Source organism: Nicotiana tomentosiformis, chromosome 2 (assembly GCF_000390325.3).
Source record: "Nicotiana tomentosiformis chromosome 2, ASM39032v3, whole genome shotgun sequence".
NCBI classification, from domain to species: Eukaryota; Viridiplantae; Streptophyta; class Magnoliopsida; order Solanales; family Solanaceae; genus Nicotiana; species Nicotiana tomentosiformis.
In genome coordinates this window covers 22,809,900-22,881,988 of record NC_090813.1, presented here as the reverse complement: position 1 = coordinate 22,881,988, position 72,089 = coordinate 22,809,900, and the positions used below count along the sequence as shown (strand labels likewise).

The window sequence follows — 72,089 nt, the reverse complement described above, 5'->3', positions numbered from 1 at the left end:
AGGAATTGAATTTACATCAGAGGCGATGGTTGGAGCTACAAAAAGACTATGATGTTGATATTTTATACCATCCAGGAAAGGCGAATGTAGTAGCCGACACCCTCAGTCGTAGATCAATGGGTAGATTATCATATTTATAGCCAGAGAAGAGTGAGATAGCTCGTGAGATTCATTAGCTAGCTAATCTTGGAGTTCAACTACTAGATTCAGGTGGTACCAGAGTTACTGTTCAGGACACGGCAACATCCTCTCTAGTAACTGAAGTGAAGGAACGCTAGTATGAAGATCCTGTGCTAGCTCACTACAAAGATACAACCCCTCAAAAGGAGAAGACACCATTGGAGATTACAGGAGATGGAGTCCTCAGATATCGAGATCGATTATGTGTTCCTAATGTGGCAGGGTTGCGCCAGCAGGTTATGGGAGAAGCTCATTATTCTCGTTATTCTATTAATCCAGGAGCGACGAAGATGTATCATGATATCAGGGGAATATACTAGTGGGACGGAATGAAGAAGGATATAGCAGAGTTTGTTGCTTAGTGCCCTAATTGTTAGCAGGTTAAGATTGAGCATCAGAAACCTGGTGGATTATTGCAGGCTATAGAGATTCCGACTTGGAAATGGGAAGTGATTAACATGGATTTCATCATAGGCTTACCTCATGCCTAGCATAAGTTCGATTCTATATGGGTTATTATTGATAGACTTACAAAATTAGCCCATTTTCTGCCTGTCAGGACTACGTATTCAGCAGAGGATTATGCAAGGATTTACATTAAGGAGATAGTACGACTTCATGGTGTCCCTATATCTATTATATCAGATAGAGGTGCTTAATTTACAGCTAATTTCTGGAGGTCCTTCCAAAAAGGATTGGGGACTCAGGTAAGTCTTAGAACAATATTTCATCCCCAGATAGACGGTCAGGCTGAACGTACTATTCAGACACTGGAGGATAAGCTACGGGCTTGTGTGATGGAGTTCAGGGGTAGTTGGGATGATCATCTTCCACTTATTGAGTTCGCATATAATAATAGTTATCATTCCAGCATTCAGATGGCTCCATACGAAGCTCTTTATAGACGGAAGTGTAGGTCACCTATCGGACAGTTCGAGGTTGGGGAAACTAAGTTAGTAGGACCAGAGTTGGTACAACAGGCAGTTGAGAAGATAAAGCTTATACGGGAAAGGCTATTAGCAGCTCAGAGTCATCAGAAGTCCTATGCAGATAATCGATGACGAGACTTGGAGTTTCAGGTAGATGACTGGGTATTCCTAAAACTATCACCGATGAAAGGTGTTATGAGATTCGGTAAGAAAGGAAATCTTAGCCCTCGGTACATTGGACCTTATAAGATTATACGCAAAGTAAGCCAAGTAGCATATGAGTTAGACTTGCCTTCCAAATTGGAGTTTGTACGTCCAGTATTTCATGTGTCTATGCTTCGTAGGTGTATTGGAGATACCTCTAAAGTCATTCTAGTTGACGATGTTCAGGTTACAGAGCAGTTATCATACGAGGAAGCTCACAATACTATACTAGATAGACAAGTTCGTAGATTAAAAACTAAGGATATAGCTTCGGTACTTTGGATTAACAATAATATGGAGGATATGACTTTGGAAGCTGAAGAAGAAATGAAGACTAGGTATCCTCACTTGTTTCCACTTCTGGAGGAGGATCAGGCTGAGACATCACAGCCTTTAGGTACGTATATGGTACTTGATTCTTATGTTAGTTATTGTTATTGGTCGTGTGAGGCCATTGGTGTTATTGATGATTATGGCCCTGTGTGGCTTTGTATTGTTGGACTTTCCGTGTGACAGGTTGGTAGTAGTACCGTTACAGAGGAGATTCTGTCAAAATTTGTATAGATTTCTGTGAGTTTAACATTCGAGGACAAATGTTTCTAAGGGGGGAAGATTGTTACATCCTGTGCGTCCCAAGGTGACGTAATGAATATGGGACTTGTTAATCATGATTTAAATTATTTTAAAATCATAATATGGCTATATATGATGTTTGGATAGAAAATATGAAGTTTGGGAAAAATCGACTAAGGATTTGCCTTGTAACAGAGCTTTTTGAGAAATAAATTTCATGTGCTATATAAGGTCTTTTTGGGACATATTATATACCAAATTTAAGGTCTTTGAATGTAGTTTCCAATTCTCTTAACCGTTCATTCATACGACACTCGAATAAAATGTTATAAGTGTTGGAAGAAGGACCAATGCTAGGGTGCCAAGTAGCACCTTTTGACTTTTCAAACAAAATGGATATTTATATCCTTATCTCGTTTCTTTCTTCAATTTTCCAGAACACACAACCAAATAAGACCCCTAAATTTACTCTTAAACTCTCTGCAAAAGCTTCAAACAAGATTATCATCCCGAACACGAATCAAGAAACGATAACATTAAAACAATCCCTACGACGTAAGTATCGCTATATCGCCTCTCTTTTTCTTTGCAGTTTGAGTTTTTGAAGGTACTTTATGGTTAGGAAAACGTGTACTTTCTATATTTAAGTGTTTAAATGTCAATGAAAGCTGATAAATTCGTTTCCTAATAGTTATAACTCACAGGACGGTAATCGGAAGCCGTGAGTTCGAGTTATTCACTTGTAGCAGACTATTTTGTGGATTGTTTTGTGTTGCTATTGGGCTGCGTGTTTTACTACTATTTTGATGAGTTTTTGAGGAGTAAGGTTGTGTAGAAACACCACATAAATGCAGGGTGGTGGGCTGGTTGTTCATCGTAACATTTTCGTTCCGCTTGACACTACTACGATGGTCGTTTTGTGTATGAAGAGATTGGGGTGTGTTGGGCTGTTTTGTACTATTTTGTGGTGTATATAAGTTTGGAAAATAATGTATACATGTTGATATTGTTATGTTTGGTGTTATCTTGAATTTGAAGGAATTAAGGATTATAGGGGAGATGTTGCCCGTTTTAATACAAAATAAGCTTGTCGTTCGTTGTGCGATTGTTGTACCTTTTGTAACTTAATGATAGTATTATTATTATTGTTGTAGAATTAAGGTACGAAGAGGCGAGTTCAACTTGGTGATTGGAAATATTGTGATAAGATATGTTAAGGCTATCCCTTCTTTCCTTTTTGGCATGATCTATATGATGCAAGAAATGAGCAAGTACGCAACTTTCACAAATAATTCTATTCCTAGAAGTACTAGGGTTGCCTATGTTCTTAATTCCCCATATGTCCTACTATCATCTCGTCTGTTCATGGGTCTCATGACATTCCGAGAGATCTTATTAACTTACTTCATTATGCATTGCATCCATTTATACATGTATACTGACCCATGACCAAATGTCGTTATATACGCGTATAGTATATGTATATGGGGTATGGGAAAAAGTTATGGCGTTATATATGCACCACCACCTGATCAGCTGGTATACATTTATGATTTCGCCCACAGAGACTAAGATGATATGATGGGATGCCCTCACAGGTTTGATGATGTTATGTATGCATATACCTATGCATGATATGACATTTATACGCATTCATTTATACGCATAGGTATGACATTATAAATGTTTCATAATTCACAAATCTATTCAGACTTACAGGTTGAGTCCTTTATTCCATGTTTCTTTCATGTCTATTATATACTAATTTTTATGTCTTACATACTCGGTACATAATTCGTACTGACACCCCTATTGCCCGGGGGCCTGCGTTTCATGCCCGCAGGTGCAGGTAGACAGGCTGACGGTCCCCCATCTTAGGATACTTGCTCAACGAGAGTTGGTGTGCTCCATTTAATCCGGAGCTGCTACGGTTGTACACTCTATTAGAGGTCTGTAGACAGTCATGTATAGTTTTATAGTATGTGGCCTTGTCGGCTCGCCCTACCGTATTCCGTATATGTATATATATATATATATATATATATATATATATATATATATATATGTCTTTTGGGCATGTTTTTTCACGTATATTGTTCATATGAGTTAGTAGTTTATTTTCAAATGCTATGCATGACCTACACTTATTCCATATTTATATCTTAGACGAATGCTTAGGGGTGTTCGATAGGTAGAACTTGGGCACTCGTCACGGCCCATCGGTTTGGGTCGTGACATTATCCTCCCAATATACCGTAATAAAATCTGATAGTACCCATTCTAGGTCCAATGACCATATATTATTAAACACAACTATCCCACTGACATGCCATACCAATACAACTCAAGCCACAACTGCGTATTGGTGCAGTATTAATGCAAGATGGCAAGGTAATTGCATATGCATCACGACAGTTGAAGGTTCATGAGAAGAATTACCCTGTTCATGATCTAGAGTTGGCAGCCATTGTTTACGCGCTGAAGATTTGGAGGCACTATCTTTACGGCGTGCCATGTGAGGTGTTCACTGATCATCAGAGCTTGCAGTATTTGTTCAAGCAGAAGGAAATCAATTTGAGGCAGCGCAGATGGCTGGAGCTATTGAAAGACTATGATATCACCATATTGTATCATCCCGGGAAGGCCAATGTGGTGGCCGATGCTTTGAGTAGAAAGTCAGTCAGTATGGGTAGCCTTGCAAATATTCTAGTTGGTGAGAGACCGCTTGCATTGGATGTTCAGGCCTTAGCCAACCAGTTCGTGAGGTTGGATGTTTCTGAGCCCAGCCGTGTTTTAACTTGTACAGTTGCTCGGTCTTCTTTGTTTGAGTGCATCAGAGATCGGCAGGATGACGATCCTCATTTACTTGTCCTTAGAGACACAGTGCGGTACGGTGGTGCCAAACAGGTTACTGTTGGAGATGACGGAGTTTTGAGTATGCTGGGTCGTATTTGTATGCCTAATGTGGATGGACTTTGTGAATTAATTCTTGAAGAAGCACACAATTCCAGGTATTCTATTCATCCAGGTACCGCCAAAATGAATCAAGATTTGAGGCAAAATTATTGGTGGAGGAGAATAAAAAAGGATATAATTGCCTATGTAGCTCGACGCCTAAATTGCCAGCAGGTAAAGTGTTAGCATCAGAGACCTGATGGTTTACTTTAGAGGTTAGATATTCCTGAGTGGAAGTGGGAGCGTATCACTACGGATTTTGTTGTTGGACTCCCACAGACTCAGAGGAAGTTCGATGCAATTTGGGTTATTCTGGATAGGCTGAATAAGTCAGCGCACTTATTCCTGTGGCAGTTACCTATTCCTCGGAGCGATTAATAGAGATTTATATTCGTGAGATCGTCCGTCTTCACGGTGTGCGCGTGTCTATCATTTCTGATCGAGGAACACAGTTTACCTCGCACTTTTGGAGGGCAGTACAGCGTGAGTTGGGTACGCGGGTTGAGTTGAGCACAACATTCCATCCTCAAACGGACGGGCAGTCCGAGCGTACTATTCAGATCTTGGAGGATATGCTCTGTGCTTGTGTTATAGACTTCAGAGGATCGTGGGATCAGTTCTTGCCCCTTGCAGAGTTCGCCTACAACAACAGCTATCAGTCGAGCATTCAGATGGCTCCCTATGAGGCATTATCTGGTAGGCGGTGTCGGTCGCCAGTAGGGTGGTTCGAGTCGGGAGAGGCTCAGTTGTTGGGCACAGACTTAGTATATGATGCCTTGGATAAGGTCAAGATTATTCAGGATCGACTTCGTACAGCTCAGTCCAGGCAGAAGAGTTATGCCGACCGTAGAGTTCGTGATATTGCATTCATGGTCAGAGAGAGAGTGTTACTTCGTGCATCATCCCTGAAGGGTGTAACGAGGTTCGGAAAGAAGGGCAAGTTGAGCCCTAGGTATATTAGACCTTTTGAGATACTGGAGAGAGTGGGAGAGGTGGCTTACAGGCTTGCGTTGCCACCTACTTTAGCAGTTGTTCATCCGGTATTCCATGTGTCCATATTTCGAAAGTATCATGGTGATCTGTCCCATGTGTTAGATTTCAGCTCTGTCCAGTTGGACAAGGATTTTGACTTACGAGGAGGAGCCGGTGGCAATTCTAGCCCGGCAAGTTCGCCAGTTGAGATCAAAGAGTTACCCTTCAGTTCGAGTGCAGTGAAAAGGTCAGCCTATTGAGGCAGCTACTTGGGAGTCCGAATCCGATAAGCGGAGTAGATATACCCACCTTTTCACCAGCCCAGGTACTTTTCTATGTCCGTTCAAGGACGAACGGTTATTTTAGAGGTAGAGAATGTGATGAGCCAAAAGGTCATCTTATGTTTTAGAACTTGAATCTATGCTCTTAAGCCTTAAAAATCTCATTTTTATCCTTCTCGATTTGCGTGTGCAGTCCGGACAGGTTTCTGGAAAGCTTTTATGTTGAACATTGATGAAAATAAGAATTCCTGGCTTAAAAGTTAATTTTAGTTGACTTCGGTCAATATTTTTGGTAAACGGGCCCGGATCCGTGCTTTGACGGTCTTGATAGGTCCGTATCGAATTATGGGACCTTGGCGTATGCCCGGAATTGAATTCGGAGGTCCCTAGCTTGAGTTATGAATGTTTGATGAAAATTAAAAGTCTAAAAATTATTTGTTTTTAAGAATTGATTGATAATTGACATTGTTAGTATCGGGTCCGTATTTTAGTTCCGGAGCACGGTACAGGTTCATTATGACATTTAATACTTGTCTATGAAATGTGGTGAGAAACGGAGTTGATTTGATGTGATTCGGACATCCAGTAGAGAAAATAGAATTTTTTAAAGTGTTCTTGAGAATTTAATTTGATTTGGTACTAAATTCGTAGTTCTAGGTGTTATTTTGGCGATTTGATCATGCAAGCAAGTTCGTATGATATTTTTAGACTTGCGTGCATTTTTGGTTTGGAGCCCCGAGGGCTCGGGTGAGTTTTGGATAGGCTACGGAGTGATTTGGATTTAGAAAAATAGCTGGTGTGCTTCAGCTGCATTGCAGTCCTCAGACCTCACAAATGCGAGGTCAGGGTTGGCATTTGCTATCACTGTTGAGGTCGCATTTGCGAACTTCTCATCGCAAATGCGAAGAGAAGCTAGGCCAGCTTGTGTTCGCAATTTCGAACTTTTCTTCGCATTTGCAAAGGGAGTTTGGGAGGGGTATAGATCTCAAATGCGATCTTTTGTCCGCATTTGCGAGGTCAGTGATCACAATTGCGACACTTTCCTCACATTTGCGAAGGGAAGCAGGATTGTGAATACTTCGCAATTGCGATAGCCCCTTCGCAATTGCGAGCTTCGCATTTGCGATACTCAGGTCGAAAATGGGACGTCTGCAGCTTAACAAAATGACTTTTGGACGGGAATTGTTATTCATTTCCCAAATTTTCAAGACCTAAAACACAAGAGGCGATTTTTCAAAGACCATCTCTTCCCCAAATCATAGGTAAGTAATTCTAAACTCGTTTCTTTCAATCTTTCACTACATTTTACAAGATTTCAACCAAAAATCTATGGTTTTCATGGTAGAATTAGGGGTTTTGGGTAGAAACTAGGAATTTTAGAAATTTGGGGATTTAGACATCAATTTGATATCGGATTCCAAAACCAATTATATATTCGGGCTCGGGGGTGAATGGGTAAATAGAATTTTGTCCGAACCTCGGGTTTTGACCAAGCAGGCCCGGGGTCGATTTTCGACTTTTTGAAGGAAAATTTAGGAAATCTAAATTTATGCAATGTAATTGATTCCTTTAGTAAAATTTGATATTATTGAGTCATTTTTGAATAGATACGAGTGGTTTGGAGGTAAATTCCAAAGAAAAAGATGTGATTGAGAATTAAGTGGTTTTCGGAGTAAGGTAAGTGTTGTGTCTAACCCTGACTTGAGGGAATTAGGAACCTTAGATTACTTGCTAAGTGAAATTCATTTGAGCGGCGTATATGTGAGGTGATGAGTACTTATGCGCCGCCAATTTGCCTGTTTTTCATGTTTCTTAGTTTTTTCTTATATTGTCTCATTCCTATGCCTAATTGCGATGTGTTATACTAGTGTTGTTCAATTTATCGTTCTTATCATGTTTACGGATCTTCTGGTGATAATTAAGTTTTTATTCAAAGTTGAGATTGATATTATAGAACCAAATATTGAGGTAAGGTTTGTACTTGCTATTCTATCTCCCTGTTGATATTTATGCATTGCATTATGGTAAGAGAGAGTGTTAATGCACGAAGGGTGATGTCGTGCCATATTGTGAGTGTTAATGCACGAAGGGTGATGTCGTGCTATATTGTGAGTGTTAATACACGAAGGGTGATGCCGTGCCCTGATATGAGAGTTAATACACGAAGGGTGATGCCGTGCTGTTTCTATTAATTTTATGGTGAGATTGAGAGTAAAAGCACGAAGGGTGATGCCGTGCATTTTTCCTTACTATATTCACTAGTCCTATTGATTCATGGTATATTGACTGCTCCGGTGATCATTCTGTTGTAGTCTCCCGATCAAACTTCCAAACCCTCAATTTCTTACTTTCGTCATTTCAAGCCAAATTCAACTACGGATTTCAAAATAAGTATCTAGACACACTCCTTAGTCCGAAATTACCATACTGAGCTATTGGAACTATTAAAACTCCATTCCGGAGTCGTTTACACAAAAATCAAACTCCGGTCAACCCTTTTCATTTAAGTTTCCAACATGAAATTCATTCTTCCGAACTAATCTCGAAACACCTGAAAATCAAAACTGACGATTTACACACGTCATAATACATCATATGAAATTATTCAAGATTTCAAATAGTTGGAAGGAGCGTAAATGTTCAAAACGACAAGTAGGCCATTACAATCATAGCCAAAAATATCCAGGGGCGGCCCAACCCTAAAGCAAGTGAAATACTTGCTTTAGGCCCCAAAAATTTAAAGGCCCCAAAATTACTAGTATTCTTTATATATAGTAGTATATTATTTATATAATTATCTTTTATTATTGATAAATTTATTTCTTTATTGTCATATTAATTTTTAATAATTCGATTTCTTCCTCTAATTAATATAACTAAAATAATTTTCTGTCAATCTTATTTTACTTTTTTACTTAATTATATTTCTCTATTCATTAGTTGGTCACGTAACTATATCTAATAATCTAACTTATTATTTATTTTTCTTACATAAATTATACTCTCTCCGTCCCAATTTATATGAAAATGTTTGACTGGACATGGATTTTATGAAATAAAGAAAAACTTTTGAAACTTGTAATCTTAAATAAATCATAGAAGTTTTTGGGCTAGAAATCAGCTCAATAATGGTAAAAAGAAAAATCTAAAGTTGAATTGTTACCAAATATAGAAAGATACTTACTAAAAAAAAGGAGTCACTTATATTTTCTGGATTCTCCCATTTCAGTTGTGATGCAATCAACGTTAAATTCATTTAATTTTCTGTATTTTATAAAACTAAGTTCTCATTTTTTTAATTTTACATCCTCACTTGTCTAATTTTTTTAAAAATGATGTTCATTATATATATATAAGGCCTCTTATTAAGATTTTGCTTTAGGCCTCCGATGAGGTTGGGCCGTCCCTGAAAATATCCCATGTGGCATGACAATTTAGTGAGATAAACACCTACATGGCATACCACGTGTTTAATGTGAATTTTGAACATTTAAAAAGCTATAATGAAAAGTTTTTATTTACCCCCAACTGTTAAAAAAACCAAGGGCGAAAGAGCGTCATTAATGTTTTAAAATTGGTAAAGGATGCGAATGCAGTGATAACCAGCTCTAGGAGACCTTTAATGAGGTCCGGGAATATATTCTTTTTCCAGCATGTCTGAGTTTCGCATCTTAGAAAAAGGTAAACAATTGTCACCCTATGCCATCGCATCTTACAAAATATAACACACAAAATAATTTGCTTGTAGTCTGGGCACGGAGATTTGAAAAGCAATAAAAAAAATTTGGTTGTATTTTGTTTTTTTTTAGATCTGGTTTTATCTAATTTGGGTACGATTTTGAGCTAACACTTTATAAAACTCGATTTTTGAGTATTGGTGGAAGATAAAATGGAAAGAAAAGAAAAGGTCTTGGGAGGGTGGCGAGGTGGCATGCCACGTGGATATTCATCTCACCCAAATATGTTTTTGGCCATGGTGGGAGGGGTTAACAGATAAGGGGTATTTTTAGTACCGAAAAAGACCAAATATACTCATGTACTATGATAGAAGATTTAAATATATTTCTCATTTCTCGTTATACTTTGGGTTCAAATATAGCTATACTGTAATACTGTTGGTTTAAATATATATCTCTTCCGTTAAGTTTATCCTATGTGGACATCCGATCATGCGCGACACTGACATTTGATGAGGTGGATGCCACGTGACATACCACCTCAGCGCCCCAAACCCAATTTACCCCTCCCATCTATTTGTTTTTTTACCACTAAAATTTTCTTCCCCTCCACCATCATTGCCACCATAACCATCACCATGAACAATATTGAATTTCTAGCAAGTCAACTCAGACCAAATGGAAGTATCTGAACAATATGAGACTGAATGTTGCCCATCTGCAAATGCTTTGAGTACCTGGGTCTGCAAAAGAATACTTCAATTAGTTAGCCCCAATATCACGCACACTATCTAGTTTCTCGAGGAAGAGAACTTCACCTGAAATTCGAGAAGCTTCGGATTGTAATGAATTCAATGCGAGCGATGAGTGGAGAAACAAACATATATAAAAGACTAAACCTTGAAATACAATATTGTTCATGGTGACGGTAATGGCGAAAATGGTGGAAGAGAGGAAAGAAATTATAATGGTGGAAAAAAATAGAACATAGAGGCAAAATAGGTTAGGGGCGCTGAGGTGGAATTCCACGTTGCATCTACCTCATCAAATATTAGTGTCATGTAGGATTGTATGTTCACATTGGACAAACGTAACGGATCTGAACAAATAGTATAACAACATGGATATATTTGGACCCAACGTATAACGATGGGTATATTTAAACTTTTTCTCATAGTAGATAAGTATATTTGGCCCTTTTTCGTTTTTAATAACTTTAATGACGATAAGGATGTTTTTATAATAGTTTGGGCAAACCCGAAATCCAAACTGAAATCCGATTTTTTTGGATTTTTGGTTTGGATTTTCGGATTACGGATTGGATTTCGAATTTAATTTTTAATACTTTTGGATTTTAGAATGGATATTGGATTTGGTACTTCAGATTTTTGGATATTCAAAAATCTAAAAATTTTATACTATATATTTAGTCCATTATTCATATACCAATAACAATACGCTCAATACTCTATCCATTAGATATTATCTCATATATTTAGTACTAATCACTAAGTTACTGTCAGAATACTTTCTATTTAGACATAGTTTTACTATTGTTACTTTTTATCGGCCTTATTAATGCCTTTGTTATATTTTCTTGATAATGATTTCATTACTTGAATACTTTATTTGGATGAAGCAGTGAGAATGAAGAACTTTTTAGGTAAGTAACATGAATACTTTATTTAGATGTTCATTTTTTAAGAAGAAGAAACATCTAAATTTATATGCTCAAAATCGAAAATTCAAAATATCAATCCGATTAATCCAAAATCGAGCTTAAAAATTCGATCCAATCTGAGTTTTTTTGGATTGAATTTAGATTGTCATTTATTTAATTCGAAAATCGAATATTCAAATCTAAATTTTCATATTGAATTTGAATCCACCCCTATATTTTTAGCCACATAGTATAATGGGGAGGTAAATCTAACATTTTCCCCTTAAATTTTACTACTCTAATAACTAGAGACGAAAGTGAAATAATTCTTTTTCTTTTTCCGCAATATCGTAAAAGCTGCGGCGTTAGGTAGGACAATTGTACAAAGGTTGTTGATGTTTTAGCAAGCGACAAAAGCAAAAAAATCCGAGGATAATATAACAATCTAAATTTATTACCAATCTCAACTCAATTTGCTTGCCCCAAAACAACAGAGTAAAACAAAAGATGAAGTTAAAAAATAGCAGAACTCTAGTTGTTGCTTTGTTCTTCTTACAGTTGCTTAGAATCTCAAACGGAATCTCAACTTCTCAGCTTCTTCAGCAAATCAGCTCACAGAACAACAAGTACTTGACCAAAGAAGAACACTGGTTCAATCAGTCTCTTGATCATTTTTCTCCTTACGTAATATCTCTTTTTTATATATAGCTTTTGCACAGATAACCTTTTTTTGAATTCTATTTGTGTTATATGATTAGCTTATATTATTTATATACTAAGTTGATTTTGTTTTATGGAAATTTTACTGGGTTAGATTGAATTTTGTTTCATAATTGTGCGCACCCTTAAAAGAAATTGGGTTCACCTTTTTTCTTGTACTTTAAAAGTAATAAAATTGCTTGCTTTGGATGAATTGTTGTTTTTTGCTGTAACAACAAGTTATGCTTTCCTACTGAAAAGGGACAAACAAATAGGGAAATAAGGGAGAGACGCTGCCTTTGGGGGGGGGGGCACCAAGGTCAAAAATATGTTTCTTGTATTATCTTGGAAAAATCTCTTGTTATGACTTTTACTGAAAATTTGGAGAATATAGACGGGAAAATTGTGTTTTTACATTGTAGTATGTAGAAAAATGGTTTTATAGGATCCCGTTCAAATATTTCTGGATGATTGAACCTGAAAAAAACATTAATATTGCCCCTGTATGTTTCTACTATCATGAAGATATTCGATGCATTGCGACAACTATATCGACGTGAGAATGAAAGGAATCCACCCAATGCAGTTGAATGTTAAGAGAAATATGTGCTACTAGGACATGTATAGGACTATGAAAGTAAAATCTTGTAGGATTTAGAAGTCCAATAAATGGATCAACGGGTAGTTCTGTATAAGATCATGTGTCTAAATTGGGGTAATGAATGCTATAGAAAGAGAAGTTGGGTCGTTTCTTTTCTGTATTTATTAACATTGAGTTGTATTTGCTTGAGTGCATTGGCCATTGTATGCCTTTAACTTGATGCTGCTATTTTATAGGATCATCGGACATTCGGACAGAGGTACTATGAGTTTCTTGACTATTTCCGAATTCCTGATGGACCCATATTTTTGAAAATTTGTGGAGAATCTGCTTGCAACGGAATACCGAATGATTACCTCAGTGTAAGTTGTAATCCTTACTGCTGATACTCTATTCTATTCGTGAATGCGTTCTTATAATTCTTGTTTCGTCTTTTTACTTTATTTATCAGGACAGTCTGTCTTTGTCATGCCCCTTCCCCTCTTTTTCTCCACTCCCCAACTTCCATGGGTGGGTAACATGGCGGCAGGGGTTGGAAAAGGAAATGGAAAAGAAATCGATCTTTCGTTCCTGTGACCTAGGTTCAGTCACTTCAGGCAGCATTTGAAGGAGTGGTTGAGCTATATAAATATTATATCTGGTTCCACATGCATTGCAATCGTGGTTTATATGCTTTAGGATCGTTTTAACACTACTTAAGTTGGTCAAATGTTTTTGTGGGGTTTTTAATTCAAGTATCTCAGTTGATATCTATTTGAATCTGCTGTCATACTTTATTTAGTTAAAGAAATCAATAAGTGGCACTGTACAAGTTTTATCTTACTGTTAAGTTCAAAAATTATCTAATACTATCATGTTCATAGTTTTTATAATTAAAGTAAGGTCTTAAGGTATATTTGTCATTTCAGAAGCTCTTATCGTATTGCTAGTACAAGTACTCTTATTCCACGTCGTTCTGGTGTAAAATAATACATGATTTTTCCCACATAAGTTATGTGGAATGTGATTTTATTTATATGAGAAATAAAACTGGTAACAAACACCCAGGTAAAAATGCAGATTATACTGAGATAATTTTGAAACCAAACAACCTCGGTGTTGAGTTCCAGCTTTTAGTATTCTGGTTAGCTGACACAAAACAAGCACATAAACAAATTCTCTGTGACAATGACTTGTCGTGCCGTGTCGGGTCGTGGAATGCTAAAACCATAATCTGAGACTCACTCACTCGCACGGACAACTCACGTGCTATAGTATAAATATCCGGACCCACACGGACAACTCACATGCCAATAATATAAAAATCTGGACCCGCACAGACAATTCACGTGCCAATAATATTAGTATATGGATCCGCACGGATAACTCACACGCCAATAACCTTATCCGCCTAGCATGGTCACATGCCTCTAATCCAAGCATATCATACATGAGCAATCAAATAAGTACACATGTATATGATAAATGAATTATGATTCTCATACTCCTGAACTGGTATAAATAACACGTCATAGAGTAGGCAGGTGCAAAGTGTGTTTTCACCACTCAAATCGGTAAGTTAACGCAGAAATAGTAACTACCAATTTATTCAGGGAATTAGTCTCTTTGTAACCTCAAGTGTAGTCCAGATAGTTCTCGACAAAGGTACTAATACGAGAAACGTTACAACTTTACGCTTAACAGTCAACTCTAGGCATATCTTTGCCTAAGCATTCTTCTGAGTATGAATACTTGCCCTGATACCCGCACATGGGCTCAAACCTCACATATGTGTGCACTCATAGCGCGTAGCTATCATAAAGAATTAACGCAACTAGTGTCTCCACTGAGTTTTAAATAAAATAGTCACCTCAAACAGGTCACAACCCCGAAACAATATGCTTCTGAGAACTCCCAGTCTCCAATTTCATAGAACATATGAATCACCATAACTGGTCCCAACTCCAGCACTCAAATGACTAACACATCTTTCATGCACAATCTTCCCACTAGGAATATTTTCATAATTATTACATGCCACATATCAATAATTTGAATATCAGCAGTTTATCAACTAGGTGAATATCGCAATACCGATGACATTCGAAAATCAAAACACAATGCGCTTTTTGAAATGCACACCCTTCTCGGGGATTATCGAGCAGTTATAACATTCATCTAAATATATAAAACTGACCATTCTGTCCAGAATTCATGACCTTCCCTTCAAGAATGAACTGCCACCTTGTACATGTAAATCTAAATCCCGCACAACACACCACATCTATCATGTGAAAAGCACGAGAATCTCATTATAAAATCTGAGTCACCAGCAAATTACATACCCTTAGCTCACTACAAGACATTCTAACATAAAACTACACCGCCCTAAGGCCCATAAGCCATTGTATTCTTCTTAAGAACCTTCATAAATACCACAACCGAGACACCCACTCTTAAGGACCTTATGTGAATTTAAAATTATTCCTCTTTCCTTTCTTATACTGAAATGTAGAATCCATAGTCAAACAGAATTAATGCATGTCCCGATACTATCCAATGTAAGTAACCGATTCTAGTGATATACAAATTCGAAAAATTTTCAATTGCCACATATACATTTTGAATCCATTAGAACCCTCTCGAGAGTCATCTACTCTACTCAAATCTAATTTTCTCCGCCCAAACGGGCCGAAAGACACGTGCTCCTTTAGCATAATCAACACTCAAAGAAGTAACTCTACCTTAACACGACCAATCAAATTCATACTTCGTGCGCACTACATCCTTCAAAATAACAACTTAATCATTCCATAATTTTCATATTTTCATAAAGTGCAATGTAACCCGTATCCAGGAATTTCAGTACTCGAGTCATCCTCGATCTCAACCTCTGCAAGTCATAAATAATCTACAAGTATGCCTCATACAAAAACTAAAATTTAACATATAACCATGAAATTGAATGGACAATAGCAGGCTCCCCCACTTGGCTCAAAGCCATTGTTTAAAACACTCGATAACTCACAATACTCATACTCTATTACTGCCATGATACCGCAGCCAGTTCAACGAAAATTCTTCTCAAGCTCATACAACGCCAACCATAAAAATACCTTAATCATCCTCTAAGCTTGCATTCATTCTCTTGACACTCAAGTCAATTTTCTCAACCAGATTCAAATTCAAATCTCAACACATACACCCCGCTGGAAAAAAAGAAACTCTCCACTCAACATTATAAGGAACGCACCAATGTAGATTACTCCGCAGGGGATAACCCACGTGCTTAGCCTCAAATGACATATCTTTATACCCTTTTCATAACCACAACTACTATGCAATCACTTAATCTTTCCGAGTCTGAACTCACCAACAAGGCATGAGCATTTAATTTGTCCCAAAATTTAATAACGTGAAAGATCCTCCAAAATATTAATTCTCGATGTTATACGTCACATCAAAACGAAAATCAAGAACCCAATGGCCTTCCTTTACATTTCAAGGAAACACTTCTTGTCACATTCAAATCGTCTTAACACATCCCGTAGTTACATCAAACTCATCACAAAGCCATTCCACCGCTCATCGAGCCACAAATTTTACTCGTAGGGACATTATCGGATATATGAGTCTGAATGTACAAGTTACAACTGAAGCTACCGAGCTTAAGCTGCGGTCTAACCCTGGCCTCAAGTCCTCAGAACTGGCCCATCACCAAAACATAGATTACTCATCTCGAAACTCATTCATGAAATCATAAGCCGGCGATGCACAGTTGATACCGAGCGCTCGCATGCGCACACTAATGCATGGAAGGAATTTAAAGAGCTACGTTTCAAGCTGAATCAATTCCGCACAATAGAATACAACAAAGTAAAATTTCCTAAACCTGCTCCGTACAGACATCTTGGTTCGGCAGCCTCTCGAAGACAAGTACAGACGTCTCCGTACCGATCCGCAAGACTCTACTAAACCTGCTCATGACTCGTGAGACCTATGTAACCTAGGCTCTGATACCAACTTGTCACGACCTAAAATCTCACCTGTCGTGATGGCGCCTATCTCACTACTAGGCAAGCCGACAATCTCAATACACCACCATATCTTTTAGGTTTGAAAACAAATATTTAAATTCAATGGAAGAATTCTCACAATACTAATAAAAAACTCTTCTCAAACCCGGTGTCACTGAGTACATGAGCATCTAATATGAATACAATGTCTGTCTGATAAAAATCACTGTCTGAAAGTATAGAACAGTACAATAACTGAATAAAAGAGAGACAAGGTCAGCGGATGCCAGGCAGCTATCTTGATAGTCTCCAACTGGTAACACACTGAGGTCTAATAGTTGCCGTGTCCGAAAGCACCTGGATCTGCACACAAGGTGCAGAGTGTAGTATGAGTACAACCAACTCAATAAGTAACAAGACTAACCTCTGGGCTGAAAGTAGTGAGGAGCTCCGCAGGTACAATCTAGTATAAATAATGGTACAGAAATATAGGCATGCTTTCAAGTTCAACAGTTAAACTCAGTACAAGTGAAATAGATCAATACTGCATGATATGAGGAATATGACATATCAGTAGAGAGACTTCATGTAAATACTGGTCACAAATTATTCGGTCACTCGATACTGTGTAAGGCCAATCCAGCCTTGGGGTAATATATCCCTAAATGTAAATGATACAGACAAGATCCATGTCCAGGTAAATTCATTACAATATAAATAAGTAAAGCAAGTCTATGCCATAGGAAAATCCATCCCGAATATATATAATCATCTACGCTCACTGGGGGTGTGTACAGACTCCGGAGGGGCTCCTTCAGCCCAAGCGTGATATAAAGCCTATATGGCCTATTGCAGGCGAGTAGTCCCGATCCGTATAATAATAATAATAAAACCTATATGGCATGCTGCAGGCGGGCAACACCGATCCATAAAATAGTAAAGCCTATAAGGCCTGCTGCAGGCGAGCAGCCCCGATCCATATAATAATAATGTATAAAGCCAATATGGCCTGTTGCGGTACACAGCTCGATCCCATAAATATCCTCATAATAGATGAATATGACTGAGTGTGAACTGTATATTTTTGAAATAATTAATTCAACAACAACACGATCCCATGGGTCCCAAAATATTAGCACGTAACCTAAACATGATATTTAATAGGAGCCCTGGCTCAATTTCTCTAACATGTGGAACATGTTTAGATAATAACATGATTCTTTAATTTTTACAACTTCACATGATTTATTCAAGTCAAAATTTCTATGGTGCACGTCCACATGCTCGTCACATATCGTGTGTGTCACCTCCAAACAATTTATATCATACCAAATTCGGGGATTGATACCCTTAGAACCAAGTTTAGAAGTGTTACTTACTTCAAAACCGCGTAATTTCTTACTCTGCTATGTCCTTGCCTCATGAATTGGTCTCCAAACGTCCCGAATCTTGCCACAAGCAGTACAATACAATCAATATAGGCTAAAGGAATCAATTCCACAAGAAAATACAAAAATTATAGCCAAAACTCCGAAATCAGTTCAAACCCGACCCCCGGGCCTACGTCTCGAAATCCGACAAAAGTCACAAAATCCGAAAGCCCATTCACTCACGAGTCTAACCATACCAAATTTATTCAAATTCGATAACAAAATCCTATTCAAAACCTCAAAATTCTAGTCCAAGAACTCTTCCTAATTTTTCTCAAATTTTCATCTCAAAACACTAATTAAATGCTGAAAATAATGATATATTCATGTATATTGACCAAATCCGAGTTAGAATCACTTACTCCGATGTTTTTCCTTGAAAATCTCTCAAAAATCGCTTCTTCCCAAGATCCAATTTGTCAAAAATGGAAAATGGGACGAAGCCCCTATTTTATAACTTAAAGTTTCTGTCCAGGTGGTGCCCTCGATTTTCCTGCCCTCGATTTCCTGACCTCGATTTTCATGACCTCGATTTCCTGCCCTCGATTTTTCCTGACCTCGATTTTCAGCAGAAATGTCCAGTAGAAAAAGAAATTTCAGCAGCTGTTTTAGTCTAAATTTTGATCCGTTAACCATCCGAAACCCACCCGAGACCCTCAGGATCTCAACCAAATACACCAACAAGTCCTATAACATCATACGAACTTAGTTGAAACCTCAAATCACATGAAACAATGCTAAAACCATGAATCATACCCCAATTCAAGCTTAAGGAACTTAAGAATTTTTAACTTCTACATTCGATGCCGAAACCTATCAAATCAATTCCGATTGACCTCAAATTTTGCACACAAGTAATAAATTACATAACGGAGCTATGAAAAGTTTCAAAATTGGATTCCGACCCCGATATCAAAAAGTCAACTCCCCGGTCGAACTTTCCAAAAATTTAACTTTCGCGATTTCAAGCCAAATTCTACTATGGATTTCCAAAAAATATTTCGGACACGCTCTTAAGTCCAAAATCACCATACGGAGCTATTGGAATCATCAAAACTCCATTCCAGGGTCGTTTACACGTAAATCGACATTCGGTCACTATTTTAACTTAAGTTTTAAACCTTGGAACTAAGTGTTCCAATTCATTCCAAAACCTCACCGGACCCGAACCAATTACCCAAGAAAGTCACACAACAATTGTAAAGCACAAATTGAGCTGCAAATGGGGAAAACGGGGTGGTAATACTCTAAACAACAGGTCGGGTCGTTACAGTGCATCTGGCTCGAGGGTGGCTAACCTTCCAAGATTGAAACTGTCCAATTCGTGTGGTTTGAATTTACTTTATCATTGTTTATTTCAATTGCAACTTAATTTATCACTTTGTATCAAGTTAATTCTCGTATCCTTAAAACCACTTACAAATTTAATTGTTATCCGATTTTGAGGGTAAACATTATTCGGCACCTTGATTGAAGTGACGTTGAGATTTTATTGAAGGTCCATACGAATACTCAACTCGTTTCATATCAATAGGCTGAGGACAGTAGTCAAAGAAAACCTTTTACGGCCTGGAGTTTTCGGAAAGTAGTCAAAGAAAACCTTTGTGATCTGGATTTTTCTTGTCCATTGGGCTACACACGAGGGACAATAAGCTACTTCAAACTTATCTCTACCACCTGATCGAGGACCATCTGGCATGTATTCCTCTATAATATTGTGATTATGTATGCTAACTTTGAGCTGAGGGTCTATCGGAAACAGTCTCTTTACCTGCTTAAAGATAGGGGCAAGATTGCGTATACACTATCCTTCTCAGACCCCACTTATGGGACTATACTGGTTACGTTGTTATTGTTTGCTGTTGTCTTGTCCCCTGTTACAGTTCCTCAACTTACTGAAAATGCAATTACTTAATGCCACTATGATGCATTTGATGCCATAGTTTGAGCAAGTGATACATGTAGCATACAGTTTAAAGATAATTGAATAGTTGGAAAGAGGATCTTTTGCTATGTGGATAACACCTTAAACAACAGGTATATAAAGTCTATAGACTCAGCCTCACACTTTTTTTTTCCTTTTTCAAATTAAGAATACATTTTGTGCAACAAACTGTACCCTGAAGGAAGAAATATTGAGCCTTGAAGTTTTTAGAATGTTTCAAGTTATACCCCCGAAGACTAACTAGTATTGATGTGATTATATTATCTGTTATTTCGTGAGACTCTATGTAATATCAAGCCAGTTACTAAAATGGAATCTTGATATAGGTTCGAGATTTGGAATCAAGATACATATTGATTCGAGATTTGGAATCAACCGTTGGCGCTTGCGTCAGGATAGACTATATATAACACACCCCTTGGGGTACGGTCCTTCTCTACGCCCTGCGTGAACATTGAATGTTTTGTGTATCAGGTCGCCCTTTTATTGACGGATGAGAGGCCCAAGTAAGCAAACAAGACTTTCCTTTAGAGCTAGTTCAAGATCTAAACCGCTTGGAGGATAGGGGTCGACTTTAGTAATTCCTTCTTACTCTTTTAGCAGAAGTAACTATCTCAAGTTTCAGCCTTAGGGTCGTTTGGTCCAATGGTGGATATCTCATGAGATTAGTTGTCCCATCTTCTATATGGGATAATTAATCCCATTATTTTAGTGTAAAAGTTATTTCGGAATTAGCTAATACCCCAAATCAAACATGGAATAAAGTTAATCGCAAACTTTATCCCGGAAGTATTAACGAGCCCTTAAAAGTAATGATCTTTATTAATTTAAAAGGCAGGAGTTATTTTTCTTCTTTTGCACAAGGGAACCAGCTAACCTATTACGAGTTTTGTGAGGTGATTTATGTACCAGAGCTAGAATTAAACGATCAACTTATGATAAATTTTTTAGAAACCCTCAAGTTTAGATAGGTTAGTTGTCCAAGAAATGGGTTGTTCATCACTCCACGGATGTTAAAGTTGAATTTTTCTCTAAGGCAAATGAAGAAGTTGTTATGTCATTGTCATGTACAACCAATCATATTTGGTCCTACTACTAATTAAATGAGTAGTATAATCCATTTTAAAAGGAGAACTAATAAAAAAATTATGCTATACATCATTGGTTATATTGCTTTATTTTAATTTCCTACTAATGATGGTCGTCTCAGGGTGTGTTTGGTACCAAGAAAAATATTTTCCAGAAAATGTTTTCGAATTCATGGTTAGTTTAAATGTTTTGAAAAACATTTTTCTTGTGAACTTATTTTCCTCCAAGCTTTATCAAGAGAAGGGAAAACATTTTCCAAAATTCCTTCTCAACCTTCCCCACCCACCTAATCTCACCCCATGCCTACCCACCCCACCCCTCTCTCAAAAAATATTTTATTTTTTAAATTTCAAATTTTTTTTCCGTCATTACCCACTCTACTACCCCACCAAACCCCCCACCCCGCACAAAAAAAGTTTTTTTTTTTTTACTTCTTTTTTTGTAATTTTCAAATTTCTGTTTTTTCGTTTTTCTGCACCACCCAACCCCATACTACTGGCCCCTCCCCCCGGACAAAAAAAAGTTTTTTTTTTTTGTAATTTCAAGTTTCTGTTTTTTCACTAACCCCCCCCTCCCCCCCCCCCCCCCCAACGCGCCGTGAAAAAAATATATTTTTATATATTTTCAAGTTTTAGTTTTTTTATCTTTCGGTTTACAGGTTCGAAATTTTACAAGTTCCAAAATTATGAGTTAGGAGCTTTATGTGTTTGGAAGTTTGCGGGTTCAAAATTTCGCGATTTCGAAAGTGTAGCGGTTTGGAAGTTTATGAAATTTGTGGGTTCGGAAGATTGTTTGTTCGAAAGTTTATGGCTTTATGTTTATTGTATCTAAATTATTTATGAATACTTTTGAGAAGTTATTTTCCTTAATTTGCGTACCAAACACTGGAAAATGAATAAGATTACTATTTTTTTTCCAAAAAAATATTTTTCATGAAAAACATTTTCCGTTATACCAAACACACCCTCAATGATGTTGCTTCTGGATATGAGACGAGCAAAATTTAGAATATGCAGTCTAATCAAGTTGACAATTTCTATCATAGGAAAGCAAATGAAAATGTTAGTAGTATTATTTTCCACCTTGTAGTTGACTCATACATACAACCGCCTAACAAATTTTACTGCTCCTTAATTAATTATCTTTAAGTGTACTACAGCTTATAACAAATGGACGTGAGCGGGTTAGCTTATTAGCTACGGATTTAATTGAATTCGGTATTTCATCATGGAAAATGGATATATATATATATATATATATATATATATATATATATATATGTGTGTGTGTGTGAGAAACTGAATTTTAACAAAAACTATATATTAAACCTATTATTTCAAAAGTCCTATTAGAATGCTAAGAAATTTGAAAATCGAACTCATCAAGTTTAAATATGGAATATGTCTCAAAGAAGGTAAGAGGTGGAGATTAGCTTGAGAGCTAATCTCAATTGAGTCACTGGAATGCTTATTAATGACCCATTTACAGCAGCTATCAAATATTAGCTGGAGTGGTTTCAGCTAAGAGTTTACGGACGATTAAGTCAGCAATGTTTTAAGCAATAATTGTTGATACTCAAGTCAACAACTAATAAAGTCCGGTTTTTTATAGGTGGTTATGAGCAGTGTTTTAAAATGCGTTTTCGGGGCGAGCTTTGAGGCGAGGCGCACCAAAAATGCCTCAAGGCGATGGTGCGGGGCGAAAGACCCGAGAGGCGTACGCCCGAGCATTGAGGTGTGTTTTTACAGTGAGGCGTAAGTCCAAGAGACTTTTTCAAATTAAAATAAGATTTACTATAAGTCTTTAATATAATACCCAAATTCTCAAAAGTCAATTTGTAAGTACTCAAAAGTTTTAAAAAGGAACTGAAATATCAAATTTAAAAGCCAAGACTTTTTTATTGCTAGAAACTCTATTTTATGGTCTTTCCCAATTCTTTATCTTGTCCGCTAGTTTGTCACTATTATATCTTCCAAAAGTATTCATTTGTTTTTTGCAAATACAAAGAAAACTGCATTCTCCTCCACAGAAGCAAGTTCAAATTTTAAATTGCAGGTTAGTCATCATTTTTATTCCTCTATGTAAAAAAAACTTTATTTTTTTCAACTCAAGTTATTTGTGCTTGTAAGTAGCGTAGAATGGATTATTTTGCCTAGGTTTTAGTGGGTATGGAGCACATCTATATATATGTTTTTACTTATTTATCACTTTTTTAATTTTTATGCAATATTACCTATTTAAAAATCTTTACTGTAATTATATTATTTTATGAAATATTAAAAATAAATACTCATGGGGCTTATGCCTCGTGCCTCGGGGATTACGCCTCGCTGAAGCATATGTAAAATGACTCACCTTATCCGCACGCCTTTTAACACACTAGTTATGGGTTTCTTTAAATAGATCTATCGTATTTAAGTTTGTAAATATTACTCCATTCGTCTCATATTATGTGTTGTATTTCTCTTTTACACGTCTCTTAAGAAATATTAATTAGGAAAGGAATTGGACTATTCTACCCTTATATATGTTTTAAGATATAATCTCTCTTCATTGATTATTTATTCTATTATGTGTTATCTTTATCTTCAAGAACAATTATTAATAAGGGTAAAAAATAAAAAAGTAATCAATTTTATCTTGAACTTCTAAAATGACAAATAATTTGAGACAACTATTTTTAATAACTACGACTGTTAATATGTGACGGAGGGAGTATATATTTATTTTTTTCGGGTCATGATATCATTAATCTTGTCTCTTTATTCTTTTTTTCGTTTCTCTCCCTAAAGTTTATTGATCCATTCTAGAATTATAATATTGCAATGGTTTGTACAGTCCTAGTTAAGCAAATGATAATTAATTGTCTTGGCAATGTGCAGGAACATATGACTAGAATTCCTCATTTCCTTGTTCATGCATAGCAACTACGTACTTCCTCGCTCCACTTTTACACGTCAAATATTCTAAAAATATATTTTCAATTTTATTTGTTCATTTTCGTATATCAAGAAAAAAATAATTTTTTTATTTATTTTGCCCTTAACATTAATTACTTATTCCAAATCATTTTTCAAATCTATTAAAACTATACACCAATCAATATGGGTATCGTGAGAAATTATGCACTTTATTTATTATTTCTTAAGGGTGTGCAAAATCAATAAACGGAAGGAGTACTAAGTAGCCAGCACTTAAACATCAAACACGAATATGTGGTTGATAAGTTAAAAGTTACTCCCTCCGGTTCACAATAAGTGACAATTTTATATTTGGCACACCCATTAAGGAAATACGAACTCCTAGATAAAAAAAGATGTATTTACTAAATTAACCTTAAATAATTATTACCTTGACATATTGGAATATGTAAATAAGGGCGAATTTTGAAAAAATAAAATTAATTCCTTCTTGATTATGTAAATTGACACTTATTATGGACCAAAATAAAAAGGTAAAATGATCGCTTATTATGGAGGAATATATATGTGAAGCTCAATCTTTTAAAAACTCTTGGAAAATAAAAAATTTCATATCCGTCATTTAGGAGACGTGCATTCCATTTATCCAAAGTCTTTGTTGGTAGGTGGGCGAAGTGAACTTTACTAAGAGGAAAGTGTAAAATTCATTTTCTATGCACACTTGCAATATGGAAATCAGTAGTTCCAAATTGTACTATAAGCCTTCTAAAAATTGAAGAACTATTATATAGGGACTAAGAAAGGAGAAGAGGAATGGGAAAATAATAATCAAACCAACACTTATTGTCTGAGTAGTTTTCACTCACAAATTGACTTAGTGGTCAGTAGAAGCCTTCGTTATGTAAAACATGAAATTTTTGAACATTGAAATGGTAAATTTCAACAAATCTACTCTCTAGTACATAATAAATGGAGGGGGAAAATACTTTTAAGAAAAAAAAAATTATCTCAAGGACAAAAAGCTGCTCGTCTGTCTTTTCAGATACGAGGAGTAAGAATTGCATTACTTTTTATTTATATGATATATTTTCATAGTCTATTAAGAAAATAGTCACATTCCTATTTTTTAAAACTACTCCATTTAATCGTATCATCCTTATTTTATCTCTGATAGGATGACGTATTAGGTTCCGCTTGATATAGAAGTTTATCTTTGTAAAGAAAGATTATTAATGGACATGTGAAACTCGCATTACATCTCATTTAGTTGTTGATAGTAAAAGTAATTTTATTACTTTGTAGCTTGTATATCAATTTTTTCTTCTTTTTCTAATTAACTAGAGGCCTAATCAAATACTAAATGAAATAGATCGACTATTTAATAATTGGAGGGTGCATCTAAAGAGTTCATTACTCAAATGATCACTCAACTATCCGAAATTATCTACTAAAGTTATTTTTCTTTCGTTTGTAACAGCAAAATCACTTAACTATATATATAGCACTCAAAAGGTCACTCAACTAGATTTCTCAATCTTTTGATTGCCAAATACCTATTTTGCCTTCTAACACTACAAAAAAAAACAGCAATTAGCGACGGATTTTAGCGACAAATTTTGTCTTGTCGCTAATTAACGACGGATTGGCTACGGAATAATAGTTTCGTTGCAAAAAAAGCTAAAAATAGTTAGTATCTAATATAGCGACGAAATCGAAAATTTGTCGCTAATTGTTGACGCCCTCAATTTACCTACGGATTTAACAAAATTTATTTAATTATAGCGACGGATTTAGCAACGGAAAATCCGTCGCTAGACTTAATTTATTTATCAAAATATTTTAAAACTCCTTGCTACGGAAATTTCCGTTGTTAATTTTATTTTTAAAAGAAAAATAAAGTTAATTTTAGCGACGGAATTATATCTGTAGCTAATCCATCGCTAGTGACCACTTAAGTATTTTTCCTATGGCAAAAATTAAATGTGGTAAATCAGTAGCCAACGTGAATGTAGATGGCTTTGTTTCTTCTTCTGGATCATCAATACCACCTTGGACTTCGAGTGGTCAATCAACATCAATAGGAAACGAACGTGGATGAGTTAGTGATGCGTTTGATTCCTGCGGCACTAACAGAGCACATATATAGTTTATGTACTAACTGATCATATGCTTAATTCCAGTATTGACAAAGCGGGTGCGTGAAAAGATTTCTTCACCCTCACATCAGCCTACTTCTACTGACCACCCATCAGATGTGCTCCTACTACTGCTAATGTTCATCCATCGGTTTCAGATAATGACCTTAACCTCTAAGCCTAGCTCGTATTTGGAAGCTTTTTTGTTTGAACTTTATTGTTAGTTTGTTAGGGATAATTCCAACTTTAAAATGTCGCAAAAGTATACCAACGACAAAATGCATTATGAATTTACCGACACAATTTCCTAATATAGCGACGGAAATTCTGTCGCTAACTGTAGCAACTGATAGTGTTCGTCGCTAATATTGCGACAGATTTCATTTTTCCTTCACGAAGAGCTTAGCAACGAGCAAATCAGTAACAGATGGTAATCTGTCGCTTAGCAACGGAAAAAGGCTATTTTTTCTTTTTTGCTTTTTAACTATATATGACTTTTTCTCTTTTTAATTTAAATTATGGACTTCCCTATAGAATAAATAAATTTTATTTATAAAATAAAAAAATAAAATAGTATTTAAGCATATATAATATTTGAATAATAACATATTGAGAGTAACTAGTTTAATTAGAACAATTTGTTCATAATAACAATTTTGATGTTAGCAACAAAAATCCAAAAATTTATTTACACAATTGAGAATGAAAGAATATGAAAAAATTTAAAATATATATTCTATGCACGTAATATAAACATTATTATTTAAAATAAAGGTATTTTTATAATATACATTATATATTCTTGAAAATTATGCGCAATTATTTTATTATTCTGATATTATATATGCTAGAATATTCATTTCTTTTATTTTTAAGTAAAATTTATTTTTTCTATAGTTAAGTCCATAATGTCCATTAAAAAGAGAATTTTGTTTTTATAATATTACAAAAGTTAAAAAAGATAAAGTTGTTAATTTAGATGGCAAAATAGGTATTTGACAATCAAAAGTTTAAGAAATCTAGTTTAGTGACCTTCTGAGTGCTATAGGTATAGTTAAGTGACGTTTCTGTTACAAACGAAAAAAAATAACTTTACTAAATAATTTCGGATAGTTGAGGACCATACAACACCGGGAGACTTCATTAATATCTAACGAAATCATTTCTTTTTCTTCTTTCTTATGAAGAACATTTCTGAAGTCATCGTCCAGAATCCAAGAAAAAAAGGAAGTATATCGACCAGTTTTTATGAAAGTTATTCCAAGCTTTTGCTGTTTTATATTCAATTTTTATTTTTGATAAGTTGGAACGGAAAAGGATGTCTCATACAACTTGCCACAAGTTTTAGTTTAGGAATTAAATTGGAAAAAGAAACATGCAACTGGTTATATTAATTACAGCTAATTAATCTAGAAAGAGCCAAACAAGAAATTAACAAAGAAATATGGGGACCTCGGCGGCCAACGTAACATTTCCGGCCCCAATTCCCTATTGTTGGGATCTGATTTTTGTCTCCTTCCTCTGTCTTTTTCTATTCTACTATATATGTTTTTCTTTTTTCCGAGGACAGGCCAGGTGAAGGTGATGAGAATGTTTGGGATTCGGAAACCCATAGATTCTCCTCACCTCCAAAAATAAGTACTCCTAATAAATAAATTAAAAAGAGAAGCGATCTTCAGATTTTGATAAATTTTGTAAAAAGAAAACTTATATCTAAAGGTGGTCCAGCTGAATTTACTCAAAAACACGAAATTCTTTCTAATTTTTCTTTATGTTTTAATGTTTTTAGTATTAAAAAAAAGTAAAGGATTCCTCATTTTCCTACAAATATTATTATCGGAAAAATGACATTGTATAGCCGCTCTCAGAATAATAGCCGAAGATGTATATTTTTTGTATATATATATATATATATATATATATATATATATATATATATATATATACATTCTGTATGTTATATACAAATTTTATACACTTTTTCCGGCTACCGAATTCCTGAGCCGAGGGTCTATTGGAAACAACCTCTCTATCCTCACAAAGTAGGGGTAAGGTCTGTGTACACACTACCCTCCCCATATAAACATAAACTTTAATTCTTACCGAGATCTTGAACATGATAATCTTACATAAAATCGTACAGAAAACATACCTGAATCGTAAGCCATCATCGTGAAACGGAAGCGTTAATTCAAATTTCGCCCCTTGCCCTAACTTTCGTTACCGCCAACTTTAGTGATGGAAGAGAGGAAAAAAAATACGGTAGCTCTAACGGGTGGGGAGAGGACCAATTTATAGAGATTCTCATTTAATCTAGTACGTCCATCAAGTAACCGATCGGACGGATGAGACTTGCTCATTAATTAAATATTAATTATGGGCCTTAAACTTATTGGGCCACCAATAAACGTAGAAAAATCTTACATTCTCCCACTTGGCCTAATAATCACATAACATTAATATTTAATCATATAAACATTAGTTGCGCATAAATAAATCTCTTCTATAATGTCCATCATAAATTTCATAACACGATAAACTACTAAATGTGAGTTATGGCGGTTATATATAATTTGTCTACATACTCCCTTCTATATACTACAACATTAGCAACTCATCGTACCAGGTCCATAAGCTATAAAATATTATGGTCCACAATAATATCTCATTGAGACTTATCCTGTAACATCTCAAAACAATAATGTGTACACCATTATGAGAAACATATAAATGAGCTCAGAGTGTCAAAATATCATAAATACATCAATTATAAATACAGCCAAGACCCATTCTATGTACATGTTCTTTAATGGATCTGCAATCATGAGATCAGTTCTAATATGCTCAAGTGGCACTCTTTGTTTCTGAACTTCCTCCTTGACGGTAAAGTACTTTAATTCCATATGTTTGGCACCTTTGGAGTACTTATCGTTCTTGGAGAAGAATACTGCTGCAGAATTATCACAGTAAATTTTCAGCGGCTTGGTAATGGTGTTGACAACCCCAAGTCCTGAAATAAAGTTTCGCAGCCATAATTCATGAATTGTGGCTTCAAAACATGCCACAAATTCTGCTTCCATCATGGATGTAGCAATGACAGACTGTTTGGCACTCTTCCACGATATTGCTCCTTCAGCTAATTGGAGCAAATAACCAAACGTGGATTTTCTAGTGTCAATACATCCACCGAAATCTGAATTCGAGTATCCAACAACTTCCAAATGCTTGGATCTCCTATACATGAGCATGTAATCCTTCATTCCTTTCAGGTACCTCAAAACTTTCTTTGCAGCTTTCCAGTGATCAATTCCTGGGTTACTCTGATATCTTCCTAGCATTCCGACCACAAAACTAATATCTGGTCTTGTGCAAGTCTGAGCATACATTAGACTACCAACAATTGAAGAGTAAGGAATTGATTCCATTTCCTTTCGTTCTACATCATTCTTAGGGCATTGCATGAGACTAAATTTGTCCTCTTTTTGAATTCGAACAATTCCGGCTGAACAATTGTTCATATTAAATCTCTCTAGAATTCTTTCGATATAGCCTTTTTGAGACAATCCCAATAATTTTTGTGATCTATCACGGAATATTTTTATTCCTATCACATAGGATGCCTCACCCATATCTTTCATTTCAAAATTCTTAGAGAGAAAATCTTTAGTCTCACGCAATATGCCTGAATCATTAGCAGCAAGTAGAATATCATTAACATATAGGACTAAAAATATAAACTTGCTCCCACTGATCTTTTGATATATACACCGATCAATGGTATTTTTCATAAATCCAAAAGATGTTATGGTATCATTAAACTTTATATACCATTGTCGTGAGGCTTGTTTAAGTCCATATATTGACTTCTTCAGTTACACACCATTTGACCTTTTTCTTTAGTTTCGAAACCCTCTGGTTGGTCCATATAAACTTCCTCTTCGAGGTCTTCATTAACAAAGACAGTTTTCACATCCATTTGGTGTAACTCTAAATCATAATGAGCCACCAAAGCCATAATAATTCTTAACGAGTCTTTCTTTGAGACCGATGAAAAGCTCTCTTTATAATCAATGCCTCCTTTCTGAGTATAACCCTTGGCAACAAGTCTGGCTTTGTATCGTTCAATATTGCCATTTGAATCGTGTTTGGTCTTAAAGACCCATCTACATCCGATTCTTTTAGAACTTTCTGGCAATTCAACGAGATCCCAAACTTATTTGTATTCCATGGATTTTAGCTCTTCCTTCATGGCATCAATCCATTTGTCAGACTCGTTACTTTCTATGGCTTGTGAAAATAAAATCGGATCCTTATTAAGACCAATGTCAAAATCTGACTCTTGCAAATAAACCACGTAATCATCCAAAATAGCCGATTTTCTAACTCTTTGAGATTTTCTTGATGGCATTTCTTGTGGTTCATTTGTGTCAAATATTTGTGAGTCAGTTTCTTCATGAAGTGTTTCATCCAAATGTTGCTCGGTGTTGTCAAAGTGTTCTTCAACAACTGGAATAATATTTGGTATTTGTGTGGAAGTAGGCACATTCGTGGGTAATAGAATATTGACCCTCACCTCTTTTATTTCCACACTTTGCTTTTCAACACTCCCACTAATTTCACAATTCTCAATGAATCTTGCATTACCGGTTTCAACAATTCTCGAACTATGATTTGGACAGTAAAACACATACCCTTTAGATTTTTCTGGGTAACCAATAAAGTAAACACTTACTGTTCGAGAATCTAATTTCTTTTCTTGTGGATTATAAACTCTAGCTTCCGCTGGGCAACCCCAAACATGCATGTGCCTTAAACTAGGTTTCCTTCTTATCCACAATTCAAAAGGGGTCTTTGGAACTGCCTTACTAGGAACCCTGTTTAATAAATATACAACAGTTTTAAGAGCATACATCCACAATGATTTGGGTAATGAGGAATTACTCATCATGCTCCTAACCATATCCATAAGTGTTCGATTACGCCTTTCTGCAACACCATTTTGTTGAGGTGTTTCTGGCATAGTATACTGTGCACATATGCCATGTTCCTCGAGGAACTTTGCAAATGGACCTGGACATTGTCCCGATTTATTATATTTTCCATAATATTCAACACCTCTATCTGGCCTAATAATTTTTACCTTTTTATCTAATTGCCTTTCAACCTCATTAACAAATACCTTGAGAACATCTGTTGCTTGAGATTTTTCTTTCAGCAAATAGATGTATCCATAACGTGAAAAATCATCGATAAAAGTGATAAAATATTTCTCTCCACCAAAAGATGGAATATCAAAGGGTCCACAAATATCGGTGTGTATAATTTCAAGAAGCTGGGTGCTTCTTGTGGTGCCTTTCTTACTATGCATGGTTTGTTTTCCCTTAATGCAATCCAAACATATAGTAAGATCAGTAAAATTTAGATTCGGAAGAATCTCATTCTTTACTAATCTTTTTAACCTTTCTTTGGATATATGACCCAAACATCTATGCCACAAGTAAGCAGAACTTTCATCTAGTGAACTACGTTTAATTCCAATATTATGTTGAACATTAAGAAGGGATTCAGAAAAACCAATATCAAGTTTTAATTTATATAAACCATCACTAAGAAAACCAGAACCATAAAAAATAGCATTCTTATATAAATTAAAACATCTATTTCCAAACTTTGAATCAAATCCAGAAACATCAAGTCTTGAAAGAGAAATCAAATTCCTAGAAACTGAAGGTACATAAAGAGTCTGTAATAGATCAAGGTGATGTCCAGTCTCCACGATCAAACGATAAGTCCCTATGCATTCAATTGGAGCCTTCATACGATTTCCCATAAACAAGAAATTCTTATTTGGATTTGTAGTTTGGATCATAAGGAATCCCTGCAACGTAGTAGATACATGAGCAGTTGCACCAGAATCAAGCCACCAAGTATTATTAGGAACTTCTATTAAATTTGATTCGAAACATACAAAAGCACTAATTGTACCTTTCTTTTCGAACCAAGCTTTACGTTTCAGGCAATCTTTCTGATAGTGTCCTTCCTTGTTACAGAAACGATACGTATCTGCCTTATGTTCCTTCTTAGTATCATGTGGAGCTTTAGCAGGTGCTTTCTTCTTCTTGAACTTGTTGGGCTTCACTTTAAATCCTTTACTAGCTCCTTGACCCATGAGGTTAATTGAATGACTCCCTTGTTTCTTAAGTCTTGACTCCTCCTGAGTAAGCATACCGGACAATTTACTAACATTTCACTTATCCTTAATAGTATTATAGTTAATTTCAAAAGGTCCATACTCAGGAGGCAATGAGTACAGAATAAACTGAACCAAAAAGGAATCATCCACTTTCATCCCCAAGGTCTGAAGTCTTGCTGCAATGTTAGTCATCTCGATGATATGGTTTTGCATACTACGCGACCCATCAAACTTCATGGTCGTAAGTTCAGCCATTAGTGTACCAGCAAGAGACTTATCTGCAGAACGAAAACATTCTTCCACAAACTTCAGGTATTCCCTGGCACTTTCTGTTTGTAGAATAGTACTCTTAATGTTGTTGGCAATATTCATTCGCATAAACATAAGGCTTATCCTGTTAGAGCATTCCCATGCTTTATGGAAAGACTTCTCATCCGCACTGCTCGAATCAGTAATGGTAGCGGGATTATCATCCAGCAGAGCCAAGTCAAGATCCATCACACCTAAGTGGAACTGGACTTGTTCACGCCATTCAGAGAAGTTCAATCCGTTGAATACAGTAACAGATGAAGCAAGCGAATGAAAAGGAATAGCTGCAAAATAGATAATACATGCTCACAAATCAATATGGATTCAACAAAACAGTTAAAGCATATCGCAATTCTCCTTTGGGTAAATACTATGACACACTATCATAATTTAAATGCCATTTAGTCTTTAGTAGGCAATTAAATATTTTTAACCAAACATATATGACATCTTTGGACAAACAATATATATTTGACTAAATAATATTAATTTACCCCATCATACTCACTATTCATAGAATAATTAATCCACCTTTGGGTAAATCCTTAAGTTCTAGCAATAGTGAAAGTTAGTTTATCCATTTATTCAATAATAGGCATTTCATTAGTTTTATGGATAAACTACCATTTTATGGATAACTATAATTTTATATATGCATATTTTTCATAAATATACTAGTTTGGTCACTTTGGCGACTAACAAACTATATAAACATAAATGCACACATAAAATAGATATCACAAGATTTATGCATGTGAATACTTTAAACATTCTAGTTTAATCACTTTGGTGATGAACAAACTATATAATTTTAAGCACATACATTAATTATTGTTTAAAATAAGCACTTTCTGTGAATAACGTTAAATATCTAATACTTAATCCTTAGATGGCACAGAATATTTTCAAGCATGTAGCGGAAAGTATCAATATTCATACCAACATATTGGTTCTTCATAATAAATCCTTCTTTTATTTTATTTAAATAAAAGTAAAAAAATGACCCCAAATTGCTTAAAGGCCGTAACAGTCATAAGTACTTTTCATAATTAAAAGCAATAACATCATATAATGCACAAAAGATATATATATATATATATATATATATATATATATATATATATATATATATATATATATATCAACACTTCAACATCAAAACCCAAAAATCAATATCATGATTCTTAGTACAGACACTTCATTAGCTATCCTTTTGTTTTAATTAGTCAATCAATAACTGTCTAGTAATACTTTATTGGTGACTTATCAACTTTAGATGTTAGAGAAACCTTAAAGTAAACATTATCAGTAAACATTCACATGGCAATTCAAAGACACAATAAAACGATGAAAACCCTTGAAACAATGATTTATTATCGATGCCGCCTCAGATTCGAAAGCAGTACAAATTATAATGGCGAATTGAAAGCAATTCGATAATCACGTCGGAACAGTTATACATACATCATAATCTAGTCTTTCTTTCAAGAAAATTATCCGTTCAAATATCCAGGCTCCGATACCACATGTAAACATAAACTTTAATTCTTACCAGGATCTTGAACATGATAATCTTACATAAAATCGTACAGAAAATATATCTGAATCGTTAGCCATCATCGTGAAACGGAAGCGTTAATTCAAATTGGTTTCTCGTCTCTTGCGCTAGCTTTCGTTACCGCTGACTTTAGTGATGGAAGAGAGAAAAAAAATACGGTAACCCTAATGGGTGGAGAGATGACCAATTTATAGAGGTTCTCATTTAATCCGGTACGTCCATCAAGTAACTGATCGGACGGATGAGATTTGCTCATTAATTAAATATTAATTATGGGCCTTAAACTTATTGGGTCATCAATAAACGTAGAAAAATCTTACACCCCAAACCCCACAGTGTGGGATATTACTGGGTATATTATTGTTGTTGTTGTTTTCAACTACCGAATATAAATAATTTCTGACATGGGTTAAAAGTAATAATACCCTAATATTTATCACCTTAGGATTAGGACTTGTTAGCCCCAACCTCCATTCCTCCTATTCGATGTCTCACTGTTTGGTTCTTCTTCTAACGAATTATTGTATAATAAGCGCATAATATTAACGTCTGTGAATTCTATCATTAATTTTACATTAATCTCAAGATATAAAGTTTTTATATTATAACGAGCCGGTTGTTCAAATTAAAAGGATTTGAATTACGGAGATGTTACAGACAGTGCAACATTTATGGAACCTTATGCTGGACGAAACATTTCACCAACAAGTGCACGTTTTGACTATTAGTCAACAAGGAAATCTAATACGACACAAGAAATTACTATTAGGTTTAGTAAATGAAAAGTCCTTTGCCTAACATTTGGAGTAAGCTATACTTTTTTTTAATTCCCCTCCCATTCGTTGGAGCTATTACACTATCGAAGCAACCTCTCTCGTCGAGTAAGCTATACTTAGTTTCCAAGTGTAAGATGAAAAGCAAGAAAAAAGAAATTTATACCTTTTTTGTCTGTTTACCATGCAATTCTTTTATTCCATTAGTATTACTTTGTCTAATATTTGTTTCGAAAAGAACAATTTTTTTTTTGAAATTTTTATTTTATGTGTAATGATATATATACTTTTATAGTCATAGAATATATCATGACGTATTTAATTAAGAGTACTAATTTAGAAATACTTTTAATATTTGTCAAAACTTTATTTTTCTAATATTAAATTTCATATCCAAATATATAAAATAAAATAAAAAGAGTAGTATTTACTACTCCTTCCGGTCCTTTAAGTGATATTTTTGTTCTTTTCACACATATTAAGGAATTCACTTTTTAATATTAATTAATAGTGAAATTGATCATATCAATCTTAATTTGCTCATTGGAAATATAACAAACTACTCCTAGATGTTCTTTACTCCAAGGGCAACTTTAGAAAAAAAAGCTAATTTTTTTTTATATCCGAAAAAATTAAATATTGTGAACCATGAAAAGAAGTCAAAAAATCAAAGTGGACCGGAGGAAAGTATTATTTAATTAAAAACGTGTCCCATGCTATACTATGTTCTGTCCCTCGTAAAAATGCGTAGCAGAAGAAGAACGTCACACTTGTTATGTTGAAAGGAAGAACACGTTAAGACTTTTTCAAGTTCATGTTGGTGGCTTGGGTCCTTCCTTTCATTATGAGGAGTTATGACTCTTCCTCTGCTGCAATACTTGTCTTTTTCAACACAAACTATATAATTCCACATATAGCTACGTCAATATCTACACTAATTTGACATCCTTGAAACAAATGTTGCAACTATAAAAAACCACCAAACTGTACAAAATTCAATGGGCTAAAACTATCGGGTGAGATTAGAGAACTAAATTGAGAGTGTTGCACTGGATCATGACACATGAAGAGTTAAAATAAAAGAACTCCGGTTTTCGTCGAATCTTTTTGATCACCTTCAAAAATAAACCGAAATTTTGTCTTGACAACTATGTATCTCACAGCCATTAGAAGTGTAACCTAGCCGCCTTCAACCTGTATCCAAATCTGGAGATGCAATGTCTCCAACACCCCCCCTCAAGTTGGGAGGGGGAGAAGAATGCCCAACTTGCCCAGTAAATCCCAATGAGAGGCCCAGAAAAGGGCTTAGTGAAGAGATCTGCCAACTGTGAGTGAGTGGGAAGAAATGACAAAGAGATAAGGCCGGCCTGGAATTGCTGCCTCACGAAATGGTAATCGAGCTCAACATGCTTGGTGCGCTCGTGAAAGACAGGGTTTTTGGCGATATGTATGGCTGCCTGACTGTCAGAGTGGAGAGCAACCGGCAACTGGGGCGAAATGGAGAGATAGTCAAGTAAATGGGCAAGCCAAGTAAGCTCAGCAACGACGCGATGCATAGAGCGATACTCAGCCTTCGTGAAAGACAAAGAAACAGAGGGTTATTTCTTTGATTTCCACGAAATCGGGCACCCACCAAGACTGATGAAGAAACCACTAATGGAACGTCGAGAATCAGGGCAAGAACCCCAGTCAGAATCACAGAAAGCAATAAGCTCAAAGGAAGGAGAATCAGACATAAAAAGCCACATATCAGGTTCACGAAGAAGGTAGCGGAGGCAATGTTTGGCAGCATCAAGATGAGGAACACGAGGGGTCTGTATGAACTGGCTTAGATGTTGGACTACAAATGACAAATTTGGGCGTGTGTTAGTCAAAAAATTCAAATTGCCCAATAAGCGGCGATACAAAGTAGGATCAGACAAAAGATCACCCTGATCAGCATGAAGTTTGCACGAGGGATCCAAAGGGGAACTAGCTGGAGACAAACCATAACAAACAAATTCACAACATGAATTTGCGCTTGCTCAAAATCAGACCAAAATCAAGGCGAAGTACTTTTATCCCTAAGAAGTAAGATAAGCATCCCAAATCCTTAATTTTGAATTCTGAGTCTAAAAAATGCTTAAGCTCATTCAACTCTTGTATATCATTCCCCGTTAGAAGTATGTCATAGACATAAATGGCCACCAAAGAAGGAACCAACCTTTTTATAAAAAAAAGAGAATAGTCATTTAAAGAGTGAGTGAATCCTTTAAAATTCAAGGCAGATGTCAACCTAATATACCACTGCCTTGAGGCTTGACGAAGCCTATATAAATACTTCTTAAGTCGACAAACCATATTAGGTAAAAGAGGTAGTAACCCAGCATGGAACTTCATATACACCTCTTCGTGAAAATCACCATGTAGAAAGGCGTTATTAACATCCAACTGATACAACCCCCAATTCTTCTTTACTGCCAAGGCTAAGATACATCGAATGGTGGTCATTTTGACCACATGAGAGAAAGTCTATGTGAAATCAATCCCTTCCCTTTGTATGTCCCCTCTAATGACCAGTCGAGCTTTTAATCTCTCCACGCTACCATCAAACTTGAGTTTCACTTTGTAAACCCATTTACAAGGTAGTGCCTTCCTACCTTGTGGTAAAGGAACCACTTCTCAGGTCTCATTGGTGACTAAGGCATTAATTTCTTTGGTCATAGCTTATTGCCAGCCTGGATGCATGGCTGCCTAGGAATACGAAGAGGGCTCTTGAATGAGGAGAAGAGAAGTGAGTAGTTTTTGGTTAGAAGAAGATAATGCACTGAAATAAAATTGCATTGGAGAAATAAGAGAGAGAGAAGAATGAGTGAAAATAGGTAAGCAGGTATTTTGTGATCCCTCAAGGACTAGTGCAAGGCAGTTTCAATAGGAGGTGTTGATTATGGTGAAGAAAAAGAATAGTCGGGAATAAAAGGATAATGAGAAGAAGAAGAAGAAGAAGAAGAAAAATATAAGGATGAACTGGAAGGAGAAAGAGTAGGAGAGGATTGGATAGGGGAAGTAGTAGAGGAAGGAGTAGGAAGCATATGAGAAGAAGGAATAGGAGAAGACTGGATAGGAGAATTAGGAAAGGAATGACTAGAATGCAGAGGAGAAGATGAAACTGGAGTAGGAGAATCATCTGAATGACCAAACTGGGATGAGATAGGCATATAATAATGAGAGGAAGATTCTGTAGGAAATAAAGGGTAATGAAACTTAGTCTGTGGATTCGAGAATGGAAAAATTGATTCATGAAAATGATATTTCTGGAAGTAAAAATGTTTCTAGTTTGTAGGTCCACCAACTTATATCCCTTCTTCCCAAAAAGGTATCCAATGAACACACAAGCAGTTGCTCTAGGATCCAATTTCCCTCTATGATGTGGTAAAGTAGAGGCAAAACATAAGCACCCAAAATATTTGAGTAAACTGTAATTAGGAGGCTTCTGAAATAAAATCTCATCGGGAGTTTTATAATGAAGTAATTTAGAGGGAAACCTATTGATGAGAAAAGTTGTTGTTAATAGACATTCTCCCCAAAAGTCAATAGGGACATTTAAATGAAAAGGAAGGGCACTACAAGTTTCCACTAAGTATTTGTATTTTTATTCAATAATGCCATTTTTTTGAGGGGTACCAACACATGATGTTTGGTGTAAAATGCCCTTAGAAGAAAGTAGGTGATGGCTGCAACACTTCTTCCTAGTTCAAATGCATTGTCAGACCTTATGGTCTTGACTTTAGTATCAAATTGCCTCTCAACCATATAAAAAAAAGATTGAATCACTATAAAGGCATTACTCTTAGTACTGAACAATTATGTCCAAGTACCCCTACTATAGTCATCAACAATAGTAAGAAAATACTTAAACCCATTATGTGTGGGTGTTTTATAAGGGTCCCAAGTGTCTATGTGGATAAGTTAAAAGATGTGAGAGGTAGAAGTGGTGCTATTAGGAACAGATAATTTGTGTTGTCTAGCCATAGGACAGATGGTACAAGAAAAAAATAGCATGTGTGGAATTAGATTGAGTGCAACCAAGAATATGTCTCATAGCAGAAATAGGTAAATGACCAAGTCTTACATGCCATAAAAATCACAGAACTACTCATAGAATATGAAACATTAGATGTAGTAGAAGTGTTTACAATGGAAGATGGAATGATTGATTCAGTTTTATTTTTTATATACGGAGAATCAGAGGCCTCCTCAAGGAAAGGCACTGCAAGAAACAGAAAGAATCAGAGAGTGTAAGAATGGATTTAAACTGTGTGCATAATCTGTGAACAGACATGAGATTGAATTTAAAATCTGAAACTATTTAATCACGCCCAACTATGCCTTGTAAAAAGGACTTAGCGGTCGTTGCAAATATATTCCAGTTAATAAGTCCGGAGTCAAATCCCACAGGGAATTAACCTATTAAACACAGCTACTAGACTCGCATAAATTCACGCAATCAATCTTCAGAAATATTTAAGTAACAAATTTGATGTTTACTAACTAAATATCACGTAATAAAAATGTAATAATTAATAACTAACTACGAACGGGTTGTAGACAAGAATTGGAATGATCTAAGGTTATGATTTTCACTATTGTCGGAATTCTTTCTGCTACGTTTTCTATAAATTTATCTAAGTCTTTTCTACCGATCATGAACGCTCTGAGTGTTATAATTCTCTTCCGAGTAACTACCACAATTTACTAGGCATATTCTCCCGAATTACACTAGCTGGCATTAAGTACGGCTCACTCGGATTGCACCAAGATTTCGTTATCCCTAATCCCACAATTAAACCCTCCGTATTAATCCCTTATATACATTAGGAATGATGTTGTTCAACAATTACCTAAATATACATTCTCTCCCGACTAATAGATACTAAATAGGCACAGTCGATTGAGGGCCCTTCAATCAACAACAATAATAATATAGTTGAACAAATAGAGAAAATACTACGATAAATCTATATTAACGTAACAGAAAAATCATCCTCCAATAGGTTCCATCAAAACCCTAGATTAGGAGTTTAACTACTCATACTCATAGTAACAATATCCTAGATATTTTGCATAAGTAAATTACAAAGTAAAGATGAAATGATGTAGAAATCAATGATTCTAACTTCCAACAGTTGTTTCACGAGCTATCCTTGCATCCGGTTGCAAAACTCATTCAAAAGTGGCATTTTATGTCTATTTATATATGTAGGAAAAGATCTAAATGACATAGGCCAAGTCCTAGTCAAACCAGGAGACGAAATAAGCCTTCAAAATTCGGAGTGTGCGCGCCTCAGACCTCGCCCCGCGAGGCTTCACGCGAGCAGGACCTCGCCCCAGACCTGGCATCGCCAGCCTTAACGCGAGGTGGACCTCGCCTCCTTCCTCGCCTAGCCTGATCCCACGCGAGCTAAAAGGCTCGCCCAACCAGCTCCCATGCGAGCTGTTAAGCTTGCTTCGCCAGCTTTATCATTTATCCGCTGCTCACTTCTTTCTTTCTTCTTTTCAACTGTTTTCGAGCACGCTTTAGACTCTATTTATTATTTTTGCTCTACTTTCATCTCCAATTCACCTACACATAAAATAGACTCCATTACGCGTAAATAAAGTGTAGTTTATTATTAAAGCATACAAAATGCAAGGCAAATAATGTATTAAAATATGGAATTATAGCCACACATCAATACCCCACACTTAAACATTCATCCTTTCCTTTATGAATCACGTACCCTCACCCAACAAAGCGCTTAGTTCCACACATAATGAATTTTAAGAACGTAGGAACTCAATATAGGAAAAATTCACTCGCTCTCAGAAATAACATTGATATGCCACAAATGATGCACCATAGGCTTGCCCGCAGTGTAATACTCTACTAATCGAGCTCATTCAGTTTAGGATCAAGTAGGACTTTAATTGGTTGTATTGTAGGCTGAGGGTCGAGTAGGATACATTTGGATATGAGTGACTACACTTCCCTCAAGCACTTTAATACATATACTTTAATATTGCAGCCCATACTTATGTTAAACCAGAATTCCACCTTCACTTCAATTTATATTACCCTATACTTCTTTAAGCACAAGTATATCACTAGCCACCACCATCAAGAATTATTTTTCATACAATACAACTATTTTCTTTTTCTTCTTCTTTTTTTCTCTTTTTTTTTCTTTCAATCCAAGTGGCTTTTATTGACATATTTTTTTTCTTTCTTTCAAATGGTGCACCTTTCTCCTTATTTCATTTGTTTCACTCAAAAGCCAAACCACCACCCCACACTTTAACTTTTATATAATTCATCACAATCCAAGTGCTCATGAGAGGTGACAAGGTTCACATATATGGTCGATTCAAACAAAGGGGTACGGCTTGTAATGTGGTTACCAAAGAAACAGGATTATAGGCTCAACGGGGTTAACTACGTTATATGACATTCAGGCGGGTAAACTCTATATATCTGGCTTAACAAAGAAACACATATATCACTTTCCAGACTGAACAAGACTACCATTTTGTTTTGCACACACACGGGGCAAGTTCTAGACATCAAATGCAATGCACTGAATACCTACAAACCTCACACAGACATGGCACATAACTCACTCAGGCTTGGTTTTAGCACGACACTCCAGTCAAAGAAGTCAAGCAAATTTAAGAATCTACGATTTAAGGTACTTATACTAGAGTCAAAAACTGAGCCTAAGCGTCACAACCAGAGTTTAACTATTCTCAAGGCATAACAAAGTTAAGAGATATCGCTGCAATTCAATTCATAGCCCAGTGATTTCTACTCCTAAAAATTAAAACTAACTACACCCGATTTAAATAAAACCCTTGGAAAAGAACCGCGACCCAAAGAAAAACCAAGGAGGAATTACTACACTACCTACAAGAAAATCTTTTTGATTTTTTTTTTCTTTAGACTTAATTCTCTCAAGAAAACTATCTAGGAGATCCATCGTCCGAAAGAGTCTAATTTTTTTCTACTTTTTTTTAAAGGCTAAGAAGACACTAACTAAAAACAAATATCTAGAACAACACTAATTTTTTTACAAGTCCCCACCCCACACTTATTTCATGAAATGTCCTCAATGCATACACAACTGACAAAACAAGAAAAAAAATGAGTAGGGTGTAGGAAAAACTCCCTGATCAAGATGCGTCCTCACCCTCATCCTCTGAGGCTACCCACTCCTCGTCTTGTGCTTCCTCCTCCTCATCATCATCATCCTCATCATCTGACTGTTCCGGCTTGGCCTCGGACTACTCAGGTATGTTAACATCCTCGCCCTCAGGGAGTCTGTATCCATCACCTATCCCAACCAGCTGCTGGGCATGAGCATTGAGCGGGTATCGCTGCTCCAATATGGCCCTCTCCTCTGTAGCGGCCGGCCGTCCCCCTATCCGAATCTGCAAGTCCATCATCCCATATAAATGGGCCATGAAGCTGTCATCGCGTGCATTGCGCTCAGCCCCTGTCAGTGAAGTTGTGGTGTTCTCCTCCTTAACCCGGACATTTGTAAGGTCCGTTGGTCTTATGGGTGGAGCAATGATGTGATCGAACTCCTTCTCCTCTTCCACTTCTTCTTGTCGCAAGTACTGAGTTAGTATGTTTGCAAAGGGCATTCGGTCAATTTTCTTGCTAGTTCGCACTTGGGTTATCTGATAACGGATCAAGTGGCCCACATTCACCCTTTGGCCCGTCATTAAGAAATATAACACACAAGTCCTCTCACGGCTAATGAGAGTGTCATGGCTGCACGGTAGGAGCCGTGAATTGATCAACTTCAACCATACTTGCGTTTCTGCCTTCATATTCTTATTTGGGAACTTCCTATGGCGGTTGGTTTCCTTATCCCGCACCCAAGACGCCACAGAGTTGACACCACAAAGAGTGTGTCTCAGCTCTCGATAAGCAGGACGGACTATGAAGTGGTCCAAGGGTTCCCCAGGAACATCCGGAGCACCTAAGAAATTGCATATTGCCCAGGCTGAAAAATCTATCAACCTTCCATGAATCGGCACCAGCTGTTTAGGATCCTCTGGATCAAACCCAGCATAAAATTTTCTCACAAGATTGACATTGATCTCTCCAGAGTTTCGAAACACATAGCTCAACCCCAACCCATTGATGCCTCTCCAAATAGCGTGGTATTTGGCTTTCAAGAGACGCTCATGAATAGCAGCTTCCGGATGTATATGTTTTGGCCTACAACGCTTGTACCAATCCTTAACATATGGGGGTATGCTTTTGATTCCAAATTCCCGTTGGCCCTGAGGTTGTGGACGGGTGGCTGCAATAGCTGCAACTACTCTCAGTCCTTTACCTTGACTGGAAGTAGCTTCCCCCCTCCCCCTTTTCTCTTCTTCTGGGGAGGTGCGGAAGTAGCTTTAGCCTTAGACGAAGCAGTGGATGTGGCTTTTCCTTTACCGGTATTTTTTCTTGGAGGCATATTTGTACCTACCCAAGTGAGCGTAAATCAGTTTAAGCGGTGTTATAACCTCTCAAAACATGGTCTTGCCACCCACACTTAGAGTTTAACACATGATTATGAACAGTTTCCGAGGTTACTCAGACTTCACCTCATCGTTTCTTAGCATGAAAATCAAGCAATGACACATGGGTACTTTTTCCACATTAGAAGCGTCGGGCTACCAGTGAGCCACCCCACACTTAAGATTTTAAAGTGGTGCACAAATACATAGCACTAGTCTTATAATCCCGGAGACTCGAGTCCAATGGGGACAAAGAATGCCTTTGAGGAATTATAACAAACACTTAGCATACACTAGTGCCATGGGAGTGCTTGTAGGGGTGAGTAGTTGCCCCACCCTCCCAAATCGGCTTGGGAGTTCCGTACTACCACTTGTTCACACAATAACCACACCATTCCTATGGGGTTGGGACACACAAACACATGGTTACAATTAAGAATAACCCCAAAAATTTGTGTCAAATGTCATGCATTCACCCAACTCGAAATTGCCAAAGAATGGAGATAGAAACCATACCTTAGATGTTTAAGAGAAGAGATTTGCCTTTGAATTGCTGTTGCAAGTGAAGGAAATAACAGAAGATTGCTTGTCTATAATGGAGTTGTGAGGGGGAGGGTTTGGCAGTCTTCTGCGCGAGTGTGTGAGGGTGTGTTTTGTGAGCAATGGGGTTTGTGTGGGAGGAGAAGAGGAAAATTGGGGTGTGCAGTGTGTTTTCTTTTAGGCGTGGGTGTTTTAAGTTGGGTATTTAAGAGGGGGAATTAAAGGAAAACAAAATAAAAAGAAAATAAAGGCCAAAAAACTAACCTGGCGAGGCGAGCTCAGAGGCAGGCGATGCGAGGGATTCCGCGAGATGTGTCTCGCTATAACCCATGCGAGGCGAGCTCCTTAGCGAGCTCAATACATGGCGCCGCATGGCTTAACGCCTGGCCCAGCTCGCTGGAGACCAGGCAATGCGATATACTGCGTACGACTTGCCGAAATCACCTGCAAACATGTTAGTTCCTATAAATGAAAAGAAAAATTCTAACTACACTAAAAATCAACTACGAATTGGGTTACCTCCTAACGAGCGCCTTAGTTAATGTCACGGCATGAAGAATATAACATTACAATGGGTTGCCTCCCATGAAGTACCTGATTTAATGTCGCAGCATGATGCAGGTAATCGCACTTAAGGCTCGCTCAACATTGGTGGCTCGAGCAAATGAGTCACCGACACTACTTTCGCGTCATCCATGCCCAAATAATATTTTAACCTGTGCCCATTGACTCTGAACGTGCGAGCATCATTTTCTGTAGCAATCTCTACGACTCTGGTGGGGTGAATCTCTACCATACGGAACGGTCCTGACCATCTTGACTTCAATTTGTCTAGAAACAACCTCATTCTCGAATTGAATAATAATACCCTATCTCACGGCTTAAAATATCGCTCAAGAATATTTTTGTCGTGCACCAGTTTCATTCTTTCCTTGTATAACCTTGTACTGTCAAAAGCATGGTACCGAACTCGTCAAGTTCATGCAACTCTGTGACTCTACTAGTTCCAGCGGCCTCTACGTCCAGATTTAATTGTCGCAACGCCCACAAGGCTTTATGATCTAACTCCACCAGCAAGTGACATGCCTTTCCAAACACCAATTTATACGGCGACATTCCAATTTGAGTTTTGAATGCAGTGCGGTAAGCCCATAACACATCATCCAATTTTCTTGCCCAATCAGTCCGAGTAGCATTTACAGTTTTGGTCAAAACACTATTGATTTCTCTGTTTGACACCTCGACTTGCCCACTCGTTTGTGGGTGATACGGAGTGGCAACTTTGTGGCGAACGCCATATTTCTCCAACAACTTTTCAAAGGCTCGGTTGCATAAGTGGGTACCCACATCACTGATGATAGCTCTTGGAGTGCCAAATCGGGTGAAGATGTTCTTTCTCAGGAAACCAATAACTACCTTCGCATCATTTGTAGGAAGTGCGACGACTTCTATCCATTTCGAGACATAGTCCACTACTACAAGTATGTACTTGTTATTGTATGAGCTAACAAATGGTCCCATAAAGTCGATTCCCCACACATCAAACACTTCTACCTCTTGGATCGGGTTCATAGGCATCTCATGTCGACGGGAAATATTCCCCGTCCGTTGGCACTCATCATAATTTTTCACCCAGAAGTGTGCATATTTAAACAACATCGGCCAATAAAAACCCGACTCCAACACTTTAGCCGTTGTCACTCCAACACTTTAGCCATTGTCCTTACGCCCCCAAAATGTCCTCCATACGGTGAAGCATGACATGCCTGCAAAACAGAAGATTAATCTATCTCGGGAATGCATCTCCGGATCATGTTATCAAGACAAATCATAAATAGATATGGTTCATCCCAGAAATACATGCGACAATCACGAAAAAACTTTTTCTTTTGCACGGAAGACAAGTCATAAGGAACAATACCGCTTGCCAGGTAATTTGCAATATCTGCATACCATGGTGTAGCATCGAGGCTCGTCGCTATAAGTTGTTCATCTGGGAAGGTCTCCACAATATCTTCCACCTCAACCTTCTTCTCGGCTCCTTCCAGCCTAGAAAAGTGATCAGCCACTTGGTTCTTCGTTCCCTTTTGGTCACGGATTTCCAAGTCAAATTCTTGCAAAAGTAGCACCCATCAAATCAGGCGTGGCTTTGACTCCTTCTTCTCAATTAGGTACCTGAGAGCAGCATGGTCAGTATAAACAATTACCTTCGAACCTATCAGGTATGACCTAAATTTGTCAAATGCGAACATCACTGCTAGCATCTCCTTCTCGGTCACTGTGTAATTTAGTTGGGCACCACTCAAAGTTCTACTTGCGTAGTATATTGGATGCATGACTTTATCTTTTCGCTGCCCAAGAACTGCTCCCACAGCATAGTCGCTCGCATCACACATCAGCTCAAATGGTTGCCCCCAACCGGGTGCAACTATGATAGGTGTTGTCACCAGCCTCTTCTTCAATTCCTCAAAAGCTACCCTGCAGTCATTAGAAAACACAAAAGGGTGATCTTTTTCAAGCAATTTACACAAGGGGGTTAGCAATTTTTGAGAAGTCTTTTATAAACCGTCTATAGAAACCGGCGTGCCCAAGGAAACTTCTTATTTCTTTGACGGAAGTGGATGGTGAAAGCTTTTCTATCACATCAACCTTTGCACGATCTACCTCAATGCCCTTACTCGACACTAGGTGCCCCAAGACTATACCTTCCTGTACCATGAAATGGCACTTTTCCCAGTTGAGCACCGGATTAGTCTCTACACATCTTTTCAGTACTCTTTTCAAATTCTTTAGGCAATCATCGAATGAGTCTCCCACCACTGAGAAATCTTCCATAAAGACCTTCATTATGTCCTCTACCATATCTGTGAAGATGGCCATCATGCACCTTTGAAATATGGCGGGTGCATTGCATAGGCCGAACGACATTCTCCAAAAAGCGTAGAAGCCATATGGACAGGTGAATAATATTTTCTCTCTATCTTCCGGAGCAATGGAGATCTAATTATACCCCGAGTATCCATCCAGAAAGCAAAAGTGGGACCTCCCGACAGTCTATCTAGCATTTGATCAATGAACGGAAAAAGAAAGTGGTCTTTTCGGGTGGCCTTGTTCAATCTTCTATAGTCCATACAAATTCCCCATCCCATGACTGTTCTTGTTGATATCAACTCGTTGTTATTGTTTTACACTATAGTCATCCCACTTTTCTTTGGCACACATTGGACTGGGCTGATCTAGTTGCTATCGGAGATGGGGAAAATGATCCCCGCATCTAACCAATTTATCACCTCCTTTTTCACAACTTCCTTCATGTTGGGGTTCAACCTTCTTTGATGTTCTCTGAAAGGTTTGTGGCCATCTTCCAGTAGAATCTTATGCATATAGAAGGCCGGGCCGATACCCTTAATATCTGTAATTGTCCAACCAATTGCAGTTTTGCACTCAATCAATATCTGTAAAAGCTGTTCTTTCTATACATCTAACAAACCAGATGAGATAATAACATGTAAAGTTGAGTTAGGTCCCAAGAAAGCATACCTGAGATGAGGTGGTAGTGGCTTCAGTTCCAACTTTGGTGGCTCTTCTATCGATGGCTTAGCTGGAGGAGTTTTCCTTTCTTCTCTCTTTTCTAAAACCCTTGGCCTTCAAGAGCCAGTATCCACTCCGCCAAGTCCTCTCCATTTGCTTCATCTAAGTTCATGAGACAGGCTGTTAGAGGGTCTTTAGCGTTCAAGGTCTCATATTCCTCCTCCAAAATTACACCCATAGCTTCTATTAGAGAGCAGTTAGCAAATTCACTTGGTCGCCGCATAGATTTCTTCACATTGAATGTTATCTCTTCATCATTTAGTCTCATTTTTAGCTCTCCAATTTCACAATCAATTAAAGCTCTCCCAGTGGCCAAGAATGGTCTTCCCAAAATTATGGGAATCTCCTCGTCAACCCGGCAGTCCAGAATGACAAAATCTGTTGGGAACACAAACTTCCCAACCTGTAATAATATATCATCAAGGATACCTGATGGCCTATTCACTGTCCGGTCGGCTACTGTAGTAGCATGGATGTGGGTCTTGCTCTTCCAATGCCTAACCTTTTGTAGATAGCCAAGGGCATCAAGTTTATGCTTGCCCCCAAATCACACAATGCTTTAGCAAAAGCATAGTTGCCTATCGTGCATGGGATTGTAAAACTCCCTGGGTCTGATAACTTCTCAGCTATGGGTCTCGTTACGGCTGCACTACAGGTTTGGGTCAATGTAAGAGTGGACAAGTCTTGGAAGTCGAATTTGTGAGACATTAAATCTTTCATCATTTTGGCATACCCAGGCATCTCCCGCAAAACGTCAATCCGTGGAATGTTCACCTGGATTTGTTTCAACATCTCCATGAATTTCTTATACTGCTCATCCTTCTGATATTTGGCCAATCTCTGTGGGAATGGTGCTGGAGGTCGCTTTAGTCCTGTGATTTGAGTTTTATCTTGCTCAGGCACTGCTTCTACTGTCGTTTCTTATGCTACCTCAGTCTCCTTCACAACCTCTTTTTCTTTGCTTGTACTCTCTTGTGCATGTTGTACCGTCACCTCAGTTAACCCTGTTGAATCATCTATCTCAATGGGTACTGGCAGAAGTGTTTCCGTAGGTCAGCTTTTGCGAGCAATTTCTTGCTCCAGATCTAGGTCTCTACCATTTCTTAGACTCACTACCATAAGCTGTTTTGGGCCCTGCTCTTTTGGATTGACTTATGTATTTGCAGGTAGCATCCCTTGGGGACGATTATTTATAGCCATCGAAATTTGTCCTAATTGAATCTCAAAACCCTTTATCGCTGATTCATGTGCGTCTACTCTCTCTTGCATTTTTCTATTGGACCCAATCAGTTGTTGCAGCATTCTTTTAAGTTCAGCAAACCCATCATCTTGTCTCACTATCTGTTGTTGTTGAGGCTGTTGATAACCTAGCTGCTGATTTTGCTGGTTGTAACCCTGTTGCATTTGGTAAGGCACAACTTGACCCTGTGGTCGCATAGCTCCAAGATTGTTGTTGTTATTGTACTGTTACTGTGCTGGCCTATATTGTTGATTCTGCTGCCCCCAATTCTGACCATCTTGCCTCTGTCCCCCATAGTTGGCCACATAGTTCATATCTTCCTGATAGTGCTGGTTGTCACCTTCCGCACTCCACGAGCATACATGTGGTTGGTTAATGCATGGTGTACATAAGCCCCCATTAGTTGCATCAACTATGTGTACCTGCTGCTTCTGGCTTGATTCATCAATTTTTTTTGGTGAGGATACTCATTTGCGTCATTAGAGTGGCCATATTTTCAGCTATGGAGTTGTTTGGGTCCAAAGCCACTGAATGAACTACAAGAGTGATCGTAGAGTCTCTTGTCATCCATCCTGAGTTTTGGGCAATTTTTTCAAGTAGGATCTTGCATTCTCTGAATGTTTTGCTCAAAAATGCTCCACCTACTGAAGCATCAACATTGACCTTTAAGCCGTCTGCCAGTCCCATGTAAAACCTCTGCCCCAATATCTGATCTGGAATGCCATGATGTGGACATTTAACCAGCATACCCTTGAACCTCTCCCACGTTTCTTGTAGTGTTTCTGTTGGTCTCTGCCTGAAGCTCAATATATTATCAATTTGTTTGGCAGCCTTATTGGGTGTGTAGAACTTGTTCAAAAATTGCTTGACTAATTTCTCCCAAGTAGTGATGGAGTTTATGGGGAGTGAATTAAGCCAAGTCTGAGCTTCTCCTGTCACTTAGAATGGAAACAATAACAGCTTTATTGCTTCCGGTGTTACATTAGGTTGTTTTTGCGTGACACATATCGATAGGAAATTCTTCAGATGCTGTTGAGGATCTTCAATGTATGACCCTAAGAACAGTCCCTTGTTCTGCAACAAATGTAGCTTGTTGTTTGTGATTTGAAATGATTCCGCTTGTATCTGAGGGACTACAATTGCAGTTGCCAGATTTTTGGCGTTGGGTTGTGCCTAGTCATACAATGCTGCTTCTGGCACAAGAGGCACCACACCTTGATTGTTCGGGTCATTCTCATTGCTTCTGTTGTTTGGATTTTCTACTCCGTCATCCATGTCTGGTTCGATTTGTTCTGTTGAGTTCTGTGGTTGTTTGCCCTTCTTTTTTGCATGATTAAGTGCCTTGAAAACTTTCTCAGGATCTGATAATACTTCGAACAATTCACCAGTTCTTGAGGAGTTTCTAGGCATGCACCTGTAGCACCCAAGACTACAAACGTTAGAATTTTAATGTATTTGGTTTTAAATGAAGAAAATTAACTACACTAAAAATTCTAGCAATTCTTTTAGCTGCAATTAATAACACCGTTAATTCCCCGGTAACGGCGCCAAAATTTAATCACGCCTAACAATGCCTTGTAAAAAGGGCTTAGCGGTCGTTGCAAATATATTCCGGTTAATAAGTCCGGAGTCGAATCCCACAGGGAATTAACCTATTAAACAAAGCTACTAGACTCGCACAAATTCACGCAATCAATCTTCAGAAATATTTAAGTAATAAATTTGATGTTTACTAACTAAATATCGCGTAATAAAAATGTAATAATTAATAATTAACTACGAACGGGTTGTAGACAAGAATTGGAATGATCTAAGGTTATGATTTCCCCTATTGTCGGAATCCTTTCCGCTACATTTTTTATAAATTTGCCTAAGTCTTCTCTACCGATCATGAACGCTCTGAGTGTTGTAATTTTCTCTTGAGTAACTAGCATAATTTACTAGACATATTCTCCCGAATTACGCTAGCTGGCATTAAGTACGGCTCACTCGGATCGCACCAAGTTTTTGTTATCCCTAATCCACCTTTAAACCCTCTGTATTGATCCCTCATATACGTTAGGAGTGATATTATTCAACTATTACCTAAATATGCACTCTCTCCCGAGTAATACACACTACATAGGCACAGTCGATTGAGGGCCCTTCAATCAACAACAATAATAATATAGTTGAACAAATAGAGAAAATACTACGACAAATCTATATTAACGTAACAGGAAAATCATCCTCCAATAGGTTCCATCAAAACCCTAGATTAGGAGTTTAGCTACTCATACTCATAGTAACAATATCCCAGATGTTTTGCATAATTAAATTACAAAGTAAAGATGAAAGATGTAGAAATCAATGATTCTAACTCCCAACGGTTGTTTCACGAGCTATCCTTGCCTCCGGTTGCAAAACTCCTTCAAAAGTGGCATTTTATGTCTATTTATATATGTAGGAAAAGACTTAAATGACATAGGCCAAGTCCTAGTCAAATCAAGAGACGAAATAAACCTTCAAAGTTTGGAGTGTGCGCGCCTCATACCTCGCTCCGCGAGGCTTCACACGAGCAGGACCTCGCCCCAGACCTGGCGTCGCCAGCCTTAACGCGAGGTGGACCTCGCCTCCTGCCTCACCTAGCCAGCTCCCACGCGAGCTAAAAGGCTCGCCTAGCCAGCTCCCACGCGAGCTATTAAGCTTGTTTCGCTAGCTTTCTCATTTATCCCCTGCTCACTTCTTTCTTTCTTCTTTTCAACTGTTTTCGAGCATGCTTTAGACTTTAATTATTCATTTTTCTCTACTTTCATCTTCAATTCACCTACACATAAAATATATTCCATTACGAGCAAATAAAGTGTAGTTTATCATTAAAGCATATAAAATACAAGGCAAATAATGTACTAAAATATGGAATTATAGCCACACATCAATAGGACAATGTGTAGAGTCAATTCATGGTGTACTGTAACTTGTCCTGTATGTGTTACTTTTACCGTTTGAGAATTAGGAAGAGTGACATTCGTAGGAGTAGGAAGGACTTTAATGTTTCTGAGAATGCTTGGATCAAAAGTCATGTGTTCGGAGGCTCCAGAGTCAATGATCCAAAAATGACTCTTAGTGTTCTTAGAAAAAATGATAGGAGTAGGCAGAGATGTACCAGCATAATTGGCATTCACATTGACCTCAGAATTTACTGCTGCCTATTGCCCAATTTTGACCCGTTGAAGTAGTTCCATTAGTTGTGTAAGTTGTTCTTATTTAATATCAATTGTTGCTTCTGTGTCATTGTTGTGGAATTATCCTACACCTCCATCTGAGAAAACAACATGACCTTGAATAGGATTTTGTGGCCTTCTTTGCCTGTTGTTGTTTCTGAAGTTTTGCTGCTGAGGATAGCCATGAACTTTAAAACATTTATCAATATTGTGACCTGGCTTCTTGCAGTAGTTGCAGGATAACCCTTTCTCATGTCCACCAAAAGAGTTTCCAGCTTGAGAATAATTTCCACCACAGGAGTTCCCAGGCTGACTAGCAAAAGTGTTAAAGTTTCCACGTGGTTGGTTGAATTTTTGTGTTGTAGCAGCAAAGAACTGGAGTTACTAGGATAGTGTCCTATAGATTGAATTCCCTTTTGTCTCTCCTCTTGAAGTAGTAGGTAATAGGCTCTGTCAATTGTTGGTGAAGGTTGCATCATCATGATGTTTCCTCTTACCCCAGTGTATGTCTCATTTAGTCCCATTAGTAAATGCACTAATTTCTGCCTTTCTTCGAGGGCATAGTTCTTTTCAAGTGAACCATATTTACAATCCATACAAACTCAAACAGTTCTAGCATCAAGTAATCTCATCCCATATAGCCTTGATTTTGTTGAAGTAAGTAGCAATATAATTTGAACCTTGAACTGTTTCTAATAGTTATTTTTGTAATTCAAAAGACTGAGCTAAATTCGATTGTCCATACCTTTCCTCTAGTTGTGTCCACAAAATTCTAACTGATTTTGAATGAATTACACTAAGTCTGATCTCACTGGTCAAGAAATTTAGGACCCAAGCAAACACCATATCATTACATCGGATCTAATACTTCAAGTCAGTCGAATCATCCTTCGGCCTGCCTAAGCTTCCATCGATGAAGCAAAGTTTATTTTTGGATGATAATGCAATCAAAATGGATTTTCTCCAAGTGCCATATCTAGATTTATCAAACGGAGGTGAAACCAAAGCAAGCTCAGGAGAATCAGAGGCATGAAGATAGTAATGATGATCAGGATTGATTTTTGCTGGTACTGCCATTTTCAATGGTCAATCAACAGAAAGTGAAGGAATAAAACCTAGAAATCTCAAGAGAAATTGTGAAGCAAAAAATCAGAAACGAAACTATATGAGATCAAAAAATTCAGTATTGATCTCACTATTGTCTTGAGATCAAAAATCAGATAGAAACCAGATGAGATTGGAATCGAAATTAAGCTGGATCATTCCAAAACTCTGATACCATGTTGAAATTCTAGAGAGAGAATTTCTGCAAAATGTTGAAATTGTATTTTCCAATCTGAATGAATAAAATGTGTTGTACAAGCTATATAATATTCACGTGTGTCTTCCACTAACTGTCTAACCTCTAACTACTTTTGTACATGTATGTAAAGAAAGAAGAGAGAAAATGCATAAATAGTGACATTCAACTGTCATCCAATGGGCTAAAACTAACGGGTGGGATGAGAGAACTAAATGGAGAGTGTTGCACTGGATCATGACACGTGGAGAGCTAAAATAAAAGAACCCCAACTCTGTATCTCACAGCCATTAGAAGTGTAACCTAGCCGCCTTCAACCTGTATCCAAATCTGGAGATGGAATGTCTCCAACAGTAAGCATTTAGATATCAACACCATCATTAAAATTGTAGTAGTTATCTGTTTTAAGCCTAGATCCGCACGACTTTAAAATACATCGCTAGGATCTAAGGCTTATTTATTTATATATGATGTCACATATACCTCCTTAGGGACTCAAGGTCCTTGCTGAGGTTTGCCCCAACATCGATCCTTAGCTTTACCCCAACATCGTTCAAGATTGCATGTAGAGGTACTTTGATACCATATATATGTAACAACCCAAACATTAATGATATTATCCGCTTTGGATCAAAGCCATCACGACTTTAAAATACGTCGCTATGATTTAAGCCTTATTTACTTATGTATACAGTATCTCTCTCGAGGACATGATTTATGTATACAATATCTCTCCCAGGATAGGCCAAAGAAATATTGGGAAGAGGTGATTAGGCAGGACATGTCGGTACTTTACCTAACTGAGGACATGACTAGCGATAGGAAGGTATGGGGGTCGAGGATTAAGGTGGTGGGTTGACAGGTAGTTGTCACTTCCTCCTAGGTTTACCAGTAGTACCAGTAGTATTCTTGTTGTTGGTTGAGAGATACATTCTTTTAGATTGTTGGTGTATCTGGTACTTAGCTACCACATCCATTTTGTTTGTTTGAAAATTGCTACTAAAAATTGTTGCTCCCTGATTTTACTATTTGATGCTACTTTTTCTCCCCTCCCTTTTCCCCCTATTTCTTTCTTCCTCCTCTTTCTTCTACTTCTTCCCTTTTCTTTATTGCCACCTTTTCTTGAGCCGGGAGTCGGTCGAAAACAGTCTCTTTACCTCTCCAATTAGGGATAAGGTCTGCGTACATACTACCCTCCCCAGACCCTACATTTGGGATTATACTGTATTTGTTGTTATTGTTGTATACAGTATCTCCCGTATTTTATCGAGTGAGATAAGAAAACTCTCGATTTCGGCTAGCTTCAGCTAGAACTATAGACCAGGTCCGAAAGGGTATCAGAAAAAATATAGGAAAAAGACATAAGTATCCTTATACTTGAGTCGGATCTTTTATTTATATTTTCGGTATTTGTGAGGTCCTATTACACTTTTGGATTGTTTCAAAATGAAATTGTACAATAACTTATTTTTATGTGACAAAATTTTATAACTAAATAAATTAATGATAAGTTCAGAAAATTTGTAATTATATAAATATTATAATATATTTAAGATCATAAATTTTATGTCCAAACAAATAAAATGTTAGATACAATATTAAATTATGATTTGATATTATGTGGGTTCGGGATAATTATTGACCTCTCCTAAGATGGAAAAAAGTTGTAGGGTTTAGTTAATTCTCCCAAAAGAAAAAAGGCAAAATTCGCAAAGTAAAGATACGAATTAATCTTCTTCTACAAAAACCATCACACACTTTAATACTCCTACGAGATTTCAGTAAGCTGAAAGTGAGGAAGAAGCGTGCGGTGCAAGCGATAGTCTTTGAGTGGGAACCCCTCCCCCCACCCTCCAACCACCCCCACCTCCCCGGGACCCCCACCACCTTGACATCGGGTCGATCGAATACTCTCCAGAATTCTTTTGCCAAACAAACGCTTCACGCTTTTGCTCCTTAAGTTTCTCCACTGAAAACAGAGTCTCGGAATTGTATCTGAAAAGCTAAGTAGTTGAGGGATTATTCTTAGGATTTTTTTTGTTTTTTGTTTGAGGTATTTATTGGAAGTGTGTTAGATTTTTGTTTTTGAATGGGAATATTGGTAGGGTGATGAGGAAGTCTTTTAAAGATTCACTGAAAGCACTTGAAGCTGATATTCAGCATGCCAATACTCTGTACGTCTACTTTATTCATCTCTGTTCTTTCTTAGCCTTTATTTAATTGTTGAATGCTTGAGTTTATTTTTATTTATTATTGTTTCCAATCGAACTTTTAGACAAAAAGTGTGGATCTTTATCACTGATGGTAGAATTATTTGAATAATTTCTAGGTAGTTACCTCAAACTCGGTATTTTCTTCTGTGTGTAAATTTGAGATTTTGTTTCTTCACCTTTATTGTTCCACCTTTCCTATCAGTTTATTCTCTGCCAATTTGATTATCATAAACAATAAAACCCTTAATTTGGAAATTCAGAATTATTTTGCCTAATTATTGAATGGTTCTCTGTACGTTTTCCTTCTGATGAGCTTATTCCCTTGTTTTTCCTAATATTGGAACAAACTTTGCTAGTATTAGGGTCCCACAGCTTAGTTCTTTTGAAATCTGAAAAATAATAATTTTGTGCCTTTTTTGCTTGAATGTTGCAAAAAATTTCTTTAGGATATTTGGTCATGACTGGTTTTCTTGAGATATATACAGGGCTTCGGATTATCCAAGAGAATACGACGGTGCTAGCCTTCAGATGAGACTATCGTACAGTCCCTGTGCTCATATTTTTCTGTTTCTTGTTCAGTGGTCTGACTGTCACCTTGCTGGTGCTCTTGGATTGCTTAGGATCCTTATCTATAAGGTCATAATCTTTCAATTTTCCTTTTTTGCGCGATTACTAGCGTTGTTTTTCATCGTTTGGCAGTGAAAATTAGCATATGATGTTTTGTTGCAGGCTTATGAGGATGGTAAGACTAGCATGTATATTCGTGAGAGAAAAGCTAGTATAAAACAATTTTATGGTGCGTCATTTTACGTTGTAGGGAAATTCCAGTTTCTTTAGTTTTTTTAAAGTTATGATGTTCATTGAATTGAGTTGTCATCGAACAGGTGTGATATTTCCGTCATTGTTGCAACTTCAAAGGGGAATTACTGATATTGAAGATAGGAAACAGCGAGAGATCTGCGAAACGAAATACAGAAGAGGGGATGAGATGAACAAAGGTAAGCTGTCTGAAATCGAAATAGAGAGGGAGGAAGAATGTGGAATCTGCATGGAGATGGATACGAAGGTTGTCTTGCCGTCCTGCAATCATTCTTTATGCATGAAGTGCTATAGAAACTGGTGAGCCAAGTTTTGTTATTTTGTTAAATTTCCCATTTTTCTGTTAGTTCATGCATAACGTCTTTTTTTTAGTAAGTGGTATTCTTAAACAATATTTGTGACTTTCCTTTTTGATTTTGCGTGTAGCTAACATCCTACATATTAGTGTCATGCATTATGAGGCTGGAACTAAAGAGAACATTAAACTTTCAGGAATTTTTGAGTACTGAAGTAGTGACAACTTCCAGATCATTGCATATTTTCTGTTTTAGTTGAATGTGTGGATTGAATACATTTTTACTTGACCCACCTTCCTTTAATGATTGACACATATAATGTACGGGGATGCTCACAAATTTGATTATCCATAAGTTTTTGTGGTCCAGCAAGGTAAAAATATTTAGAGGAAAAAAATTGGTTTAAAAAATAAATAATAATACCGACTATGGGAGTACTTTGGACAAGTGTGGAAGGGTTTTGCAAATGCTGTATCATGGATCCTGCAATTAGCAATAGAACAAAATTGGCAAAACATTTACTTGAATATTTGCTTGGTGAGACAAAGCGTTCTGTTGATTTCTATTCTACTTGTCTTAACGGGGTGATTCTGGTAAGGTTAAATTTTCTGGCAGTGACATGTCTTAATCTAATCTAGATGAAAATAGTGGAAGCATCCCAAACCGAAGGAAAAGTGTGAAGCGAATTTATTCTTGATTGGTCTCTGAGAGGTCTTCTGTTAGTGCCTTATTATCAGGGGATTCAGAGAGAAAAATGGGACAAGTCTTGTTATGCTCTCATAATAGAACCTTTGCATCTAGAAACAATCGTTTTTCTATTTTCTGAGTTCTATATTAGCTTCTTTACTTGAATAATTTATCTATGTTATATTGTTGTGCGATTGCTTTAGGCGTGCCCGATCTCAGTCATGTCCTTTCTGTCGAGATAGTCTCAAAAGGGTGGATTCTGGCGAGCTTTGGATCTATACCAACATTTGTGAGATCAAAGACTTGTCCTCAATAACAAGGGAAAATATGAAGAGGCTTCTCATGTACATTGAAAAATTGCCCGTCGTCTATCCGGATCCAACAGTTGTCTCTTATCATCCTCATTATTGATTGAGGAATACTAAAGGTTAGGTAGGTTGCACATACTAGGCGTTCCTTTTTGTATAAATTTTTTTTTTTTTTCAAATTTGAAACGTGCAGTTCGCTGGTCATTCCAGTAAGTGTGGATACTATTTGTGCACTATAATTTTTCACATTCTTTAAGCAGAAATTCATATTTGTTCTTCTCGTTTTCCTGCTTTGTTTCGCGGCCTTGTCATTCTATGTTAAATTTATGTACAATATCAGAATAAACTTTTATCACACAGTCGGACCAAAAGTGTCCACTGTAACACTGTTCATTGCACTCATCTTCGTCTCTAAGTTGATTAGCAAAGCTAGGTAAGAATCGCGGTTCAGACAGGTTACCAAGTTGTATGTAAGATATTCTATAAAGATGTATGTTAAACTCTGTAACGTAATTCCTCAAAAAGGAAAAAGGAGAAGCGAGTTCATATTAGCATTTTAAAGAAATTACTCCATCCGTTTCAATTTATGTGAACCTGTTTGATGGGGCACAGAGTTTAAGAAAAAATGATTTTTTGTAATTTGTGGTCCTAAACAATTCAAAAAAGGGCCCAGAGTATTTGTGTGGTTATAAAAACTTCTCATTAATGGTAGAGTTGTAAGTTTAAGCAAAATTGTTTCCAAATTTAGAAATGGGTCGTTCTTTTTGGAACGGAGCAAAAAGGAAATAGGTTCGGAACGAAGGTAGTACAATTTTTTAGAGGTAAAAACAAAATCTACTGGTATATCCATCTCAACGCTTTAAATAGAAGTAGTGCTAAAGCCTGAAGACACGATCAACTGGTTGAATCATAATAGGATGGAAAGACACAATAATATAAGTTCAATGATTGGATATGTATACGAATTCATCGCAGTGATGTATAAATAAGTTGATGTCATCTATTACCCAACGGGTTTGGTGGCAGCTAACCGGGTGACCCAACTATACAATAAAGCTGCAGCCCAAAAGAAATACACAGTCTCCCTTTTCCCGTTACCTACTGGAGAACGTAATGGGTATGCTTCCAGTTTACAGCTTTATGTTCTTCGGGATTCATAGGAACAATACCGTTATAGAAGCAAAGTCAGTGAAATTTCACACAGAGGAGGATTCGGAATTTAAATTGTATGGGTTCAACTTTTAAGATTTTTAGAATTTAACCCATTATATTTTTAAAGTTATGAGCTCATATCTAATATTTTTGTATTTTAATGAATTTACACATAAATTTTTACTCAGCATCAGAAGTTATGAGTTCAACTGAACCCGTCGGTAGAACACTACATCCGCCCATGTTCGACAGTTGAATGTTTCAATCTGGTTTGATTCATGATGGGAAAATTTCCCGTGGGCTTTAGCGGAAATTTTTCATTCTTCACCCAGTCCTTAATAGCCTTTCGGAAGTCAATCTCTAACCATATTTTAAACTTGTTGTCAGTGCATAGATACCAATCCAAGATAAATAAGATCAGGCTTGTAGTATTGTTGATACAGAGCTGAGAGTGCCCAATTTTATTGAGCTTTCTCATGTATAATAAAGTTGGTAATAACATTTAGTCATTCCAAAAATTAGTACTGATATCCTACTTGTCTACAGAGTTTACGGGTTTCCTACTTCCAACTTGACCGTATTCAGCAGATTTGGTTGTAACACTGTTCTGTTCTTGCCTGTTTGAGTCAGAATAATTTAGATCTGTCAACAGATTTAGCTATGCCGACTTTAGATTAATAGGGTAAACTCTATCAAACATGACAACATGAGAGGAACTTTAATAGAAAGGGGGCTCACTTTGATTAGCCACTGCAAGAAAAATAAAACTAATTCTGGGCATACTAGTCCGCACTGAAACATTCTCTTATTCAAAACAAGATTTAATGCAGGAAACATGAAAGATAAACAGTTATTAGTCCGTCACCTACTCATCTTCTCCTTGAAAGGAAGGACTTCTTGATTGCTTGAAGTTCGTTCAAAACATCATTTATTGGCATTCTATCTCTTGGCAATGTTGCAGAACATGTGAGCCCTATTTCAAAAACCAAGAGTAAACATTCTTCTATTCTTGTTGCTTGATCTTGAGTGATGTTTTGTTCTTCTTCTGCCAAGAGCAATAAAGGGTCTACAATTTCCATGACATGTTCAGGCAAAGCCACTGAAACATACTTGTGAATATTTAGATTCTCGTTAAACATCGTGTCAGTTGGTCTTCTGCATATGAGCAACTCTAGCAACACGATTCCAAAGCTGTAAACATCTCCAAGTGTGGACGCTCGACCACCTGATCCATACTCTGCAAGGTACTAAAACAACTTTCTTTAGGACGATGCGCATATATATACACACACACACATATATATAAAAAATGTAAACTAGTGACATCATACCTGTTGGGATGTAACCTATAGAACCCTTTAGTGCTGCAGAAATCTCATGACTCCATGAATTGCTCGACGTGTCAAGGAGAAAAGTTGCTAATCCAAAGTCACAAACATGGGCAGACATATCTTCATCGAGGAGTATGTTGCTTGGCTTTAGATCACAATGAACTATTGGTGTTTGGCAGTGGTTGTGGAGATAGTCAAGTGCAGAAGCAACATCAATTGCAATGTTTAGTCTTTGGATAAAGCCTAGTTTCCTTCTTTGCTGTTGCTGGTCATCATTTTCTTGATGCAACCAATCATGTAGGTTTCCGTTAGCCATGAACTCAAAAACTAAGCATTTGAAGTCATTACCCTCGTGATCAATGCTCGAACAAGCAGTTTTAATTCTGAGAAGATTACGATGTCTTATATTTCTCAAGGCTTTGCATTCATCCAGGAAGCTCCTCAAAGCCCCTCTTCGTTGTAAGTTTAACACTTTCACTGCCATTATTGTATTGTCACCATCAAAATGCGCTTTGTATACTGAACCAAAACTTCCTGCACCTACCAAGTTATCCTCAGAGAAGCCACCTGTTGCTCTATGTATTTCTCGATATGTAGTTCTTGGTATCTTTGATAATTCCTCATCATCCCAAGCGTGCGCTTTTCTTGATTTTCTGAGCTTGTAATAAGCAGCACAGGAACACAGCACTAAAACTGTTAATATAACAGGAACAATAATAGCTACCGGAGCTCTTGAATCAAGGTGCTTGGTAGCTTTTGAGCATTTAGGCAAATTTAACTTGGGAACACCTCCACAAAGATTACTGTTTCCATTGATCAAGATTGCGCTTGTATTTGCAAATATCCCTTCAGTTGGCACCTCACCATCAAGTTCATTGAATGATAAGTCGAGTTTTCTGAGGTAAGGAAGCTTTCCGAGAAACTCTGGTATTTTCCCTGACAAGTTATTCTGTGAAAAATCTACCTCACCTAATCCTTTTAAATTTGTAAAGGATTGAGGAATAGTTCCTTGAAAGAGATTATTTCTAATATTTACACGCTCTAAGCGGAGGCAATTGCTGAGAGTGCTTGGAATCTCACCTGATAATTTATTTTGTGAAACATCCAATTCCTCAAGATTTATCAACTGACCAAGTTCTTTTGGCAAGGATCCAGTTAAAGAGTTACTTGACAATGACAAAGAAATTGAAAGGGAAGATAGCCATGCAACCTCTTTCGGTATGGATCCAACAAGATTATTCCTGCTAAGGTTTAGCGCCGTCAAAGACTTACACTTCCCCAGCTCTGGAGGTATGCTTCTTTCTAGTCTATTTTCTTGCATGTTTAGACTTGTTAACCGTGTCAAGTTACCAATAGTGAGTGGTATCTTCCCTGAAAACGCATTACCATTCAAATCGAGACCTTGCAGATATTTAAGTTTACCTATAGCTTCAGGAACACTGCCATTTAGAAGGTTTCCGTCCATTCCAAGATAGGTCAAACTAATAAGATTGCTTAGATCAGCAGGAAGAGTACCATGAATCCTATTGTTACCTAGAGAGAATATCTCAAGTAACGATGAAAGATTAGTGATTGAGTGAGGCAATTCTCCACTAAAGTAATTGGTTGCAAAACTCAGTACACTCAGATATGTACAATTGCTTAGGGAATCAAGAAATTTCAAACCCTCATAACTTTCCCTCCTACCTAGTCTATTCTGCTCAAAGTTGAGCCTAACCAAAGTTTTCAATTTTCCAAAACTAGTTGGCACATCCCCAATAAGGTTATTTTGGGAAAGCTCAATCACGTTAAGTTCAGAAGCATTTGCCAATGAAACAGGAATAGGTCCGGTGAAGCTGTTGACAGCGCCAGCAAATACTGCAAGGTTAGGAAGAGTGAGGCCTACATCTGCTGGAATTTGCCCATGCAGTTGATTTTGAGTAACAGAGAAATAGTAGATGGAAGAAATATTGAAAATCGACGAAGGGATTGTACCGGATAATTTATTTGAGTTCACATGAAATACTAACAAATTCGTTAGATGGCCAAGATCCTGAGGTATTGGTCCTTGTAGACTATTATCTGAAATGTCGAAGAATTCTAAAGATGAAAAGTTTCCTATCCAATGTGGGATGCCTCCTGTGAAAGAGTTCATTTTCAGTTTTAACAAATACAGCTTTGACAGTGAACTGAGTTCATCCACAATTTTCCCAACCATATCATTAAATTGTAGATGAAGTTCTAAAAGTTCCTTGCAGTAAGTTAAATTGGTAGGAATTGTTCCACTAAAATAATTGTGACTGAGATTGAGATGTTGCAGCTGCAGTAAGCGACCGATTGATTGAGGAATTTCACCATGGAAGCTATTGTTTCCAAGATGAATACCTGTAAGGGAACTGAGATTGCCAATGGAAGGCGGTATGGTGCCAACGAGTTGTCGCGAACTCAAATGAAGAAATGTAACTCTACCATTGGAAGGATTACATGTTATACCTGTCCAGTTGCAGTAATGAAAAGAATGATTCCAAGAAGTCATGATTTGGTGTGGATCTTCAGTTATTCTGCTTTTGAAGTCTTGTAATGCTAGTTTATCAGTTTCTCCTATATATGATTCCATGGACAAAACAATAATTGAGTTCAGCAAGTATAACAGAAGCCTCATTGTACTGGAAATTGTATAGAAAGCAAGTAAGACTAGTTGTCTTTGCTTGGTTATAGAAAGGAAAAGTAGAGCCTTAAGATAAAATGACAGAAAACATTGGAATTTAAGTTTTCCTTTTCAGGATGTCCAACTAACAAGTATAAATGCTAATAAATGCAATATTATTGGATAACCACATATTGATTATGAAAGGTACTTCTTTTATCAATTCCATGTTGCATACTGTTATGCCAGCCAAGTATGAAGGGGCTATTTTTAGCACTGAATTAACGTCATCCTTTTATACATTAAATGATTTAAATCAACATCTACTGTGTTTGCATAACAAAAATAAATTCCACAAGAACCATAGCTCTTAGATGATCTTTTATTCAGAAATCATGTTTTTATGGTTCCTAAGCAAAAATTATACAGTATTATTTTTTCGTTCATTTTTTAAGTTTTCATGTTCTTACTTATTTGGAGGGATCTGATTCTAATTTCGATTCGAGCAAAATTAAAAGCAAACTAAGTCAATGGAATTTAATGACCTGTAAAATCTGAAAAAGAAATACTGAAGGAAATTCAAGCTTGTACTTCATAAGATGTAGTGTGTCACTGTATCTGTAAAAGTATTCGAGCCAAGAGGCGGAACAGACACTCGAAATATGAGCCAATATTTGGGAGCTTGTTTGGGTGAAATTCGTACATGCGCCTCAACGTAGAACTTCTTAAGTTGCTGGTAACATTATCCAATTGTATAAACTGTGCCTGGACCAGATTTCCAGTAAAATTTCGTACAATAAAATTAGCTTCATTCACCTGTTAAGGTTAATACAATTGGATACCCATAAACAACAAATAAGCCATTTCAGAAAAGCTTAAGGGAAAGAAAAAGGAGGAGGAAAACATATCAGTTATGTAATTTGTCATAAGTTATAGGTTGACATTTTAAATTAAATTAGCTGGAGTTATCGACAACATTATTTATTGCAGAGGGTCCTCAACGTGCTAAGTGAAATCCCCTCTCTAAGAGCTCCAAAAATTGCCCAACAATAGAAATAAATGAGCCAAAATGACTAAGTCCCGTTTTAAAAGAGACCTCACTACCTCCAGCGATCTCGCACCTGCGGTCGTAGGGCCGCACCTGTGTTGTCGCTTCTGCGGACAAAAGTCTGCTTCTGCGGAAGTGCCCAGGCTGGCTGGCTCCGCTTCTGCGGTCTCGCTTCTGTGAAGGTTAGGGGCGCACCTGCGGATCCTGGGCTGCCCTTCCTTTGGCCGCTTCTGCGAGCTCGCACCTGCGGTTGGCCAAGTGCAGGTGCGATTATGACAGCAGCTGGGAGCTTCAGCTGTTGCTCCCAATTTCCAACTTGGTCCAAGCCTCGTCCGATTAACACTTAACCACTGCCCAGGTATTTTTGCACCTGCGGAACCTGGGCTCGCACCTGCGGGTTTGCTTGTGCGGAAATTGTGCGCATCTGCACAATTCACTTGCCCCATCTGCCTTCGCACCTGCGATGAAAGGGCCGCATCTGCGCGTGCGCGCATGCGAAATTCCCTTCCGCTTCTGCGGACCTTGCGCACCTGCGAAGATCCCTAACGCATCTGTGAGCATCGCAAATGCGGAAATCACCTTGCACCTGCGACTCCTGGCACTCCTCCATTTTCCCGCTTCTGTGCCAATTTGCTCGCACATGCGGGCAGCCTTGCGCATGTGCGATTACAGCAGAACCAGCAAAAGCACTAGATTTTTCTAAGTCCAATTTCTTTCCGTTAAGCATCCGAAACACACCCGAGGCCTCCGGGACCTCAACCAAACCTACCAACCAATCCTATAATACCATACGAACTTAGTCGAGCCTTAAATCACATCGAATAATGCCAAAAATCATGAATTAAGCATGGATTCATGCCTAAGAACATAGAAATTTTTCAAATTCTACAAACGACGCCGAACCACGTCAAATCTAGTCCGAATTACCTAAACTTTTGTACACAGGTCACAAATAACACTACAAACCTACAGCCACTTTCGAAAAATCTATTCCGAGCTCGATATCAAAATTTCCACTATCGGCCGAAATCACCAAAAATCTAACTTTCGCCAATATTTTGAGAAGAAGAGAATTGAAGATCCATCTTTCTTTTTTGTGGTACAGTTGGATGTTGATGATATGATCACAAATATATATTGGACAGATTCAAAGATGATAATAGACTATGATACTTTTGGAGATGTTCTCTCATTCGATACCACTTACCAGATGAATAGAGAGCACATACCTTTGGCTAGTTTCATTGGATTGAACAACCATAGAAAAATGGTTATTTTCGGAGGCGCTTTAATGTATGATGAGACTGCAGATTCCTTTCAGTGGTTGTTTGAAACGTTTCTTAGAGCAATGTCTGGGAAAAACCCAAAAACAATTCTTATAGATCAAGATGTTGCTATGAGTAAGGCCATCTCATTTGTCATGACTGAAGTTTATCACATGTTATGCGTTTGGCACATGGAGCAAAATGTAGCTAAACATCTCAATCAAATTTATAAAAGGTATGCTTCTTTCCATGGTGATTTTGGAAAAATGCATTTATGAGTATGAAGATGAAGCAGAATTTATGGATGCTTGGAATATAATGCTTGATGAATATAACCTTCACGAAAATGAATGGTTGCAAGGAATATATGCATTAAGGGAAAAACTATTTGCAGCATATGGAAAGAAAACTTTTTCGGGTGGTATGATCATCACACAATTGAGTGAGAGTTTGAATGGTGATTTAAAGGATTACTTGCAGTCTGATTACAATTTAGTACAGCTTTTTAAGCATTATTATTGAGCAATTGAGGATAAGCGATATAATGAGCTGCAAGATACTTGTGATGCATCACAACGAATTCCAGTATAAAAGCACAATGAAGGCCATGTACGAGATCTGAGAAAGTTCTTTGAGCGTCTGCGTAGGTATGACTTGAAATTGAATCCAGCCAAATGTGTATTCGGAGTTCCATCTGGGAAACTTCTGGGGTTTATAGTCAGCCGGAGGGGTATTGAGTTAGATCCGACAAAGATAAAGTCTATTCGGGATTTGCCACCTCCAAGAACCAAGAAAGAGGTCATGAGTCTGCTAGGGAGATTGAATTACATCAGCAGGTTCATTGCTCAGCTTACTACCACGTGTGAGCCCATATTTAAGTTGCCGAAGAAAGATGCAGCGATCAAATGGACAGATGAATGTCAAGAGGCTTTTGATAAGATCAAAGAATATCTGTCAAATCCGCCAGTGTTGGTTCCACCTGAGCCAGGAAGACCTTTATTCTTGTATCTGACAGTCTTGGAAAATTCCTTTGGTTGTGTCCTGGGGCAACATGATGTGACCGGAAAGAGAGAGAAGGCCATATACTACTTGAGCATGAAGTTTACCAATTATGAAGCCAAGTATACTTTGTTGGAAAAAACTTGTTGCGCCCTAACTTGGGTTGCCCAGAAGCTCAGACATTATCTTTTGGCCTACACCACATATCTCATAACTAGAATGGATCCTCTAAAGTACCTATTCCAGAAATCAATGCCCACGGGAAGGTTAGCAAAATGGCAAATCCTGCTCACTGCATTCGACATTGTCTACGTCACCCGTACAACGATGAAAGCTCAAGCCTTGGCGAATCATCTAGATGAGAACCCGGTTGATGATGAATACCAACCCCTAAGTACTTACTTTTCGGACGAGGAAGTAAATTCAGTTGAAGTAATTCTAGAAGACACCAATGCGTGGAAAATGTTCTTTGATGGAGCTGTAAATGCAAAAGGTGTCGGGATTGGGGCAATTTTGGTTTCGCCCACCGGTCAGCACTATCCGGCCATAACCCGTCTTCGGTTCTTCTGTACCAACACCACCGCTGAGTATGAAGCCTGCATTATGGGCATGAATATGGCAGTTGATCTGGATGTGGAAGAATTGTTAATCATGGGAGATTCAGATTTGATCATTCGGCAAGCCCAAGGTGAATGGGAAACTCGAGATATCAAGCTTATCCCATGTAGGCAACATGTGGAAGATCTTAGCAAACGATTCAAGTCCGTCAAGTTCAGGTATATTCCTCGATTCCACAACGAGTTAGCTGATGCATTAGCTACTTTGGCCTAAATGCTGCCGTATCCGGGCAATGTCCATATTGACCCGCTGGAAATCCAAATTCGAGAAAGGCATGGTTATTGTAATACAATTGAAATAGAACCAGATGTTCAGCCATGGTATCATGATATCAAAAGGTTTTTGAAAACAAAGAAATATCCTGAGCAGGCTAGTGGAGACCAAAAGAGAACCATTAGATGGCTTGCTAGCAGTTTCTTCTTGAGCGGAGAAATCTTGTACAAAAGAACTCCAGATCTGAATCTTTTGAGGTGTGTAGATGCCCTAGAAGATGAAAAGATCATGAACGAAGTGCATTCGGGAGTATGTGGACCTCACATGAATGGATATGTCCTTGCAAAGAAAATTCTTCGGCCAGGTTATTACTGGATGACCATGGAAAAGGATTGCTTTAATTTTGTCCGGAAGTGTCATCAGTGTCAGATACACAGTGACCTGATTCATGCACCGCCTTCAGAGTTGCATCCTATGTCAGCACCTTGGCCGTTTGTTGCCTGGGGTATGGATGTCATTGGGCCAATCGAGCCGAAAGCTTCAAATGGGCACAGATTCATCTTGGTTGCCATTGATTATTTCGCAAAGTGGGTTGAAGCAGTCACTTTCAAAGCCGTCACCAAGAAAGCGGTGGTGGACTTCGTGCATTCCAACATTATTTGTCATTTTGGTACACCTAAAACTATCATTCAGATAATGCTGCAAATCTGAACAGCCACTTGATGAGGGAGGTATGCGAACAATTTAAGATTACACATCGTAATTCTAGCCCTTATCGGCCCAAAGCTAATGGCGCTGTTGAAGCTGCAAACAAGAATATCAAGACGATCCTCAGGAAAATGATTCAAAGTTCTAGACAGTGGCATGAAAAGCTGCCTTTCGCATTATTGGGATATCGCACAACCGTGCGCACATCAGTTGGGGCTACGCCTTACTTATTGGTTTATGGCACTGAAGCTGTAATACCTGCAGAAGTTGAAATTCCCTCTCTTTGAATCATTGTTGAAGCCGAGATCGAGGATGATGAATGGGTTAAGGCCCGGTTGGAAAAATTAACTATGATTGATGAAAAGCGAATGGCCGCAGTTTGTCACGGGCAGTTGTACCAACAAAGAATGGCCCATGCCTACAACAAGAAAGTGCGGCCCAGGGAATTCGAAGTGGGGCAACTCGTTCTGAGATGTATTCTCCCGCATCATGAGGAAGCAAAAGGAAAATTTGCTCCAAATTGGAAAGGTCCGTACATTATAAGAAAACTGTTGCCGAAAGGAGCGTTGTACTTGGGAGACATTGAAGGAAATGACCCCGAAATAGCTGTCAATGCAGATGCGGTTAAGAGGTATTATGTTTGACGACCCTTTTTTGTTTATTTGATCACCCTCTTTGGAACCTGGAAGTTACTACGGAAAAGGAGAAAAAAGAAAAAGAAAAAAAAATAATAATAAAAAAAAACAAAGTTCCTTGAACTACGTTCGACTTGATTCTGAAAGGATACATAGGCAGCCTCTCTCTGGGGTTCAGTCACACCAAAACAAAAATCCAAATTCCCCCAAAAGTGAAACTGGGGCAGATGTTATAATGGTTTGGCGATGGTTTTGTGTGAAAGGTTCCAAAGTTGTAATTCAATCCAAATACTTTTTACCCAAATCCTTTTCAAGTCCTTCCGATCAATCGGCAAAGAGATTCAAAATGGGAGGATACAGTTACTCGGATCTGATACAACAAAATGAGAGAAATAAAATAAGAGAGTCTTATTGGTGAAAACTTCACGGGCACCATAAGGCGATGGTAAGCAGAGAAATTCGAAAATGAGAGAGTCTTGTTAGTGAAAACTCACAAAGAGCAGTATAAGGCCATGGTGAGAAGAGAAATGAGAAAGGCCAGCTGGTGAAAACCCGCAAAGGGCGCCACTGATCGAAAAGAGGATCCTCACAGTCACTGGCATCGACACAGTCCTGGGCAAAGTTTCTCAGTCTCAAAGCAAGAGTTGTGATGGATTTCTGAGAGTTGGACGGTTTACACAGATCAGGCATCTAGTCCAAGAGGCATGTCATGTTCATTGAAGTCCGTATACACTCCAGATAAGTCCTTCTTTCTTTTTCCCGAAAGGGATACCGCTCGTCTAAATTCATTTGTCCATTCCATTGTTTTCTTTTCTTTGAATCCTTTCGGCCTAACTCTATTTCGAAACTAAGACAAAGAAAGGATGGCAAGACTGATTTACAGGGTTCTCACTTGATACAAGCCAATATGCAAAAAAGGCACCCAGCCTCGGCAGGGGCATCAAGTCGACTCCGACTGGCCATGGTGGCCGATGCTTCAAAATCAAAAACTGTTGAAAGAGAAAATTCAAAGTCAAATGGTCACAAAGGCAAAATAAAGTTAGAAAGGTTAAGTCCCATGTGACTGACCGTCATGGCAAAGTCTGGAAAAGCCAGAGGTTCTCCAAGGTTAGAAATACAATCGGTATTCAGGAAACAACCAGTTGCAGTTGAAAGGGCCGAGATCAAGTGACTGAAACAATCAAGGCCACAAAACCAACCACCATTTCAAACTAACAAATTGTTCTTTGTTTGAAAAAACAGGAAACAAGTGCAATCCAAAAGCAACCTTGTAAGAAGCAGGTGCAACCAAAAAGCAATTGCGCAAAGGCTAGAAACAGTTTTGCAGCAACCACTCCAAAAGGGAAGTCTCCTCCAAAAAATTATTTCCCGCATTTACTCATTCTCTGAAATAAAATAAAAATGATGAAAAGAAAGAAAAAAAGAAGAAGAAGTTCAAAATCATGCTAGTATAGTCTCCAATCCCTAGCTGTGTTTTTCCAACATAGGGTCTCCACTCCCTAGTTGATTTTATTTTAGATATAGGGTCTCCACTCCTTAGTCTCTTTTCCAACATAGGGTCTCCACTCCCTAGTTAATGAGTTTCCAACATAGGGTCTCCACTCCCTAGTTGATGATATTTTAGACATAGGGTCTCCACTCCCTAGTCTCTTTTCCAACATAGGGTCTCCACTCCCTAGTTAATGATATTTTAGACATAGGGCCTCCACTCCCTAGTATGCTTTTGCAACATAGGGTCTCCACTCCCTAGTTGATGATTATTTTATACATAGGGTCTCCACTCCCTAGTCTCTTTTCTAACATAGGGTGTCCACTCCCTAGTTGATGATTTTTAGACATAGGGTCTTTACTCCCTAGTCACTTTTCCAACATAGGGTCTCCACTCCCTAGTCGCTTTTCCGACATAGGGTCTCCACTCCCTAGTCGCTTTTCCAACATAGGGTCTCCACTCCCTAGTTGATAATTTTTAGACATAGGGTCTCCACTCTCTAGTCACTTTTCCAACTTAGGATCTCCACTCTCTAGTTGATGATTTTTGGACATAGGGTCTCCACTCCCAATTCAAACTTAATGAACTTTGAAACTTCAACTTCTATAATCGATGCCGAAACCTATCAAATAACGTCCGATTGTCCTCAAATTTTGCACACAAGTCACATTTTACATTATGGACCTACTCCAACTTCTGGAATCGAATTCCGACCCCGATATCAAAAAGTCCACTTTTGGTCAAACTTCTCAAAAACCTTCAAATTTCTAGCCTTAGCCAAATGACTCCAAAATGACCTACGGACCTCCGAATCCACTTCCGGACGCGCTCCCAATACAGGAATCACCATACGGAGCTATTCACAGACTCGGAATCCCAAACGGATATCGATAACATTGAAATACACATCAACCCAAATTTATGAAATTCTTCCAAAATGCCAACTTCCACGATAGCCGCCGAAACGCTCCTAGGTCATCCAAAACCCAATCCGGACATACTCCCAAGTCCGAATTCATCATACGAACCTGTTGGAACCTTCAAATACCGATTCCGAGATCGTTTACTCAAAAATCCAACCTTAGTCAATTCTTCCAACTTAAAGCTTCTGAAATGGGAATTTTCTTTTCAAATCAACTCTGAACTTCCGAAATTTCAATTCCGACCACGTGTACCAGTCATAATACCTGAAGTGAAGTTGCTCATGGCCTCAAACTGCTGAACGGCGTGCTAGATATCAAAACGACCGATCGGGTCATTACATTCTCTCCCACTTAAACATACGTTCGTCCTCGAACGTGCTAAGAATTGTTCTGGGGTTGTCCGAAATCACTGTTTAATACCTCGTGCACTTACTCGTGCTGCCACAACTCAGTTGAGCACACTAGCTCGAGCCAGTCTGAAGATTCTCCCTTTTTACTTAGCCAAATAAGCCTTAAAGTCCAATTCCAACATCCGGAATCCTCTGCCAGGCTTGTTCCCATCATACGAACACGGTATCAATCACTACAAGATGCACCGATGCATGATTGCATACCTTTGCTGAATTCACACTATGCACTGCATAACTCACATGACCATAATAACATCCTCTGATAACAATAGCCGAAATTCCATGAATCTGATGCTCGCAGTGCACCTCATGACATATATAAGTCTTGTTCCAACTTTTGCAATACCGCCACGACGGAAGAGATGTGTAGAAATTCATAACCAAATGCAAAGTCAACAAATCACTGAATCTCTCCCTTTGACTAGAATCATCACCCTATTATGAACCAAATAATGGTATTTGCTCTTTAATATACTTCATATAATCCGATCGCACTGATCCCAGATCCCAAAAATTGCGTCTCACCCAGTATAAGCTGCTCAGGCAATAAGCCACCCCAGACATGACCAAAAGTCTCATATGATGTCGCAATGTGCCAATACGCTACAAACTCGAACGTGATACATAAGGAAAACGAATCTCTAGAAGGGACTACTCAACCCACACAACTAATTAGACAACCGAAAAGGTGTTATGAACCTTCCCCAGTAGTTGGAAAGCAAAGCACATGAAAATAGATATAGGGGACTGTAATCAACATCCCACTGTTGCGGCGTGCAACCCGATACAAACAACATACCCGTGGCAGCGTGCCACCCGATCCGCACATAAAATCTACATAAAGAGATACTTACCGAGCTAGAATGC

At 37.6% G+C, this 72,089-nt stretch overlaps 4 protein-coding genes and 2 non-coding genes across 7 annotated transcripts; 5 read left to right on the top strand and 1 right to left on the bottom strand.

The window, feature by feature from the left end:
- The first annotated feature begins 1,292 nt into the window (after positions 1-1,292).
- LOC138904478 (uncharacterized) lies at positions 1,293-1,877 on the top strand. The gene is made up of 2 exons (XM_070192976.1): positions 1,293-1,721; positions 1,830-1,877. The coding sequence occupies exons 1-2, from the start codon at positions 1,293-1,295 to the stop codon at positions 1,875-1,877; spliced, it is 477 nt and encodes a 158-aa protein (XP_070049077.1).
- A 7,802-nt stretch (positions 1,878-9,679) lies between these two features.
- Positions 9,680-9,763, top strand: LOC117277929 (small nucleolar RNA snoR69Y). Its single transcript, XR_004508251.1, has one exon. It is a non-coding gene; the product is annotated as a small nucleolar RNA snoR69Y (small nucleolar RNA).
- Positions 9,764-11,811: 2,048 nt separating this feature from the next.
- Positions 11,812-13,624, top strand: LOC104103583 (uncharacterized). 2 transcript variants are annotated; one of them, XM_009611496.4, is made up of 3 exons: positions 11,812-12,115; positions 12,968-13,093; positions 13,183-13,624. In XM_009611496.4, the coding sequence occupies exons 1-3, from the start codon at positions 11,939-11,941 to the stop codon at positions 13,336-13,338; spliced, it is 459 nt and encodes a 152-aa protein (XP_009609791.1). In that variant the 5' UTR covers positions 11,812-11,938; the 3' UTR covers positions 13,339-13,624. The 2 variants fall into 2 exon arrangements, with proteins under 2 accessions (XP_009609791.1, XP_009609792.1); XM_009611497.4 differs by having other exon boundaries at positions 11,884-12,115; positions 13,188-13,624.
- Positions 13,625-49,697: 36,073 nt separating this feature from the next.
- Positions 49,698-49,804, top strand: LOC117274521 (small nucleolar RNA R71). The gene has a single exon (XR_004504636.2). It is a non-coding gene; the product is annotated as a small nucleolar RNA R71 (small nucleolar RNA).
- Positions 49,805-55,335: 5,531 nt separating this feature from the next.
- LOC104087742 (E3 ubiquitin-protein ligase AIRP2) lies at positions 55,336-58,091 on the top strand. The gene is made up of 5 exons (XM_009592299.3): positions 55,336-55,656; positions 56,181-56,331; positions 56,425-56,491; positions 56,580-56,814; positions 57,701-58,091. The coding sequence occupies exons 1-5, from the start codon at positions 55,592-55,594 to the stop codon at positions 57,906-57,908; spliced, it is 726 nt and encodes a 241-aa protein (XP_009590594.1). The 5' UTR covers positions 55,336-55,591; the 3' UTR covers positions 57,909-58,091.
- A 1,583-nt stretch (positions 58,092-59,674) lies between these two features.
- LOC104087743 (probable LRR receptor-like serine/threonine-protein kinase At3g47570) lies at positions 59,675-62,929 on the bottom strand. The gene is made up of 2 exons (XM_009592300.4): positions 60,289-62,929; positions 59,675-60,194 (listed from the first exon to the last, which is right to left on the bottom strand). The coding sequence occupies exons 1-2, from the start codon at positions 62,927-62,929 to the stop codon at positions 59,827-59,829; spliced, it is 3,009 nt and encodes a 1,002-aa protein (XP_009590595.1). The 3' UTR covers positions 59,675-59,826.
- Positions 62,930-72,089: the final 9,160 nt, after the last annotated feature.

Coding starts and splice junctions, on each gene's coding strand:
- LOC138904478 (XM_070192976.1), top strand. CDS start 1,293: ATGAAAGGTGTTATGAGATTCGGTAAGAAAGGAAATCTTAGCCCTCGG. Junction 1,722..1,829: donor AGCCTTTAGGTACGTATATG/GTACTTGATTCT, acceptor TCCGTGTGACAG/GTTGGTAGTAGTACCGTTAC.
- LOC104103583 (XM_009611496.4), top strand. CDS start 11,939: ATGAAGTTAAAAAATAGCAGAACTCTAGTTGTTGCTTTGTTCTTCTTA. Junction 12,116..12,967: donor TTGATCATTTTTCTCCTTAC/GTAATATCTCTT, acceptor GCTATTTTATAG/GATCATCGGACATTCGGACA. Junction 13,094..13,182: donor TACCGAATGATTACCTCAGT/GTAAGTTGTAAT, acceptor TTTATTTATCAG/GACAGTCTGTCTTTGTCATG.
- LOC104087742 (XM_009592299.3), top strand. CDS start 55,592: ATGAGGAAGTCTTTTAAAGATTCACTGAAAGCACTTGAAGCTGATATT. Junction 55,657..56,180: donor ATTCAGCATGCCAATACTCT/GTACGTCTACTT, acceptor AGATATATACAG/GGCTTCGGATTATCCAAGAG. Junction 56,332..56,424: donor TTAGGATCCTTATCTATAAG/GTCATAATCTTT, acceptor GTTTTGTTGCAG/GCTTATGAGGATGGTAAGAC.
- LOC104087743 (XM_009592300.4), bottom strand. CDS start 62,929: ATGAGGCTTCTGTTATACTTGCTGAACTCAATTATTGTTTTGTCCATG. Junction 60,195..60,288: donor TATAGGTTACATCCCAACAG/GTATGATGTCAC, acceptor AGTACCTTGCAG/AGTATGGATCAGGTGGTCGA.